At 43.9% G+C, this 71,785-nt stretch overlaps 1 protein-coding gene and 1 pseudogene across 3 annotated transcripts; both read left to right on the top strand.

Annotated features, from left to right (window-relative positions):
• The first annotated feature begins 1,708 nt into the window (after positions 1-1,708).
• On the top strand, positions 1,709-16,254 carry ZNF250 (zinc finger protein 250). 3 transcript variants are annotated; one of them, XM_025001952.2, is made up of 5 exons: positions 1,709-1,757; positions 7,752-7,845; positions 8,064-8,190; positions 8,279-8,392; positions 10,473-16,254. In XM_025001952.2, exons 2-5 carry the CDS (start codon positions 7,801-7,803, stop codon positions 11,795-11,797), a joined length of 1,611 nt encoding a protein of 536 aa, XP_024857720.1. In that variant the 5' UTR covers positions 1,709-1,757; positions 7,752-7,800; the 3' UTR covers positions 11,798-16,254. The 3 variants fall into 3 exon arrangements, with proteins under 3 accessions (XP_024857720.1, XP_059730303.1, XP_059730302.1); XM_059874320.1 differs by having other exon boundaries at positions 1,709-5,780; XM_059874319.1 differs by lacking the exon at positions 1,709-1,757 and adding an exon at positions 5,788-7,651.
• A 19,035-nt stretch (positions 16,255-35,289) lies between these two features.
• Positions 35,290-65,052, top strand: LOC100299242 (ankyrin repeat domain-containing protein 26-like; annotated as a pseudogene).
• The last annotated feature ends 6,733 nt before the right edge of the window (positions 65,053-71,785 follow it).

Genomic DNA, 71,785 nt, shown 5'->3' with positions numbered 1-71,785 from the left:
ACTGAGTCAGTGATGTCATGCAAACATCTCATCCTGTCACCTCCTTCTCCTCTTGCCCTCAGTCTTTCCCAGCATTAGGGTCTCTTCGCATCAGGTGGCCAAAGTATTGGAGTTTCAGGATCAGTCCTTCCAATGAATATTCAGGATTGATTTCCTGTAAGATGACAGGTTTAACCTCCTCGCTGTCCAAGGGGCTCTCAAGAGTTCCCCAGCACCACAGCTCAAAAGCATCAATTTTCCAGCCCTCAGCCTTCTTTATGGTCCAAATCTCACATCTGTACACGACTACTGGAAAAGTCACAGCTTTGGCTATACAAAACTTTGCTGGCAAAGTGATGTCGCTGCTTTTTAATACGTGATATAGGTTTGTCATAGCTTCCCTTCCCCCCCTCCTCCCCCCCAAGGAGCAAGCATCTTTTAATTTCATGGCTGCAGCCACTGTTCAGTGATTTTGGACCCTAACATAACTCAGCAGTGGAAAAACAGCTTTGATTATATGGACCTTGAAATAGTTGGGAAGAGAAAAAGAAAGCAGGGTGTGCTGAGAAGATCTTAGAAGCATCAGTTCTCTGCCGGGACCAACGTTGCCGAGCTCAAGCTCCTCATTGTTAAAAGGTAAACTGAGGCATGTTAGAATTTATGAAGAGCTTATGTGAGCAAACAGAGGATGGAATAGTGGTTAGGAGTGCTCTGCCAGCAGGAGCTATATTAGTTTTTATAGACGGAAAAGCAAAGCAAGGGCTTTGACAGGCCACGACTTAAGCCGTCAACTTAACTGGAAAGCCTAGCTGGGGGCTACCAAGGCAGCAGAGCCACCCCCACCCTAATGGCCTCCTCGTTTAATTATGTTAACACTGGCAACTGGCCAAAACCATCTAGGATGGTCCAAAAATAGGGCCAAATCGGACAACCTGGGTCCTGAGCTTCAGTCTCTTGGCAGAGAGGACCCTACCTCACCGGGATGTGTGGGGCAGATGAGTTCCCTGTGGGAAGCTGACCTCACCTTTCCCGAGTAGAAACCCTGCCCCTGACGCCGGGGCCAGCTATCCCCAGAATTACTGCCACATCCTCTCCCACTTCTGCCTCGGGTCTTTCCCAGACCACGTTTCCTGCCCAAAAGTCGGGGCACCAGCTTGGTCCGGTCGGTCCTCCCAGCCAACGAGCCACTTGGAAGTACTCTTTGGGGGTGACAGCGGGTGCGGCAGGCAGCAGCGACGGCCACCTCTTCCTCCCGCCCCCGCTGGTCCTGCCCTGCCGAAGTGCGCAAACCCCAGCGTAAGGGGACGGGGAGGAGGTCGCCGCCACACACGACGACCACCGACAGCCAACGCCAGGCCCCGCCTCGGCAGGCGTGACTTCTGGAGGCAACAGGGCGAGGATTCACCCGACTCGGGCTCGGGCTGTGCCCGCAGGGCCGGAGGTACGAGTTACCCGCAGCAGCTTCCGCGAGGCCGCCGGCATGTGCAGCCTGTAGGAGACCCGGACGCGGCGTGGCCTATCTAGGCGCGGTGGAAGCTGCGTCTCTCGGTGGCTCTGGCGCGTGCGTCAGTCAGGAGAAAGGCGCAGAGCGGGGAGGGCGGGGCCCAAGGCGGACTGGGAAGTGTCGCGTCCTAGGAGTGGCGGTCTGGGAGGCGTGGGCGGGGCCCTTGGGGGCGGGGCGCCCTGCGATTGGCGGGTGCGCAGATGGGGCGGGGCGCCCTCTTTGTCTGAGTGCGGTGCGGGCGGCCACCCCTGTGGGTGAGGCAACTGCTTGGACGGTGAGTCGGGGCGCGGGCTGCATTCCGCACCCTCTACCCGCGCGCCGGGGTCGGGGGCCAGGACCCTCCACGCGATCGGGCGCTGCCCGCGAGCGCCCCTTGCCTTTCCCTGCCCACTCCGAGCCCCTACCCCGCTCTCGCCTCCCCCGGGCCCTCCCCACTCCCGCGAACGGCGAGCCCTACGCCGCCGGTAGTCGGCGGCGCCCGGAGCTCCGGCCTCGCGCGGGGCCCGGGTGCGGGCCGGGGGCGCGAACACTTATTCCACTGGGATCGCCGTTGGCATCTCTCCGCGGAGAGTGCTTCTTCCCGAGTCCACTCCCGCCTCCATTTTTATCGAGGCTCGTCTCTCGGTTGTTTGTGAAAGCCCCTTTCGTGAGCGCGAGCAGCCATTCCCGGGGTCCGCGGGCCCCTGCCCAGCGCGACGCTTCGGGTTCGGGAAGCCGGACCCTCGGTGTGCGCTGCCTGGCGTTTCGGTTCTGATCAGCTTGGTTCTTTAACGGGTGTATCGAAGACTTTGTTCTCAGACTATCATCTGACTCCGGTTGTGATGTTTTGTTCTAAGATGGAAGATTTCGAGTGTTCAGTGGTCAAATATTTAGCCTCGAGGCTTTTGGCTTTGTGCTGTGTCTTAAAGGGCTTTCCCTACTCTAAGTTTAGTTCTAAAATAAACTCGTTTTCTCTGGTACTTGTGAAACGTTGGCTCCATCTGGAATCATTTTGATGTGGGGAAAGTTGGAAATCCAGCTTCAGTGTTTTCCCTAAACCCTGGTATTTCTGACACTATTGAATAACTCATTTCGCCGTTGATTTGGAAAACCACCTTTGTCCAGTGTTAAATTCTCCCAAATCTTGGGCCCATTTCTGGCATTTATGTTGTTTTGATGTGAAAAAGCTTTTGATTTTCATCCAAATCTGTGGGTCTCTGCTCCCCAGAGTTTATTCAGGTTCTTTTTATCATAATTTTAAAATTTAGCTCTTTTTCATTCATTAGCTGTGTGCTTTCAGTATATGATATGAAATGATCTCATTTAATTTCTGTTATTTTTTAAAGCTCAGTTACAGCTCAGTTTTATTCAGCAAATAAAGGATAGTACACTCTTGAGGTGTGAGGACAGGCTGCTGGGACCCCAGAGGAGAGGCTAATTTCTGCTTTTGCTTAGCTTTCTGGGAGATTGGTTGAGCTTTGTGCAAAGGACTAATTTTAGACCTGTTGTCTGAGTGAGGTTACTGGAACATCTTCCCCAGGATTTGAAAGCCTGGCCTATCTTGTTTGTTTATAGATATGGCCCCACTCTGCCCTTTCTAGTCCAGGACTGCTTGGCTCTCTGCACTATGATTTTGTGGGTACAGGGGGCAGCATTAACATATTTCTAAGGTTTACTTTAACCTTGTTTCTTGCCGTCTGTGACTAGAACTGTTTTCCCTGAATATTTTCTGACTCCGTGTTGCTGCTGTGTAGAAAAGCTACCTGTGTGGATACACGTCTGTGATCATTTTCCTCTGAAGCATGCAGGGTTGTGGTTTGGGCTTACAGGTGGATCAGAACTGCTTCTTTGGAAGGTGCTTCCAGCCTGGCGGGCCAGGCTTCGAGCAGATGAAGAAAGAGGAGCAGGTCTTCCAGCGGGAAAACCTGGGGGTGAGGATGGTGAGGAAGAGTGGGGAGACCCTGGAGCTGTCCACCCCAGACCAGGGACTGCAAGTGTGCCTGTCACGCCTGTCACTGTTGGTGGGGTCTTTGGGAGGAAGATCTTCAGCAGTTCCAGCAAGAGCTGCTGCTGCTAAGTCGCTTCAGTCGTGTCCGACTCTGTGCGACCCCAGAGACAGCAGCCCACCAGGCTCCCCCGTCCCTGGGATTCTCCAGGCAAGAACACTGGAGTGGGTTGCCATTTCCTTCTCCAGTGCATGAAAGTGAAAGTGAAGTCACTCAGTCGTGTCCAACTTTTAGCGACCCCATGGACTTCAGCCCACCAGGCTCCTCTGTCCATGGAACTCTCCAGGCAAGAGTGCTGGAGTAGGGTGCCATTGCCTTCTCCGCCAGCTAGAGCTAGAAGTTACTAAAGCTTAGCTTACAGAACAAAATAACAATAATGTTGAATCCTAAGCTCTCTCGTCTCTGCAGCCCCATTTTCAGTTCCTGTCCCTTAGTCACCACCGAGCCAGAACTCACTTGGAAGAGTGTCTTACTGCAGTGTGATCACTGCTGCAGAGAACATTGGCCTGCTCTGCTTTGGTTTGGGTTATTCTCTGGGACGTGGGTGGATGGGTTGCTGTTGTGGGCACCCCTTGGGCAGGTGCTTTTTGTACTTGTTTCTGTGTTGGGGGTGGCATGGCTTCCCTCGGCAGCTCCTCAGAGCCAGTTTGACCCTCCATGGTGTTAATTCCGACTTCAGGGATCATCTAAACAGGACTTGACCTGCTCACCTATTCTCCCTTCCTCCCTGAACTCCTGTTGCCTTGAGCTATGGGCCCTGAGTAACAGCCAGCTTCAGTGCCTGGGTGGCTCTGTTGTCATCCCTGTGGTGTCAGTTAGCAGCCTGCAGTGTTTTTTGCTGTCTTTTCATTCCATGCAGACTTGTTCTAGGAGACCCAGACCTTATCTACCAAAGTAAAAGTACAGAAAAATGAAAAACTAGTTAGTTCCACTTTTACATTTGTTTTCTTTCTCTTTTATCAGAATATAGAGTCTTATTCCATTTGGGCTGCTATAATAGAGCACCAGAGACTGGGCAGCCTGTAAAACAGCAAACGTCATTTCTCACAGTGTGGAGGCCAGACATCTGAGGTTAGGATCAGCAGAATTGGGAGCCCTCATCCTGGCTGCAGACATTGTGTCCTCACATGGAGGGAGGGGTCTCTTATCAAGGGGACTCCACTCTCAGGACCTGAGCACTGCCCCGCCCCCCCCAACATTGAGCCTTAGGTCATTTGGAGGCACAGACATCCAGAGCAGAGCAACAGGCACACTTTATAATATACTGTTTTCCTTCAGTAGTTAGAGGTCATCCTGGGCAGAGCTCTTCTGCTTTCTGTTTTCGTGCTTCTCTGGAATTCACTGGGTGGGAATCCTGTCCCCTTCTCTGCCCCTCCGTGCCTCAAACTATTGGCCGGGGGTTTGAGTTAATCTCATCAGATGAGGTGACACTTAGTTACATGTTCTCTTTAACCTCGCTGTCCTCCTGAGGCCCTCCGAGGAGCTGTGTCATCTCAGTCTGGTGTGTCTAGTGCTGTGGACAAGGGCTCACATCCCCTTGTGGTCCTGGGGTCATTGTTTGTGCAACAGGAGCATTGTGAACACCTCCATATCCTGTGCTTTTGCTGACCTGTCTGGCCGCCTGGTGCAGCCTGAATCTTGGTCTGCGTGGGTGCGGGACTGGTGTGTGGAAGGGACTGGTGGATTTGGCGGCAGCACCATCCTGGAGTCTGTTCTGAAACCACACAATTCATGTGGGATCCGAACGCACGAGCTGAGACTCGAACCCACTGTCTCTTAATTGAAACCACACACCTTTGCTCAGGACTTACTGAAGCTCAGGTTCTGTGTGTCTCAGTGCAGAAGGAATTCACAGCAGGATGCAAAGTGATAGGTGATAAGTGGATTTATTTAGAGAGATATACATTCCTTAGATAGAATGGTGTCTGTCTCAAAAGGCCCTGAAATGTAACTAACTAAATGGTTAGTTTCTATGGGCTGTGTAGTTTCATAGGCTGCTGAATAGGAGGATTAATCCAACTATTTCAGGGAGGGCCAGGGGCTTCCAGGAATTCAGGAATTGGGCCACTGCCCACTTTTCAGCCTTTCTGGTCATCTGGCCTTGGAACTGTGGGGACTGTGGGTGTGTTGTCATTTAGCTGATGTATCACATTGAGCATATAATGAGGCTCAGCTTCCACTGGAAGCGGAGCCTTCCGCCATCTTGGGCCTAGTTGGTTCTAAACAGTGTATGTCTCATCTTTAAGGGTTGTGCTCAGTCCCCTTCCCTTCTGGTTTCAAGTCCATCCGAGGAAGGCGTGCATTGCCTAGAGGTAAGTCTGCTGCACCATAATAGGCCAGGTGACTTTCTCAACTGCGAGAGCTAGCAGACACTCCACTTCCCCACTGCTGCTGGAGTAGGTGCTCCTCCGGCACTTGTTGCTGTTCTGAAGGGTGGAGTGTGGAGTCATTGCTCCTGTAATTTCATTCACTTGTTCAGCCATGCTTGAGCCACTGGCTGCTCTGCTGGGACTGGCAGGGGTTGTGAGAACGATGAGGCAGAGGCCCCCAAGGTGGGTCGGGAACGGTCTCAATGAGAGGGTGATGGTCTCACTGAGAGGGTGACAGCTGAGCGCCAGCTGAGGGGCAGGAGGCACCCCACTGCGGAGAGGGGCGCTCAGAGCAGGTCTCTCAGCAGCCTCAGGAGCGGAGGCGGGGCTTGGAGCTGAGGCAGGGCCCTGCGTCCTGTGGGGGCGGGGCCTGGAGCCAGGAGGGGCCCTGCGTCCCGTGGGGGCGGGGCTTGGAGCTGAGGCAGGGCCCTGCGTCCCGTGGGGGCGGGGCTTGGAGCTGAGGCAGGGCCCTGCGTCCCGTGGGGGCGGGGCAGGACTGTGCTGCCACTGGAGGGCGGGTCCAGTGGGAGTGAGACGGTGAGCAGGAGGGCGCCTTCAGGATCTGGATCGAATGCAGGTGCCAGACCAGGGGCAGACCAGGCCTGGGGAGGGGATGGGTGTCGGGGCTGGATGTTAAGTGTCTGACGTGCTAGAGGACACCCATGAGGAGATGGCCAGCTGGAGGGGAAGGAGGTTGCCAGCTTAGCGCACCAACAGGAGCCCTGTGCTCCACTGGACGTTCAGGCCTGTGGGGCAGAAGCAGCTCAGGTCACAGACATGGGCTCGGGCAGGAGCCGGCCTGGCTGGAGGCCTCCGGCCGAATGATCCAGCAGCTCCTAGATTAGCTGTGCTGGCTGCCAGCACCAACGGGGAGCCGGCGAACGGGGTTCCTATGGGTGCTCATTGTTAGATCCTGCCCAGGTGTGGTCAGGTCATCTGAAAATGACTGTCTATCTCCTCTGGGTTCCCAGAGGACCAGAGCTGCATGGTTCAGGAGGCAGTATCTCGTGCTGGTGAGGGTGGACAGGGGCGTCCACGGTGACCGACTTGCTGGAGACTGGGGTTACCCACCGCTGACAGCAGATAAGGAGTTGGTCATATGGAGGTCAGAGGAGACCCTGACAGGGGCCACTTGGGATGGAGGGGATGGAGACCGCCTGAGGGAGTGGCTGGATTAGGCCATAGGGAGGATGACTGTCCATGAGAGATGGCGGGTGTGGGCATCCCATGAAGGGTTGGGGGAGCGATACTGCTCTTCTAGGGGGTGTGGGCACTGGAGTAGCCACCAGAGGCAGCTGTTCCCCCACTGTCGGTTCTGAGAGTTGGTGAGGCGGGACCAGCCCTGTTGTTTCCAGTTCTTCATGCCTGGTAGCACCCTCATGCCTGTTTGTCCAACATCAGTGTTTCAGATGAATTCTGAGCTAACTTTATTCACTCCTTTCATTTTTCCCAGGTGATGGGCCTGCTGGGCTTGTGCCCACTTCTGTCTGGCAGGGTGGGTGTGGCACACACCTTGGCAGTGCTTGTCCCAGTGTTCCCAGAGCCCGCCCAGCCCCAGGCCTCCCCATCAGGTCCTCAAACCAAATCTCGGGGTCACTCTGGATGCATCCACCAGAACTGGGCCCCCACTGGAGCCGCTGGGCAGGACCAGGCATGCCCAGGGCATCAGCGAGCCCACAGGAGGGTTGTGGTCCCCACACCACAAGTGCACCCTCTCCTCATGGGGGTTGTCTCTGGAGGCAGTCAGGCCTGGTGTTTCCCCCTCCCCATGATGTGCTCACCCAGCCCTGTGTGTGTACTGCAGGCCATGCCTGGTAAGCTGGGCAGTCCAATGGCCCTTGGGGAGCATGGCATCCCCAGGTGTCTTGGGTGGGACCATCCTGGGCCCCTCATATGCTCCTTCCTCTTCCTCAGCCCTACACGCTTCTCCGACACTGTCTCCCTCATACGTGCCACGGAGCAGATGATGGCGGCAGCCCGGCTCCTGCCGCCACCAGCGGTGCCTCAGGTGAGTAGCCCCAAGGCCTTTGCAGCGCCCCTGCCGTCCTCACATCCTCCCACTCCCAGGGGCCTGGTGGCATCCTGAGCATCACTGCATTTTGAACACTGTGGCCCCTTCCTGTTGCCCCCCGTCCAGGGGCGCGTCCCCACACCCCACACTGCTTGCACCCTCCTTGTCTGGGACATGGACTCTGAGTCCAACCTGCAGGCCCCCTGTTGTTCCAGGCCAAGGTGACCTTCGAGGACGTGGCCGTGTTCCTCTCCCAGGATGAGTGGGATCGTCTGGGCCCCGCCCAGCGTGGCCTCTACCGACACGTGATGATGGAGACCTACGGGAACGTGGTCTCCGTGGGTAAGGCCCCCTGCAGGCCTTGGGTGGGGCGTGGTGAGGGTGCTTGTGGATATTGTACAGACGAAAGGACTTCCCTCCCCACGAGCAGGAATTCCAGGATCCAAGCCCGAGGTGATCTCCCAGCTGGAGCGAGGAGAGGAGCCGTGGGTCCTGGACAAGCAGGGCAACGAGCAGCTCAGGGGCTGGGGCATCAGCCGCTCAGGTGAGCGCGGAGTGGCCTCTGTGCACTAAGGGCTGTGCACCTGCGGGTGCTCCTGGGGTCTGACCTGGCGGGGACTCCTGCGGGTGAGAGGGCAGCAGGCAGAGGCCCAGTGCAGGGAATGGGCAGGGTGGTAAGTGCAGCTGGGTGTGGGTTGGGTGCCTTGAGGCAAGGTGAGCACATGTGGCTGCTGGGCCCCTGACAGGTCCCTGCTCTGAATGGACCTCAGAGGTTGAGGGACATGGGCTGGTTTCGGGAAGAAGGAAGCACCTAAGTGTGAAAGGGAAGTTTCTTAACCTGACTCTTAGTGCGGCTAGAGCTGTTTGCCGTGAGGCAAAGGAGCCCACCGTCCACAACTGTCCTGGGGGTTCCATCTGAAATTTGGCAAGACCAGACACGATAGCATAAGTAAAGCTGTAAGAATTAGAAAGAAAGAGGAAAAACATTGCTTGTAGTTCATGATATTGTCTATATGTGAGAAGACTGATCAGGACCTCCTTGGTGGCCCAGTGATTGAGAATCCGCCTGCCAGTGCGGGGGTCACAGGTTTGATCCCTGGTCCGAGAAGATCCCATGTGCTGTGGAACAGCTAAGCCCATGTGACACAACTACTGAGTCTACGCTTGAGAGTCCGGGAGCCACTACTGCTTGTCCACGAGCCGCAAGTGCTAGAGCCTGCGTGCCTAGAGCCCGTGCTTTGCAGCAAGGGAAGCCACCACAGCAAGAAGCCTGCACATCACAACTCGAGAGTAACCCCCGCTCACTGCAACTAGAGAAAAGCTGTCACCGCAGTGAAGACCCACCGCAGCCAAAAATAAAATAAATAAAATTATATTAAAAAAAAATGCAAACAAGAACATGTTGACCTCCTAGGCACAGACCCCTGCAGATGCTTCAGGCAGAGTCTGTCTTGGAAGTGCCTTTCCTGGTGTAGGGACTGCTTGGTTTTGGAGCCTGCTATTTTTCAGGGGCTCTTGTTGGGGTTTGAGGAAGTTCATTGCACAGCACCTGTCCTAAGTTCTGAATGAATTCAACAGTGAAGCTTACATCTCAGTAATGCTGTTACCACCAAAAAAAGGGAAAATTGATGGGACTTGAAAATATCCCTGTTACAGAAAAAGCAAAATCCAGTGAATGTGGCCAGTTGCCATTCAGTATGCTTCCTAATAAGAAACCCCAGAGAGACCCTAACCCCCCACAATCAGGTAGGGAGGGCTTCCGGGTCTTGGCCATGAAGCAGAACGTGGGTCCCCTGGACTGAGAAGGTCCAGCTCTCTCTCATTGGCTAAGTCTCCCGTCAGGTGTGTCCCCCTCAGGTCTTGCTCTGCCTGCTGGGCTTCTTGCTCTAGGACATCCCTCAAGGACCGTTTTAACGCTGTCCCCAACCAGGCCTTGTGGGAACTGGAGGAAGCAGCAGAGGCGTTGCTGAGATGGGCCTGGGAGGACTGGCTCTGCCCCGACACCGTCCCCTGCTGTCACAGCCCTGCCTGCCTGTCGAGTATCCTGGATGAGCATCGTTCTGAGTAGCCAGTCCTCCTGGGACAGTCCTGTTTCCTGGTGACGTCTTGTCAATTCAGTGGCTGTGTCTTCAAGGTTTAAAATCTGTCATCCTCAGCATACCCTGCTCCACCCTCAACCTGCAGTGCCCCTGACCTGAGTGTAGAAACACCCCCGCCTTCTCGGCCATCCTCACTGCCACCTGCGGGCCCCATCTTGTTCCCCAGGGGGGAGTCTGCAGGACGGGCTCTCAGGAGCTCGTGCTTCGCTCCAGCAGCCCCCTCCCTACCCTGCACAGTAATAGGTGTAGTCCTGCCTCGGTTCCGCCTCTAATGGCCTCTGGACCCTCCAGGGCGGGCAGGGCTGTGGCTGTGACCGTGTGTGCTCCTCAGGCTCTCGAATGGGACCTGGCCCTTCTCCAGCCACACTGTTGGGTGGACACCTTTCCTCTTTGTCACCCACTGGTGACTTCTAGCCTTGGGCCCTCGAGGGCCACCCTGTCCCAGTGGAGCACCTGCAGGGTGGAATGCACTCTGCGGTCTCAGAAGGGGTGAACACGCTCCCTTTGGTTGTGGTTTTGTTTCAGGATGTGAGCACAAGGATCAGGACCAGGACGCAGACTCCAGCTTGAGGCCGCTCACTTCAGAGGAGATATCAATGATTCTGAGGAAAACGCCTGCCGAGTGGAGTGATCCAGGCAGTTACGAACCTGAGCAGAGTTTCTGTCCGAGTCCCAGCCCTGCCCGCCCCCTTGAAGGCCAGGCCGTGAGGCCCAGCGCGCCGGTCGCCCAGCGCCCGGCTGTTCCTGGCGGGGAGAGGCCTTACCGGTGCGTGGAGTGCGGGAAGTGCTTTGGGCGGAGCTCCCACCTGCTGCAGCACCAGAGGACGCACACCGGGGAGAGGCCCTATGTGTGCGGTGTGTGTGGCAAGGCCTTCAGCCAGAGCTCGGTGCTCAGCAAGCACAAAAGGATCCACACGGGCGAGAAGCCCTACGCGTGCCACGAGTGTGGAAAGGCCTTTCGAGTGAGTTCGGATCTCGCTCAGCATCACAAGATACACACAGGGGAGAAGCCGCACGAGTGTCTCGAGTGCCGCAAGACCTTCACGCAGCTCTCGCACCTCCTGCAGCACCAGCGCATCCACACTGGCGAGCGGCCGTACGTGTGCGGCGTGTGCGGCAAGGCCTTCAACCACAGCACCGTGCTGCGCAGCCACCGGCGGGTGCACACGGGGGAGAAGCCGCACGAGTGTGCAGAGTGTGGTCGCGCCTTCAGCGTGAAGAGGACACTGCTCCAGCACCAGCGGGTGCACACTGGGGAGAAGCCCTACGCCTGCGGCGAGTGTGGCCGCGCCTTCAGTGACCGCTCTGTCCTCATCCAGCACCACAGTGTGCACACTGGCGAGAAGCCGTACGAGTGTGGTGAGTGTGGCAAAGCCTTCCGGCACCGCTCCACCCTCCTGAACCATGAGCGCATCCACACGGAGGAGAAGCCCTATGGCTGCTACGCCTGCGGCAAGGCCTTCGTGCAGCACTCCCACTTGACCCAGCACCAGCGGGTCCACACCGGGGAGAAGCCCTACGTGTGCAGCGAGTGCGGCCACGCCTTCAGCGCCCGCAGGTCGCTGGTCCAGCACCAGCGGGTCCACACCGGCGAGCGGCCCTTCCGCTGCGCACAGTGTGGCAAGGCCTTTAGCTTGAAGGCCACGCTGATTGTGCACCTGAGGACCCACACGGGCGAGAGGCCGTACGAGTGCAGCCGCTGCGGCAAGGCCTTCAGCCAGTACTCGGTGCTCGTGCAGCACCAGCGCATCCACACGGGCGAGAGGCCGTACGAGTGTGCAGAGTGCGGCCGCGCCTTCAACCAGCACGGCCACCTCATCCAGCACCAGAAGGTGCACAGGAAGCTGTGACCTTGCCTGCACGTGAAGCCACACTTGGGAACTCGGGCTCCCAGCCCTGGGAAGCCTCCAGTCCCGGCGAAGCCCCTGCCAGTGACACCCAGTGTCACCGAGGAACTCACGGGCAGCACTGAAGTGTCTCTGGAAGAACTTCAGAGGACGCCTCATTTGCTTCTCTCACCGTCTTGACGTTACGTCGCAGAGTAGGCTCACAATGGTAATGAGTTTTGGTAAAGACAGCTACTATTCATTATTAATGTTAGTTTGTTAGAAATGAGAAGCTAAAGGAAGTTTCAGCATAAGGACCACTGTCCCAGGAAAACTTCCTCATGCTCCAAATAAATGTTTTTTTCTTAGAATATTATATGCCTTTCCTAAATACAATGGTTGTTCTGATTATTGCACTTAAAATTGGGATGTTGGAGTATATTTTCAGCATTCTGTTAAACAGTAAAGTACTGTGTAGATAAAATGGTATTAAAAAATATTGTTACCAAGTGTCATCATGTAATATGACTGAAAATCCTAACTGTGTGGAACTACTTGTTTTCTATGAAAATGGTCTAAAGATTAAGTAGTGAGAAATGATATAAATATAGAAAACCCTTCATCTGGTCCTTTAATTTTATTTAAGATCAGAAGGGATGTCCTAACTTATTGGTGAAAATTCAACTCAAAAATGGATCTTTCCCCCAAAATCTTTGCAGATTCATAGGGTGTCTTGGGCTTCTGGGCCCATGTGGGCTTAGGAGGTGACTTTGTACTCAGAGCCCAGACCTCACAGCTGCTGTACCACCTGGGTGCCTCTTTTTTTACACATTATGATGTTTCCCAGAAATGTTACTAAAAAAGTCTTTGGCACACACTTCTAAAACAAAATTCTCAAATAGCTTTTTGTTTACTATTTCTAATATTTCTATTCCTATGATGAAGGGTTTTCTTCATTTTTTACTTCTAGTTCCAAGAGAGTCTAGTATCTGTTGTCATATACTGTGATAAATCTAGTGTATTTATAAGTTTTGTTTTTTGGCCAAGCATTGCAGCATGTGGGATTTTAGTTCCTTGACCAAGGATCGAGGCTATGTCCCCTGCGCTGGGAACACTGAGTCTTAACCACTAAAAGCCCCTGTTCATTGTTTCTAATAATTTTTTTTTTCCTTGATGTTGAAAGCATCATCACCTCAGGAAAAATTAAGCAGCAGAGTGTTGATCCTGAAGTCCATAGCAGTCACTGGTGAAGATGAAAACGTCCCTTAGAGCTAGTCACAGTGTTCATGCTTCTTGCTGATATTTTTAGAATAGGTAAAAAGTATAAATTGTAAACAGTTCATAAAATTATGATAAGCTGCAGAATAATAAAAGGCAAACATTACTTTTTAAAGTTTAAAATATAAGTTTAAAAGTTTATAATTAAAGGTAAATCAAAATAACTGAAAGGAAATTCTAGAAATATTTAAAATTATCAGAAAGGAGCTTTTAAACAAAGTTTAGACAATAATTAAGAAAAAACCAAAAAGCTTGCAGTTTATTACAGACTTATAAGTAAATAGTGCAACAAATAAAATGATACAGTTGGTTAAAGTTGGTAAATTTGGTGACGAGATGAAGGTTCTAGAGTAATTCTCTGAGAAGGGTGGGCATGGCGTAGCCTTTGTGGATACAGGAGCTGCAGCCCAGAGTGGTCTGTGGTCCGAGTTCCCAAGCCCGTGTTTGTAAGCTTGTGTGTATGTTGCCTGGGGATGGTGTGCAGAGACACTGATGCACTTGGGCTGTCTCCTTTCCTCTGCTGATTGCAGGTATTTGATGTACAGAGGGAACTCACGAAAGAACCTGAGCACCAAGTACAGGCCAGAGACCCCCTGCACTGTGGTGGCCAATGCCCTGCATCTCAGTCCAGTTCAGTCGCTCAGTCATGTCTGACTAACCCCATGGACTGTAGCACGCCAGGCTTCCCTGTCCATCACCAACTCCTGGAGCTTGCTCAAACTCATGCCCATTGAGTCAGTGATGCCATCAACCATCTCCTCCTCTGTTGCCCTCTTCTCCTGCCTTCACTGTTTCCCAGCATCAGGGTCTTTTCCAATGAGTCAGTTCTTCGTGTCAGGTGGCCAAAGTATTAGAGTTTCAGCTTCAGCATCAGTCCCTCCAATGAATATTCAGGACTGATTTCCTTTAGGATGGGCTGGTTTGATCTCCTTGGAGTCCAAGGGACTCAAGAGTCTTTTCCAACACCACAGTTCAAAAGCATCAATTCTTCGGCGCTCAGCTTTCTTTATGGTCCAGCTCACATCCATACATGACCACTGGAAAATCCATAGCTTTGACTAGACAGAACTTTGTCGGCAAAGTAATATCTGCTCTGACATCTGTGTCTTTGCTTTTTATATCTGGGTGCCAGCAATTCATGGGGGACCCACCATCACACATGTCCTCCTCTTTTCCTGGGCCATCAAACCATCCGTGAGCTGTTCTTCCCAATATAGAAGAACTGGCTGTTTGCCATAACTCCCCATCCAGTAAGATCCACGTGAGCCAACCTGCCTCCTTGAGACACAGATCCCAGTTAAATGAGCTCTTTCTATGACATGTCTGCTGATTGTCCCTGGTTGTCCCACTTCCTAGAATGGGGACCTCCATTCCTAGAATGGTGACCTACCCTTCAAAACTCTCTCCTTTTTCCTTGGTAGACAGGCCAATGTCCTACCTTCTCTCTACAGCAGACATGAAGGTGACCCAAAAAAGCTTCAGTTTTGCCAGGAAGTTCTCGATGCTCCTGTACTTGGTCTCAGCTGCTGACGGTACCAATGTTGTGAAGGTGATAGGAGACTGCAGAGATGGTCTAGTGAGGTGGGGAAGGCCTGGTGCTGACGTTTCTGGGGAAGTGGTAGAGAAGTGGTTGACTGTAGGGCTGTTGGTGAGGACGGCATTGCTGGGGGGCCCTGGTGAGTGCGCGGTGACAGGAAGGGATGATTGTGGGTGTCGACAGTAGGGGAGGTGATGGTTTGGGTCAGGTATTGGAAAGAAAAGGCATATTGACCAGCACGGAGTCAGGGGATGGGGAAAAGGTGATGATTTTAGGGTGGGGTGTTGTGTGGACAAGTGATGACGATGGGCCAGCGGGTACAGGGCAGGCAAGAGTCCCAGCCACTGGTGCCCATAGCCTTATTTTCCTTCCCACCACTCCAGCTGTTCAATGATGCAATTCGACTAGCTGTGTCTTACAAATAGAACTCCTGGGACCTCGTGGACAAGGTTTTGCAGGAGCTTGAGGTAGGTCCAGTACAAATGTCAGGTGGCATAGAGAAAAAGCGTTCTCTCCATAGGGGTGCAGCCATAAGCCAATAGACTGGCTGCAGGCAGAACATACTCGTTGTGGGCACGGCCCCTAGGGGTGTCAGAGCTACAGCTGGGTAAATGCAAGGCCAAGCCTCACCCGCTGCCTTGTTCCCAGAACGTTGGCTTGGAGCAGAAGGAGGAGGAGATGCCAGACAAAACAGTGTGGCCACGTCCAGAGCCGTTCTCCCTCCCGAGCCACAGGAGGCCTCTCCACGGCCCACCTGGTGGTGAGGGGCAGTTCAGAAGACCCCTCCCTCGATAATCCTTCAGCTCTCAGTTGAGACAGGCTTCCAGGCCGCCCCTTGCTATACCTCCAACAAACCCAGCTGTCCCATTTGCACTGCCCACCCCCCCGCCCCCCGACACTTCATGGCCCGTGAAACCTGACCCTTCTACATGGTTCCCTCCCCTGTGGGTCAGGTCAGAATATGCCACGGATAGGTGTAAGGCCCATACCAGACCCTGAAGCCAAATTAGGGATGGGCCCTCCAGGCCTGTGAGACAGTAAAGAGAATCAATATTCTAAAAGGATATTTAGGTGTCTTATTTCTCCCCCTCTGATAACTGATGTCAGGGCCTATTCACTGCATTTCCACCAAGGGGTTGGTTTCTAATTCCTTTTTCCTTTTTAATCTCTCAACTAAGCCAATCATTTTAAGAAAATGATTTTGAGCGGAGAGCTGTTTTGTTCCATAAGTTTTTCTAGAGCTCTTCTGGATACAGCCAGTACATTGATGCACAGTAAGGCCGAGATCGCAGGCCCAAGTTTGCTAGTGAAAGCAGGTGACTGGTCTGGCCATATACAGAAATATACAGACGTCATTGTGAACATCAAGCGTCAGTAAAGGCACATCACAAGGCATTTGCATTATAAGAAATTGACTTTAGGAAAACTTCTTTTAAAAACCCATTTTTCAACATAGGAGGCTTTTCTTCATTTTTCTGAGGACTAGTGTGGACATTAGTAGCAAGGGTACTTGCTTGGGTAGCAAGGGCTGCTAAGAACTGTCATGCTGCCTTTTCCATTTATCTCCAGGACTTGTCGCTCACTAGAATGCTTTTATGATCATCTTGTACATCATTTCCATTAAATTTTTTTTTTAATTTATAATAAAGGTTGAATTACATTAACATTGAGTCGATGTGCCTGCTTTGTGGGTGTGGGTTTTTTAAAGCAAGAAGTCACAAGAGAATGAGTATATCAACAGCTGCGTTAATGGGGGGAGACAGCCGTATTTGTCAAGCAGGGGTGACGAGGTTAACTTCGTTCATTGTCGCAGAGATCATTTCAGTGGAATTTAGGGTTTTAAAAGAATGGGTGTTTGGGAGTCAAGAACAAACATTTTTACCCTTTAAATTATTGATGGTTACAATTTCAGTTTAAGAAACAATCTGACTAGGGAATTCAGGAATGTGTTACCCTGGTGAGATGGGCCCTTAAAAACAAGAGCAACAACAAAAAAACTTTTATTATAAATGAATAATGTATTTTTAAAAATAATGGCTTCATTGAGATATGATTCAAATACCATAAAATTCACCATCGGTATTGTGCTTACATGGGAGAAGGCAATGGCACCCCACTCCAGTACTATTGCCCGGAAAATCCCATGGATGGAGGAGCCTGATGGGCTGCAGTCCATGGGGTGGCTAAGAGTCAGACATGACTGAGTGACTTCACTTTCACTTTCCACTTTCATGCATTGGAGAAGGAAATGGCAACCCACTCCAGTGTTCTTGCCTGGAGAATCCCATGGACAGAGAAGCCTGGTAGGCTGCAGTCCATGGGGTCACACAGAGTCGGATACGACTGAAGCGACTTGGCAGCAGCATTGTGCTTACATAACCATTTTGCATCAGTTCTCATAGAAACAAAGCCTGAGACAACAAATCTTGTTCAGATGAATTATTGGGGCAGTTCTCTGTCTCTGCTAGGGACTAGCTTCAGCCTGCCTCTCCCTAAGGGAGCTCTGGAGGGCAGACTGGCCTGCAGGGTTGATCCCCCCCACCAGGGGGGCGTTTGTGCCAGTTAGCAAAGTGTGTGAAGAGGAAGAGATGGAAGGGATGACTTGTAGTGTCCAGGTTAAAGTGGCTTCTGTTTTTAGCAAGGGCAGGTCTCTGGGGAAAAGGCAGCTATGAGTTCAACACTCGAAGCAGGTAGGGGAAAAGTGTTCAGGTGGGGTGCCAGCAACATCCGTGGCCACATAGCCCTATATTGTTCAGATCCACCTGCTTCTTAAATGTCATTTCATTATGACACACAGGAACACCACTTTGGAGTCTCTTTTAATACTTGTTGAGGTGAAACTTACATAACAAAGTTATCCATGTTAAAGGATATGAAGCAGGGTTATTTAAACAGTTACATTGTTGGGCAACCATCACACTTCTCTAGTTCTAAAACATTTCAGTCACTCTGAAGTAAAACATCTTCATCATTAAGTAGTTTCTTTCCAATATTCCCTCCCTTCAGCCCCTTGCAAATACTAATCTACATTCTGTCTCTATGGATTTTATCTATTCTGGATATTTTATATAAATGGAATAAAACATGATGTGACCTTCTGTATCTATCTTATTCTTTCATTCCTTTCTATGGTTGAATAATGTTCCACTGTATTATATAACAAAAGTTGTGTGTCCATTCATCTGTTGATAGACATTTGTGGTGTCTATCTTTCAGCTATTGTGTATAATGCTGCTATGAATATGCTTATACATGTGCTTACATGCTCATCGGTGCTTATATGAGTAGTTTTCAATTCTCCTGGTGTCAGAGTCTGTAACAAAATACCATTGACTTCGTGGCTTGTTGTTCAGTTGCTCAGCTGTGTCCAGCTCTCTGTGACCCCATGGACTGCAGCATGCTAGGCTTCCCTGTCCTTCACTGTCTCCTGGATTTGCTCAAACTCATGTCCATTGAGTTGGTGATGCCATCCGACCATCTCACCCTCTGTCATCTCCTTCTCCTCCTGCCTTCAATCTTTCTCAGCATCAGGGTCTTTTCCAGTGAGTCAGTTCTTCACACCAGGTGGCCAAAGTATTGGAGTTTCAGCTTCAGCATCAGTCCTTCCAATGAATATTCAAGGTTAATTTCCTTTAAGATTTACTGGTTTGATCTTCTTGGAGTCCAAGGGACTCTCAAGAGTCTTCTCCAACACCACAGTTCAAAGGCATCAGTTCTTCGGTGCTCAGCCTTCTTTATGGTCCAGCTCTAACATCCATACATGACTACTGGAAAAAACCATAGCTTTGACTATACAGACCTTTGTCGACAAAGTAATGTCTCTGCTTTTTAATATGCTGTTGAGGTTGGTCATAGCTTTTCTTCCAAGGAGCAAGCGTCTCTTAATTTCATGGCTACAGTCACCGTTCACAGTGATTATGGAGCCCAAGAAAATAAAGTCCGTTACAGTTTGCCATGAAGTGATGGGACCGGATGTCATGATCTTAGTTTTCTGAATGTTGAGTTTTAAGCCAGCTTTTTCACTCTTTCACTTTCAAGAGATTTTAAAGTTGTTACAAAACGTGGCCACAAGGCGGCAGCATTTCTTCATGCCCAACTCTGGCTCATTCCGCAGGCAGGGCCGTAAGGAAGATCCTGTTCGCAGACGGTCAAGAGTGCAGCGCGCCAGAAGAAACGCTCAAGGGTCTCATCTCATTCCTTCTACCCCTTCCCCTTTATTCCGCAAAGCACATCCCAGTTCCTGGAACACCACTCTGTGGAGGGGCGACCATAAGGAAGGGGGCTGGCGGGGGTTGGGGGGCGGGAGAACCCCAGCCCAGAGGACACGTGGAGCCCAGGGAACATTTCAAAGCTCCTCCAGCCCAGAGGTTCCACCGTTCTTTCGATGCAGTAGGCTTGATTTCTCTGCGCGAAGGCCCACTTGGATCCAGAGATTGGGGACTCAACCTGAAAGCAAGAGGCACTCCAGGTCCATTGTGGGGGCACATTGCCTGCCTCATCCTCCCAGCTTCCTCAGCTCCACAACACTCCACCCTTGGTACCGAAGCCTGCTCTGGCTCCAGGGATATGATACCAGCCCAGGTCACCATGGCCTAAAGGAATAGAGTTAGCATTTCTTGTGTCTTTTCATTTTCTACTTAAAAAAAATTTGGAGTATATAGATGAAGTGCTCAGTGACGTGATCAGTGCAAAGAAACAGAGGAAAACAACAGAATGGGAAAGACTGGAGAGCTCTTCAAGAAAATCAAAGATACCAAGGGAACATTTCATGCAAAGATGGGCTCAATAAAGGACAGAAATGGTATGGACCTAACAGAAGCAGAAGATACCAAGAAGAGGTGGTAAAAATACACAGAAGAACTGTACAAAAAGATCTTCACGACCCAGATAATCATGATGGAGTGATCACTGACCTAGAGCCAGACATCCTGGAATGTGAAGTCAGGTGGGCCTTAGAAAGCATCACTATGAGCAAAGCTAGTGAAGGTGATGCAATTCCAGTTGAGCTATTTCAAATCCTGAAAGATGATGCTGTGAAAGTGCTGCACTCAATATGCCAGCAAATTTGGAAAACTCAGCAGTGGCCACAGGACTGGAAAAGGTCAGTTTTCATTCCAATCCCAAAGAAAGGCAATGCCAAAGAATGCTCAAACTACTGCACAATTGCACTAATTTCACAGGCTAGCAAAGTAATGCTCAAAATTCTCCAAGCCAGGCTTCAGTAATATATGAACTGTGAACTTCCCAATGTTCAAGCTGGATTTAGAAAAGGCAGAGGAACCAGAGATCAAATTGCCAACATCCATTGGATCATAGAAAAAGCAAGAGAGTTTCAGAAAAACATCTACTTCTTTATTGACTATGCCAAAGCCTTTGACTGTGTGGATCACAAGAAACTGTGGAAAATTCTTCAAGAGATGGGAATACCTGACCACTTTACCTGACTCCTGAGAAATTTATATGCCGGTCAAGTAGCAACATTTAGAACTGGGCATGAAACAACAGACTGGTTCAAAATTAGGAAAGGAGTATGTCAAGGCTGTATATTGTCACCTGCTTATTTAACTTATATTACATCATGTAAAATGCTGGGTTGGATGAAGTACAAGCTGGAATCAAGATTGTCGGGAGAAATTTCAATAACCTCAGATATGCAGATGACACCATCCTTATGGCAGAAAGCAAAGAAGAACTAAAGAGCCTCTTGATGGAAGTGAAAGAGCTAGCTTAAAACTCAACATTCAGAAAAATAAGATCATGACATCTGGTCCCATCACTTCATGGCAAATAGATGGAGAAACAATGGAAACAGTGACAGACTTTATTTTCTTGGGCTCCAAAAATCACTGCAGATGGTGACTGCAGCCATTAAATTAAAAGATGCTTGCTCCTTGGAAGAAAAGCTATGACCAACCTAGACAGCATATTAAAAAGCAGAGATAGTACTTTGCTGAAAAGGTTGGTCTAATCAAAGCTTTGGTTTTTCCACTGGTCATGTATGGATGTGAGAGTTGGACTATAAAGAAAGCTGAGTGCCAAAGAACTGATGCTTTTGAACTGTGGTGTTGGAGAAAACTCTTGAGAGACCCTTGGACACCAAGGAGATCAAACCAGTCCATCCTAAAGGAAATCAGTCCTGAATATTCACTGGAAGGACTGATGCTGAAGCTGAAACTCTGATACTTTGGTCACCTGATGCGAATAACTGACTCATTGGAAAAGACCCTGATGCTGAGAAAGATTGAAGGTGGGAGGAGAAGGGGATGACAGAGGATGAGATGGTTGGATGGCATCACCGATTCCATGGATATGAGTGTGAGCAAGCTCTGGGAGTTGGTGATGGACAGGGAAGCTTGGTGTGCTGCAGTCCATGGGGCCTCAAAGAGTTGGACATGACTGAGCGACTGAACTGAACTGAATTCTCATGTTGAAGAGGTGTATTTTGGGGTTGCATTTGCTCCCCCTCACTTTGGATGTATCCCAGTTTGCTTACACAGTCATCTATGGAAGACATCCTGATATTTGAAAGTTTGTAGGTATTACAAGTAGAGCGGCTGCGCATTATTGCATGATAGTTTTTATTTGGACACCTTTTCAAAGCTGTTTTCTAAATACTAGATGTGCAGTGTTTGATCTTCAGGTGAGCCTTGTTTAGCTTTGGGAAAAAAACAGCTAAGTTGCTCCGTGGCACATGGGATCTTCCCAGATAAGGGATCATATTTTAATCTCTTGCATTGTCAGGTGGAGTCTTTACCACTGAGCTACCAGGGAAGCCCCTGGGTTTTTTTTTTTTTTTTTTTGAGTTTACTAGTTCTAATAGATGTGTGGTTTTAATTTGTAATTTTCTAATGATATATGATTTTTGAGTATTTTTGATATGTTTATTTAGTATCTGTATGTTTTCTTTGGCCAGGTGTTCAGATTTATATATCTTTAATGAGGCTGTTTGTTCCAGATTTTTTGGTATTATTTGAGTATACAATGTTTTATCAGATATGTTTTTTGTAGATATATTTCTCTGTTTGTGGCTTGTTGCCGGGGTCCAGCCCCGGCTGATCCAGGGTATTCGAAGGAGAGGCGGCTTTGGCGACCTATGTATTTATTTATTTATCAAAGATATAAAGAGTAATAGAATGAGGATAGCTCAGTAGGAAAATTCAGTGGAGAAAAGAAGCTGAGTGGCTTGGTTTACGCGGAAAATCAATATAACCCGTGACACCAGGTTAGCTCTGACCAAGGAGGCCATAGGCGCCCTCTCGAATAGCGGAAGGTGCCCCACCTTAGACACCTTCTCAAGTGGGTCTTAGAAGCCCAGGCAAATAAATGGTTGCAGAGGATATCCGCGCTCCAGATGGAGACTCAGCTGGAAATTGAGGGGAAGAATGACATGGGGAGACCACACGTTGGTGAGCAAGGCCTGTAGCTTTATTTTCAACAGGGGCTTATATATCCTAAGTTACACATAGAGGATAATAGGGGATGCATAGTCAGCAGTCTTTGATCCTTATCAAAAACCAAGGTTTCTTTCCTGCAAATTTATCGTATACAAATGGTTTAGGTGATTTACATCATCTTCTGGCCAGAAGGCTTATTAACATTTTATGACTCTTGACAAAGACTTATCAACAATGACTTATTTTCCTTAAGAGTAATTATTTTAAGGTTTGGCGCCATCTTCCGAAGATAAAATTGCATTCCTATAGGGCGGATGAGTAATGGGTTTACAACAAAGGAAAGAATTTATTACCTTAAGGGTCTAAAGTTACTAACACCAAGGCCACTACTTATTTTTTCTACATACCAACTATATTAATTAATACACATTCAAGGATACAATTCAGGGGATGTGGAAACTTGGCAACAAGCATTGGCTCATCAATGAAATCTTTTACTAGTTTTATTCTGACAGTTTCTAACTCTCTGAGAGGCTCTAAGCTATTTGAATATCTTAAGCTTCCCGTGCCTCTTGAGGCTGGGAGACTGTAAACAATCGTATGCATAGCTGTAGGAGTCCGGGTAAACTTGCCAGGCGAGTTAGAGAGCTATCTGAGGGGTTTGGATTTAAACACTCCTAATTGCCCAGGAACTTTTATTAATTGGAGCTGTAAGTTAACTCTTTGTCAGAGAGAGCGAGATGGTGGTAGGGGACAGCCCCCAGTAAAGTCAGAGGTGAGAGCACAAAGCAATAAAGTAGGCAGACTCTGGTTTTTTGGGGGTAGATGCTCGAGAATATCCAGGGGGACTCCTGAGGCTTGATCCTGCCTTTGAGTATGCCGAGGCTCCTTCCTCATGACCTTTGTCACGAGTGGAATGTCTCTCGCCGGCTCCCGGCAGCTTGTGTTTAGGTTTTCTGAATAAGGTCTTTTATGAGTTTATTTTTAATTTTTTAAAGGTCATGTTTTAAATTTTGTATATTTTTTGGGATAGAGTTCAGGTTTTTTTTTTCCTGTTAATATTCATAAGCAAAACTGAAGTACTGTAGATACAGCTTTGCATTTTATCTGTTGAGAAATTTAAGTGAATTTGGTATAAGTCATAAAATTTCTTTCTACTTTCATTTGATTGCATATGGATTCCAGTTATTTATACAACAGGTTTTGGAGATGTCTTGGGAAGTCAGTTTCCCCAGGTGAAACAGCATCCATGAAACATCAGCTCTTTTCAGCTCCTGTTCTGTCATTGAATTTAACTTGCTTTGAGATGATTCCACTGTCTCACACTAGCAGACTCACAGAATGTTTGTCTTTTTTTGTTCTGGTTTGTTTCACTTAGCATAATGACTATAAGGTTCATCCACGTTGTAGCAATGCCAAAGAATGCTCAAACTACCGCACAATTGCACTCATCTCACACGCTAGTAAAGTAATGCTCAAAATTCTCCAAGCCAGGCTTCAGCAATACGTGAACCATGAACTTCCAGATGTTCAAGCTGGTTTTAGAAAAGGCAAAGGAACTAGAGATCAAATTGCCAACGTTCGCTGGATCATAGAAAAAGCAAGAGAGTTCCAGAAAAACATCTATTTCTGCTTTATTGACTATGCCAAAGCCTCTGACTGTGTGGATCACAATAAATTGTGGAAAATTCTGAAAGAGATGGGAATACCAGACCATCTGATCTGCCTCTTGAGAAACCTGTATGCAGGTCAGGAAGCAACAGTTAGAACTGGACATGGAACAGCAGACTGGTTCCAGGTAGGAAAATGAGTACATTGAGGCTGTATATTGTCACCCTGCTTATTTAACTTCTCTGCAGAGTACATCATGAGAAACGCTGGGCTGGAAGAAGCACAAGCTGGAATCAAGATTGCCAGGAGAAATATCAATAACCTCAGATATGCAGACGACACCACCCTTATGGCAGAAAGTGAAGAGGAACTAAAGAGCCTCTTGATGAAAGTGAAGGAGGAGAGTGAAAAAGTTGGCTTAAAGTTCAACATTCAGAAAACTAAGATCATGGCATATGGTCCCATCACTTCATGGGGAATAGATGGGGAAACAGTGGAAACAGTGTCAGACTTTATTTTGGGGGGCTCCAAAATCATTGCAGATGGTGATTACAACCATGAAATTAAAAGATGCTTACTCCTTGGAAGGAAAGTTATGACCAACAACCTAGACAGCATATTCAAAAGCAGAGACATTACTTTGCCAACAAAGGTCCGTCTAGTCAAGGCTATGGTTTTTCCAGTGGTCATGCATGGATGTGAGAGTTGGACGGTGAAGAAAGCTGAGCGCCGAAGAATTGATGCTTTAGAACTGTGGTGTTGGAGAAGACTCTTGAGAGCCCCTTGGACTGCAAGAAGATCCAGCCAGTCCATCCTAAAGGAGATCAGTCCTGGGTGTTCTTTGGAAGGACTGATACTGAAGCTGAAACTCCAGTACTTTGGCCACCTCATGCGAAGAGTTGACTCATTGGAAAAGACTCTGATGCTGGGAGGGATTGGGGGCAGGAGGAGAAGGGGACGACAGAGGATGAGATGGCTGGATGGCATCACTGACTCGATGGACGTGAGTCTGAGTGAACTCCGGGAGTTGGTGATGGACAGGGAGGCCTGGCGTGCTGCGATTCATGGGGTCGCAAAGAGTCGGACGCGACTGAGCGACTGAACTGAATTGAATGAGAGGAAGGGGCGGGGAGGACGTGGTGCGGAGCGCGCGGGCGGGGCTCCTCCTTCCCATCCCAGTTCCCCGCGGCCCCGAGTGGCGGCGGCGCGCGCGCTCAAATGCGCGGCCGGGCCTTATAAAGAGCGCACGGCTAGGCGCGCGTTCCATTGTGCAGAAGGGCACTCGGCGGGCCGTGCCGTGCGCCTGCGCAGTGCGGGCCGCTCCCCGCCCCCCGCTGCCCCACCGATCCCCTCAGCCGGCCGGCCCGGCCCAGCCTCGGCTCCGCGGCCTCGCTCGGCTCTCAGCCGCCCCTTTACCCTACAGCAGCCAGCCCGGTGTCCAGCAGCATGTTCAGCTGGGTCAGCAAGGATGCCCGCCGCAAGAAGGAGCCGGAGCTCTTCCAGACGGTGTCCTAGGGGCTGTGGCAGCTGTACGCGCAGAAGCTGCTGCCCCCTGGAGGAGCACTACCGCTTCCATGAGTTCCACTCGCCCGCTGGAGGACGCCGACTTCGACAACAAGCCCATGGTGCTCCTCGTGGGCCAGTACAGCACGGGCAAGACCACCTTCATCCGGCACCTGATTGAGCAGGACTTCCAGGGGATGCGCCTCGGGCCGAGCCCACCACCGACTCTTTCATCGCGGTCATGCACGGCCCCACCGAGGGCGTGGTGCCGGGCAACGCGCTCGTCGTCTACCCGCGGCGGCCCTTCCGCAAGCTCAACGCCTTCGGCAACGCCTTCCTCAACAGGTAGCCGCTCCTCGATCCGGGGTGGGGGCAAAGGGCCGCCGGGGTCCCGACCGTCCAGTGACTACTGCCCCCGCGAGACCCCTCAGCGACCACTCCCCGGAACTTGGTCCCCTGCCACTTTTCAAAGAAAACCCTTACCAAGGGGTCTGCGAGTAGGTGTCGCCGGCTCCCGCGGCTCTGTCTCCCCGCCGCCCCCCCTCCTCCCCGAATTTCCCAGGTTATCGGTTTAACTCCCAACCCCCAACCCTGGCAGATCCCAGACTCCTCACATCCCTCAGGTAGTGTTCGTTTCCACCTCCTTCCCTAAGGCTGGGCGCACCTAATTCATTCAGACCAACCCCCCTCACCCCCTCCCTTCAAGGGTCTGTTTCTTAAGTGTCCTGGAAAAATATAGTGAAACCTTAAGGCATTCACTTTGTTGGTGTGGTGTGCCTCCCTGGAGACCGGTGGTTTGTGGAGGAAGCACCGGGGAGATCTGGATGGAAACCTGTTGCTTGAGTTGTTTCAGTCCGGTTTCTTTAGTGATGAGTGAGAGATGGAGTATTTCCTGCCATATCAGTAAACAAGGCTGTCACAGCGATCAGCAATTCCAGCTCTCCAAATGTGGATTTCTGAACTCCGAGGGCTCCCGGGAAGAACAATGCCTGCAATAAGGCAGCCATGAGGTTGCACCATTCCCGACGGTGAGCACTGAGGAAACTCAGGATGTGAAAAAACGTAGGATACTGACCCCAGATAGCTGAGCTGCGTGTGAGAGAAATGATTTTAGTGGGCCCAGACTCTAGCCTCTTCCCACATGTAGAAAAGTGCTAAATTCCTGGAGATATCTGGTTTTCTTTAATTCACAAAAATAACGTTTGATGTTCAGACTACTTGTGCTTTGTTGCAAACCTATATAACCTAAACCCCCCCCCCCCCCGCAGGGTTACTTGAGATTACTTTATTTAGGCTTGAAGTCCTAAAAATTCCCACCAAAAAACTGTAACTCTCAACTTTTAGGTTGTGACTATTTTTTAAGTTGACATTAGCAAGATTGGGTCTGTTAAGTGTTTACTTATTTGATGAAGAAAAGCAAGATCATGCCTGTCGGAATCAGCCCGTCTTGCTGGGTATCCTGAGGACATTGCTCTGGCAGATGTGGAACCCTGCAGACAGCAGCAGGGGTGCTTTGTGCCGACCTTCTGGTCTGTTCTTAGACTAACATGTGAGGAAGGAGCTGTCCGTCACACTAATACCCACTCACTTCAACACTGGGATCTCAGACATTTTGGAAATGAAACAACAGGGTTTATGTGAAGTCTCTTCTGGAATTTCTATCTTTGGTAGAGAATCAAACACTGATAAAACTAGCCGGTTCTGTGACCAATAATAACATTTCTGTAATGACAGGTGTCCTGGGACCTGCACCCTTGGGTCTGCTCTGCCTGCCTCGCTGCTGGCTGCAGCGTGCTCTCGCCTCTTACTTCAGACAGAGAAATGTACTTACTTACTTCAGACAGAAAAACTCATTTGTTTTTGGAAACGTGTCTGCACCCACATCTTTTCTCCACAGTGGCGTCTGGGGAGGAGGTGACCCACCCACCTCCGTTTACTGGGGCTGGTCCCGGTCCAGTGCTTCAGAAACTGTGTACAGGCTGCATGTGGGACAAAAGGGAATTGCAGCTTCACATTCCACACTTTTGTTGCTCAGGTGGGAGGGAGGCTGAAACTCCTTGGGAAGTCAATGACAGAGCCTCCGAAGTAAGTTGAAGTGATTTTGTTTGATCAAACTAGCTATATATGCCTTAACATTTATAAACCTGCAGCAGGATAATGTATTGAAATTCAATATGTATTTCTTCTGTTTTTTCCATTCTAAGATGGTACCAGATCTTGGTGTTCCCTTGCCTCCAGGATTTTCTTTTTAATTGGAATCAAAGGATGGAGGTTTTTTTTGTTTTTGTTTTTGTTTTTTTTAATTTGGCTCCACTGAGTTTTAGTTGCAGTATGGGGGCTCTTTAGAAAGATCAAAAAGATTGTCTTTAGAAAGACAATCCTAACATCGTCCACCAGGTGAATGACTGGACACACTGTGGCAACCCTCCCCTGGAACACTGCCCTCTGTGAAAGGACAACCATCCGTGCAGCCGCACCGATGCTGAAAGAAAGAGTCAGTTCAGAAAGGCCACGTGCTGTAAGGATCCATTTATATGACATTCTGGAAAAGGCAAGACTGTGGGATCAGCAAACACGGGCAGTGTTAGGACTGTTTGAGGTCAGCATGTGTTTTGGTGATGGAACTCTTGTGTGTTCTCCTTGTGGTGACAGTTATACAAATCTGTACATGTTAAAACTCTTGGAACCATATATATGCATGCACGCATGGGTCAATTTTTGTGTAAGCAGTTTTTTTTTTTTTTTAAAGGGAGAGAGAGGTCATTTTTTAAAAACTTCTGCCTTTGGGGGACTTCCGGGTAGACCAGCATTTAAGACTCCAAACTTCCAATGCTGGAGAAGGAAATGGCAACCCACTCCAATATTCTTGCCTGGAGAATCCCAGGGACAGAGCAGCCTGGTGGGCTGCCATCAGTGGGGTCACACAGAGTCGGACATGACTGAAGCGACGTAGCAGCAGCAGCAGCAACTCCCAATGCAGGGGGCCAGGGTTTGATCCCTGGTCAGGGAACTAAATCCTGCATGCTGCAATTAATTTTGTTTAAATGAAAATAAAATGCGTTTCTTGTAGACTACATATAGTTGGGTCATATTTTTTTAATCCATTCTCACAGACTCTTTTGATTGATGTATTTAGACCATTCACATTGAAGGTGATTATTGATATAGTTGGATTATCTACTCTATTTGTAAAGGAACCTTCCATTCATTGCACTTATTCTTTGTTACCTTTTAAAAATATACTCCACTCTTTTTTATTGTCTTCTCTGACTTTAATGAGCATTTTATATGATTTCATTTTCTCTCTTCTCTTAGCATATCAATTCTTCTTTTGAAAAAAAAAATTATGGTTGGCTTGGAGTTTGCAATGTACATTTGCAGCTAATCTATGTCCACTTTCAAATAACTCTGTTTCACTTTACAGATAGTGCAGGTACTCTTAACAGAGTATTCCCAATTCCTCCTTCCTGTTCCTTATAACCTTGCAGTTGTTCATTTCACTCATTCATAAGCTATGATCACCAGCACATTGTTGCTTTTTTATTTTGAACAGTTATATATTGAATCAGTTAATAATAAAAAACATGAGGGAATTCGCCAGTGGACTGGGGGTTAGGGCTCTGTGCTCTCACTGCCGAGGGTATGGATTCAATCCCTGGTCTGGGAGCAGGGATCCCACAAGCCACGAGGCGTCGCCAAAAACAAAAAAAGAAAAAAGAACGAAATGCTTTATTTTATCTTCATTTATTCTTTCTCTAATGCTTTCCCTCTTTAAACATTGATCTGAATCTCTGACCTATTAGTATATATTATTTTCCTATTCTCTGAAGAACAACAGTTTTTGCAAGGCAGGTCTCCTGGCAATGCATTCCTTCAGTTTTTGTCTGAGAAAGTCTTTATTTCTTCCTCACTTATGAAGGATAATTTCTTTGGATATACAACCATAGGTAGGTGGTTTATTCATGCAACTCTTCAGATGTATTACTTCATTCTCTTGCTCATGGTTTCTGACAAGACATGTGATTCTTTACTTTGTTCCTCTATAGGTGAGGTGGTTTTCCCCCCTCAGGCTTTCCTTAGGATTTGTCTTTGGTTTTCTGCAGTTTGAATGTGATGTGCCTAGGTGTAGTCCTTTGGCGATATATCCTGATTGGTGGTTCTCTGGAATTCCTGGATGTGTCCTCTGGGATCTGCCATTAATTTTGGAAAATCCTCTGCCATTGTTACTTCAGATGTTTCTTCTGTTAATTTCTTTGTTTCATCATCTCATATTTCAATTATGCATATATTACACCTTTTGTGATGGTCTCACAATTCTTGGATACTCTGTTCCTTTTTCTCCCCCTCCCCATTAGTTTTTCTCTTTGTTTTTTAGTTTGAGACGTTTCTAGTGAGATAAATTAATGCTTACTGAAATCTTTGCTCAGCCATGTCCAGTCTAGTGATGAATGTAGCAAAGGCATTCTTTATTTCTGTTACTGTATTTTTGATTTCTGGCATTTATTTTTGCTTCTTTATTAGAGTTCCTATATCTCTGCTTATATTGCATGCATGCTCAGTTGCTTCAGTCATGTCTGACTTTGCAACCCCATAGACTATATAGCCTGCCAGGCTCCTCTGTCCATGGAATTTTCCCAGACCAAACCTGTATCTTCTGCACTGCAGGTGGATTCTTTACCACTGAGCTTCCCAGGAAGCCCCTGCTTATATTACCCATCGGTTTTTTTGTAGGTTGTCCACTTTTTTCCCTTTACAGCCCCTAGCATGTTAATCATAGTTAAACTCTCAGTCTAATAATTGCAAAATCTTTGCCATATCTGAGCCAAGTTCTCATGCCTGCTTTTTCTCAGGCCTCCTCAAGCTCTGCTTTTTCTTGCCCTTAGTTTGACTTGTAACTTTGTGTTGAAAGCTGGACTTGTGGTAGATGTCAGAGGCTTCAGATGCTTCAGGTGTCTTCTGTGGTCTCCCTGTTGTCTCTGGGTTTTCCCAGAAACTCTATCTGAAACAGAGTCTGTGTCTGGCAGCGCCCGTGGTATAATGCATGGCTTTTCTACCAGAGCCCTGTGCATGTGGTGGAGAGGTGCTGGGTGAGGGAGGCATTCCTATGAGTCAGACTGTTTTTGTGGTCATGAGGTCCTGGACTGTGCCCTTCAGAAGTTTCTTAGCTCCCACCCATCCTTTTTTTTTCCATCCCAGTTGTAAGACAGGAAGGCTAGAAGAGGTTCCAGTTGTCAAGTTGCTCTTTGCCCTTCCCCCATGTCTGATTAGGCTCTGTCTGATAAAATAGTTTATTCTGAGGGAAGAAACACCCTTTGGTATGGATGTTTCTGAAAATGGTTACTTTTCTCTGGGTACACTTCTAAACTGTTAGTTTTCTTCTCTTCCCTGTCTAAATAGTGAAAGTCTGATTCTTTTTTTTCTCAAGTCTTTATCATGAAGACCCCATGGGGCTCCTGGAAGTAAAACTCATATAAGTGTGTCATCCCCTCTCCCTCCCCCTAGCTCAGGAGTTTTAAGTTTCATCTCGCCACCTCTAGCCTCCAGCATTTGTCAGCCACTGTTTATGTGGTTCTACCAGTTACTGGCTTTTGGAGGATTCTACCCCAGGAAAGCTGTGAAACTGAAAAAGCAGTTGTTCTGTCCATTTTTGCGTCGTGTTTTTTGTTGGACTATTTTTAGATATATCTCAGTTCAATTCAGTCGCTCAGTTGTATCCAGCTCTTTGTGACTCCATGGACTGCAGCACGCCAGGCTTCCTTGTCCAACACCAACTCCTGGAGGCTTCTCAAACTCATGTCCGTCGGGTCAGTGATGCCATCCAACCATCTCATCCACTGTTGTCCCCTTCTTTTCCTGCCTTCCATCTTTCCCAGCATCAGGGTCTTTTCTGATGAGTCAGTTCTTCACATCAGGTGGCCAAAGTATTGGGGCTTCAGCTTCAGCATCAGTCCTTCCAATAAATATTCAGGATTGATTTCCTTTATGGATGGACTGGTTAGATCTCCTTGCAGTCCAAGGGACTCTCAAGAGACTTCTCCAACACCACAGTGTAACAATTATCAACATCAACACCACAGAGTATCAATTCTTTGGCACTCAGCCTTCTTTATGCTCCAGCTCTCACATCCATACATGACCACTGGAAAAATCATAGCTTTGACTAGACAGACCTTTGTTGGTAAAGTAATGTCTCTGCTCTTTAATATGCTATCTAGGTTGGTCATAGTTTTTCTTCCAAGGAGCAAGCGTCTTTTAATTTCATGGCTGCAGTCACCATCTTCATGGGATTTTGGAGCCCAAGAAAATAAAGTCTCTCACTGTTTCCATGGTTACCCCATCTATTTGCCATGAAGTGATGGGACTGGATGCCATGATCTTAGTTTTTTGAATGTTGAGTTTTAATCCAACTTTTTCACTCTCCTCTTTCACTTTCATCAAGAGGCTCTTTAGTTCTTCTTTGCTTTCTGCCATAAGGGTGGTGTCATGTGCATATCTGAGGTTATTTATATTTCTCCTGGTAATCTTGATTCCAGCTTGTACTTCATCTAGCCCAGCATTTTGCATAATGTACTCTGCATATAAGTGAAATAAGCAGAGTGACAATATACAGCCTTGACATACTCCTTAGGTATATCTACATTTAGGCGTATTGTATCTTCTTGGTGAGTGGACATTTTGAAATCACTTAATGCCCCTCTTTATCTCTGATAATTTCCTTCCTCCAAAGTCTACTTCTTCTGGTGTTAATATAGTCACTCTACATAAAGCAGTATTGTTTATATGGCTTGTTTCACCCATCCTTCTACTAAAACATGAAGTGGATTTCCTGAAGAGAGCATGTATTTGGGTCTGATAGTCCCTCTCTTTTAGTCTGTGCATTTAGACCATTTACCTTTAATGTGACCATTAATATATTTGGGTATAAGTCTGTCATTTTATTATTTGTTATCTGTTTGTCCCCTGTGTGTGTTTATTGAGGTATAGTTGACATATAACTATCCTCGATATTTTTATTTCTATTTTTTTTCCTTTCCTGGATTACTTGAATGTTGCCTAGTGTTCCTTTTTTTTTTCTATGTCATTTTTTTCTTCCAGTTTTATTGAGATATAATTGACATACAACACTGCATAAGTTTAAGGTCTACAGAATGATTTGACTTACATACCTCTTGAAATGGTTACCACAGTAGGTTTAGTGAACACTTATCATATCATATAGATGCAAAATGAAAAAAAAGAAAAATAGTATTTTTCCTTATTAGAACTGTTTAGATTTACTGTCTTCAGTTCAGTTCAGTTCAGTCACTCAGTCGTGTCCGACTCTTTGCAACCCCACCAACTCCCGGAGTTCACTCAATCTTACATCCATCGAGTCGGAGATGCCATGCAGCCGTCTCATCTTCTGTCGTCACTTTTTCCTCCTGCCCCCAATCCCTCCCAGCATCAGAGTCTTTTCTAGTGAGTCAACCCTTCGCGTGAGGTGGCCAGAGTACCAGAGTTTCAGCCTTAGCGTCATTCCTTCCAAAGAACACCCAGGGCTGATCTCCTTTAGGATGGACTGCTTGGATCTCCCTGCAGTCCAAGGGACTCTCAAGAGTCTTCTCCAACACCACAGTTCAAAAGCATCAATTCTTCAGCACTCAGCTTTCTTCACCGTCCAACTCTCACATCCATAGATGACCACTGGAAAAACCATAACCTTGACTAAAACAGACCTTTGTTGGCAAAGTAATGTCCCTGCTTTTGAATATGCTGTCTAGGTTGGTCATAACTTTCCTTCAAAGGAGTAAGCGTCTTTTAATTTCATGGCTGCAGTCATCATCTGCAGTGATTTTGGAGCCCCCCAAAATAAAGTCTGACACTGTTTCTACTGTTTCCCCATCTATTTCCCATGAAGTGATGGGACCGGATGCCATGATCTTCGTTTTCTGAATGTTGAGCTTTAAGTCAACCTTTTCACTCTCCTCTTTAACAATTTTCATATATAACATAGAACAGTGTTTATTAATTGTATTTATTGTGTTGTAGATGCAATGGCACCCCACTCCAGTACTCTTGCCTGGAAAATCCCATGGACGGAGGAGCCTGGTGGGCTGCAGTCCATGGGGTCGCTAAGAGTTGGACATGACTCAGCGACTTCACTTTTACTTTTCACTTTCATGCTTTGGGGAAGGCAATGGCAACCCACTCCAGTGTTCTTGCCTGGAGAATCCCAGGGACAGGGGAGCCTGGTGGGCTGCCGTCTATGGGGTCGCACAGAGTTGGACACAACTGAAGCGACTTAGCAGCAGCAGCAGATTATATCCCTAGTACTTATTTATCTTACAACTGGAAGTTGTACCTTTTTTTAAAAAAATGTATTCATAGATAAGGTTTATTCTAGTGTTTACATAAAAATGAGTTGATGTAGAACAGGAAAAGGTTTTTCCAAAGGGTTAAAATGTATCAAACAACAGAACTTGGTCCTTCCATTTAGTTTGAATTCAGTTGGCTGACTGCATCATTATTAATATCCACCCTCACTAATCATATTCATCACACACAATATCAAAAGTCTTCTGGTGGCACTTTCTATTTCCCTGGAAGTCTCTTAAGCTGTTTTCAGTTACAAAAGAAGGGCAGGGATTTTATCAGCTCACACTCTACTCCATTGGAGACAAAAATACATCCCTCAATTCTCTTGTTAAAATTGTGTCTCTTGGAAAACAGTGTCCAAAGGAAGAAATTAGCACTAATACACAAAGAACACAGTATAATCTCTGTATAACAGTAACTTTGCTTCAAATTTTTTTCATTAAGAATTATGTTTATTATCTCTCCACAAGGAAGTTATAAAAATACCTGTAAAAACATTGAAAAGGCTCTTTAAAATCCTGGAATGGAGAATTCTGAAGTATGAATTATGATACATCTATGATTTGCAAATAAAAGAATCAAATAAATTCTACAAGTTGGAATTTCTGAATGACTTTGGTAGGAGTTTACCAGAAGGAGCTAAAACATCAGACCTTAACAATTTTCTGTTTTCATCTCAGTTGGATTTTTGATCTGTTGACGGGCACAGTGCACACAGGAACTTGCTTCTGCCACTAATGATGAAGTCAGTCTGAGGGACAGATATTTGTATCCTGGATGCACTAGGCTCTTCTGTGCAACTGACTGGAGTGGTCGTCCCTCATTTGTTCCATCGTGTTTTAAATAAAAGTAAGTATACATGTGGTAAAACATTTAAATGGTACAAGAGGATTTAAATTATCAGTAAATACCCTTTTCTCCTATAACCTAGAAAATCTGATGTTTTCCAAATCATCAAACAGTCAGTCATAGGAATAATTTGCCAAGTGAAGTCAACCTTAGAGTATCTTCATCTGAAAATTATTCTCAGGATTTCTGGAATACCTTGATTCTCTCATACTTTACCTCTGTTACAGAGGAAAGCCATGCAGTCTTCTCCTTCTCAAAAAAACTAACTAGGAAAGCAACTCACACACTCTGCTCAGAGACAGCAAGTGCAGGCAACACCTTGTACCCCGTGGATCTGGTCCTAGCCATGGGCAGGGGCTCTGGTATCCACCAGAGACACGGGTGGGTGCCCGGAGCCCAGCCATGCCCTTCGTGAAGGCCTCTGATCTTTCGGGCCAGCTAAGCATCCTTTGAGGAGAGCATTACGTGGCCAGCGTGTAAGGAGAGGAGACACATCCTCGAAGAGACGAACTAGAAACGCTTCTGCCGCCTCTTGCAGGGCCAACAGGACCTGGGTTTGCCAACTGAAGTCCACACCACGAGTGAATTTAACATGTATTTCTCTTGCCGGTGAAGGAGCAGGGATGGGAGAAGGAGTGGAGAGGAAAAGGAGACTCAGGAGAAGATAGACTCTCTGCGAGTCTCCGTGAATCTTCACCTCTGTTCTTCTTTTCGGGTGCTTACTCTTGGGACCTAACTGGTGGCTTATGTCAGCTCCAGGGAGCTTAGAGACGGCGGGCACGACTCGGCTCTCCTGGTCTCAGCCGTGGGAGAGGAGGAGACATTCTCTTGGGGCAGGGCAAGGGACGGGAGGCTGGTTGGATGAGAGAGTTGCAGGCAGCAGAAGGGGGTCTTTCTTAGCAGCAGGCGCGTGCCCTTCTGGAGCACTTGGATCGCCTGCAGGAGCGCATGTCTCCGGCGAGCCTGTGGACGGGAGGACACGCCTGGACATGGGCCGGCGGGCGGGCGGAGGGAGCCAGGCTCGCCGGGCGCCCCTCGGTGTTTCGGGCTCGCTCGCGGCTCCAGGGGGCCGGTGGTGGGCGCACAGAGGGTGTTTGGGCCCCGGGGCTCCTTCTAGATCTGGGTCCCGGGACAGATGCCGGGAGGGCCGGGTCTCCCTGGCCGGCCGCCTGACCCGGCTGGGTGGTGCTCTGGAAGTTTGTACCCTTTGACCAGATTCTTCCAATTCTCCTCCCAACACCCCTCTGCATACCTCCAGTAACGACAAATCCGATCTCTTTTTCTATGAACTTGTTTATTTTTGAAGTATAATTGACTACAGCACTCTGTTAGTTCCCCGGCGTATAGCATAGTGATTAGACATTTCTATACATTTCAAAAGCCTCTTGATGAAGGTGAAAGTGGAGAGTGAAAAAGTTGGCTTAAAGCTCAACATTCAGAAAACGAAGATCATGGCATCCGGTCCCATCACTTCATGGGAAATAGATGGGGAAACAGTGGAAACAGTGTCAGACTTTCTTTTTTTGGGCTCCAAAATCACTGCAGATGGTGACTGCAGCCATGAAATTAAAAGACGCTTACTCCTTGGAAGGAAAGTTATGACCAACCCAGATAGCATATTCAAAAGCAGAGACATTACTTTGCCAACAAAGGTTCGTCTAGTCAAGGCTATGGTTTTTCCTGTGGTCATGTATGGATGTGAGAGTTGGACTGTGAAGAAAGCTGAGCGCTGAAGAATTGATGCTTTAGAACTGTGGTGTTAGAGAAGACTCTTGAGAGTCCCTTGGATTGCAAGGAGATCCAACCAGTCTATTCTGAAGGAGATCAGCCCTGGGATTTCTTTGGAAGGAATGATCCTAAAGCTGAAACTCCGGTACTTTGGCCACTTCATGCGAAGAGTTGACTCATTGGAAAAGACTCTGATGCTGGGAGGGATTGGGGGCAGGAGGAGAAGGGGACAGCAGAGGATGAGATGGCTGGATGGCATCACTGACTCGATGGATGTGAGTTGGAGTGAACTCCGGGAGTTGGTGATGGACAGGGAGGCCTGGCGTGCTGTGATTCATGGGGTCGCAAAGAGTCAGACACGACTGAGCGACTGAATTGAACTGAACTGAAGAAAGCCTTTTTTGAAATTTTGGGAATTTTGTTTCTTTTTGTCAAACAAGAAGTAGGATTTACAAATATTTCAGTGACTTGTTAGTGATAAAAGTAAAGTAAGCACAAAAAGATTTTTTTATCACTTAAAATCAGGCCAAACCCTGAGTCAAATAATAAAATTAATGAAGACAACAAAAAAAGATGTTTATAATTAAGTAACAATTTCTTAGTATCAAACTTTCATTAAAGGTTGAAGAAGAAAAGAAGAAGCACAAAAGTAGTGAAGTGGAAGTATCAGACAATGTGTGTGATACTGCTGATGAGAGTGGATTGATTCAGCAGAGAACGAGTGGAGGAAACCACAATCAGGAGTTTGTTGCTATGGAGGATGAAGGTTCTGATAGGTAAGCCTATGTAACAGCAGGTGATTTGTTATTTTTCTGTGAAATAAGTTTGGATGTGAGAGTTGGACTATAAAGAAAGCTGAGGGACTATAAAGAAAGAGAATTGATCCTCTTGAACTGTGGTGTTGGAGAAGACTCTTGAGAGTCCCTAGGGCTGCAAGGAGATCCAACAAGTCCATCCTAAAGGAGATCTGTCCTAGGTGTTCATTGGAAGGACTGATGTTGAAGCTGAAACTCCAATACTTTGGCTACCTGATGTGAAGAGCTGACTCATTGGAAAAGACCCGGATGCTGGGAAAGATTGAGGACAGGAGGAGAAGGAGACGACAGAGGAGGAAATGGTTGGATGGCATCACTGACTCAATGGACATGAGTTTGAGTAAACTCCGGGAGTTGGTGTTGGACAGGGAGCCCTGGCGAGCTACAGTACATGGGGTCGCAAAGAGTCGGATGTGACTGAGTGACTAAACTGAGCTGAACTGAACTGAATTGAGCTATTGGTTGTGATGATCACATTTTACATTTTCCTGCTGCTGCTGCTGTTAAGTTGCTTCCGTCGTGTCCGATTCTGTGCGACCCCAGAGACGGCAGCCCACCAGGCTCCCCCGTCCCTGGGATTCTCCAGGCAAGAACACTGGAGTGGGTTGCCATTTCCTTCTCCAATGCATGAAAGTGAAAAGTGAAAGTGTAGTCGCTCAGTTGTGTCTGACTTCTAGCGACCCCATGGGCTGCAGCCTACCAGGCTCCTCCGTCCATGGGATTTGGCGGGCAAGAGTACATTTTGCCAGGGATATAGTTATTTTTATTTTTTTGTCTTTTAGACATAATACTAAAGTTAATTTCTTAACATACCACCTACAGTATTAGAATATTCTGAATTTGACTGCCTACTTGCCTTTACCAGTGTGTGGTATATTTAAATATATTTTATGTCACTATTAACATCTTTTCATTTCAATTTGAGGACTTCTTTCAGCATTTCTTATGAGACAGGTCTAGTGGTGAGGAACTCCCTCAGCTCTAGTTTTTCTGGGAAAGTTTTTATTTGTCCTTCATTTCTGAAGCATAACTTTTCGGATAGAATATTCTTGTTTGGCAGGGTTTTTTTCTTATATCATTTTTAGTATGTCCATGGATGGAAGCCAAATTGTTGTTTGTGGTGGGGGAACTGATGAGGTACTGGTCTTTCATCCATAATGCTGAAATCACCCCATCATGTGGGCGGTTTAAAAGTAAACTGCTTCACTGTCTGCCCCGTCCCCACCACCAAATATTTCCTTGATTTTTTTATTTCATGGTATATGTGCCACATGTCATTTAAAAAGTCACCCAAATTAAGCGTTACTTTTTTTTTTGAGTTTTTTTTTTTTCCCCCTTTTTGGCTGTGCTGGTTCTTTGCAGCTGCAGTGCTTGGGCTTCTCACTGTGGTGGCTTTCCTTGATGCTGAGCATGGGCTCCAGGGTGCTGGCTTCTAACTCTGGGGCATGTGGGGTCTTCCTGGACCAGGGATCAAACCACTGCCCCCTCATTGGCAGGCAGACTCCTAAGTACTGGACCATCAGGGAAATCCCTAAATTAAGCATTATTGTATTTAAAAGCGAAACAGAAAATATAGTGTAAATCTAATTATGACTCCCATGGGTAAAAGTCATTGTGTTTAGGCAGTGAACTCTAGGTTTCCAGTGTAGCCCTTGAGGTTCTTCCCGGTGTCCAAAGATGCACCTCTCTGCTTTCTTTCATGTGTTTCATACTTTTCCTTCCAGGTTCCTAGGAAACAGCCTAGATGCCACGTGCCTGATCTTTGTGCTCTGTATTCTAATCTCCAAGTAGAATGATTTTCTCCCCTTTTTTTTTTCTTTGTAACCTTCTCTCTTCACTTCTTCTGTAAAGCCTTCCTTATATCACTGATAACTTTCATATATCAACTCTTACATATCACATCATATCATAATTGTATATCTGTCTTTGAGGCAAGAATTTGTGTTTTCTTGCCTATGGTTGGTACTTAATAACTATTTTGTGAATTAATGATTTAAGATGGGTAAGAGTAGGAATTTTACAAGAATTGCCTTTTTATTCAGTTGAATTGGCTTTTTTCTGGATTTTTTTAAAGTAGCGATCCTGGCGTGCATAGAAAGGAGTAAAGAAAAAGGACAATAGCAAATGGACACCAGAAGAATGTGTGATTGCACCAATATTTGAAAAGACCGATTCACTGACTGGTGGTCTGCTGCATGTTAATGATGACAGCATTTTAAGTGAAGTGGATCAGGATGATGACAGGTAATATCTACAAATTTTTTATTTCTAGAAGAAGAAATAAGCACTGAATACTTCTGGAAATGGAGCAGCATAATATAGTGTACAGGTCAAGACAAGCAATTCCTCAACTATAGTGGAAAACACTGCTGAAAGATTAAAGTGAGGACCAGTGCCTTTGGCCAGAAATCGTTTCAGTAAATAGTCTCCTTGAAAGCTGGACTGTAGTGAATACATGTAAACAGCCCTGGAGGGAATATTTGCTGGGACAGGCAATAGAGAACTAGATGGTAACTGAAGAGGAATGTGGAGTTCAAAGGAGTTTCTTGTTTTATGTTAAGATGGGAGCTTTTAGAGTATGTATGCTGTTAGAAATGAGCCAGAAGAGGACGTGTTTATTGAATTAATCTTGTTTGCATTTCCAGTATTAGAAAGCTTATTGATTGTATGACATTATCTTTAAACTATTACAGTAAACTAATTGTACATAATACGTCTGTTATATATAGTTTTATGGTAAGGGCTTGTTTGTTGGTTCTGAAGTGTAATATTCCTATGTAATTGTATGTGTAGATGATTAGTTCAGTTAATTCTATCCTACATAGATTTTAAAAAATTATATAATCATGAACTTACAAACACTTAGGCTATGCTGAATAGGATTTGATCATTCCTTGATGATTCTAGTTGATAGTAACATCATGAGTAGCTATGATTTTGTAAGGTACTCTGAAACATTATATCATATCAACGTCATAGTTGTTTATAGATTCTAAGGAAAAGGGAAAAATTTTGTTAATATTCAACAGAAAAAAAAACTACTAACAATCTTTCACAAATTATTAATTTTGGTTTATAAAGTTCTAAATTAGAAAAACTATGCTTCCCACAGTAAGAGTGTTATTAACACATATTGTGTATTCAATAAGTGTATATCAGATTCATGAATAAACAGCAGAATGGTTGAATGAATGCCTACTGATAAATTTCTTTACAAAAGCAAGTGTTTAGTGAAAGTAGGTTTCCAATATTGCCTACCTCTAAAGTCTCTTTATTTTTTGAGAAACGTGTTAAGATTCAGAAAGTATTATTTATAGTTATAACTGGACATGGAATAATAATATAGATTCATTTGCTATCATATTCCTTAAGAAGACTTATTTAAATATTACTTTCTCAGCATATTTTCGAACCGCAGTGTTGAAGCCAGATTTCCTAACTTTGAACTCTGGATCTGTTGGTGACCTGCTGTGTGGGCTTGGGCAACTTACTCAGCCTTTCTGTGCTCCGTTTCTTCCTATGTAGAGGACCTAATGTATTACCTACCTCCCAGAATGTTTGTGAGGATTAAAATGCCGTTAAGACATATAAAGTGCTTATAATAATGCATAGCAGTTGCATAGGAAGTCCTCAGAAGGCTAATATCATGGTTATTAAAAATGGGTTTCTTTCTTATAAGGACTTAAGGAATACATCCCAGATAGGTTTTATTGCTGCAAAACATAGTTCTTATTGAAAATAACAACTGCAAGAAATCCTGGTATACTGGTTCTCTTCACATAATGCAAGTAATGTTGTGTTTTTCCTTTTCTTTGGTCTAAATTAAATTATTAGTATTATAAATGTATTTTGTTTGTCCTTTAATGTTACTCTTCTTTATTGTTTTAATCCTTTTATAAAAAAGTACTTACCAATGCAAATGCAGAGATTTTATATAAAAAACAAAGTTTAGGTATTTGTATTTTTAAGTATTTAATATTAGCCTGAAAAGAATCATTTTTTTTTTCAGGCCTGCAAAGAAGACATCTAATGAAAATAACAAGGTATAGTCAAAAAGTTAACTATAAAAAATATTTTCCTAGTAAAAAATACTTTGTAAAAGGAATAGTAGCAAAATATAAAATCTTCCTTTGTTGTAGAGACATATACTTTGACAACTTAATTTAGAAACACTATTGATAAAGTTATCCTTTTGATAAAAAGAATCTGTCCTTTTAAAAAGTGTCTGTTTTTGCTTTAATGAAGATATGTTTATCATCTTTGTACAATTAGTATGTTCTATAAATATTTTAAGGACATTATGAAATAGTATTATTTATGTGTAGGTCAAAGAACAAATTAATTCTGTGGATGACCATGATGACTTAACTCAGTCATCTGAAACAGCTTCTGAGGATGGCGAGTTGCTTTACTATAAGAATTCCATGTTGCTAATTGAAGAACTTGACACAGGGTGTAAAGGTAGGACTGCAGTGTAAATATAAATACAAAGCCTGTTTGTGTATGGTGTAGTAGTAATATATGTCTAGTACTGCTCTAGAGCCAGGGATGTGTTACAGTGCTGGGCATCTCAGAAATAGGTTCTGTATTAAAAGAACATGAACGTGAGTCTATACTCTGCACCACAGGCCTATGATCATTCTCACTCACTGTACCTTCTGTTGACTCTTCTTTCCTGTGCCTTCATCCAAGGTCAGGTTAGCATCACTTTCCTCCTGGAATAACTGAAATAATCTCAGAACTTCTTTCCCTGCCATTCTACCTCCCGGAACCTCAATCCACACGGCAACTATAATGATTATCTATTTTTAAAAATTCAGATCTCATCATGTTACCCTTTTGCTTAAAGCCCAACTGTTACTTCTCTTTGCTTCATGGTTAAAGGTCACGATTGTCTAGCTTCATCTTGTTTTATTTTTTACCCTTCTTTCTACATGAATTTTAGCATCAGGGTGTCAATTTCCTAAAATGTCTGCTGGTCTTACATTTTCATTTTCATTCAGTTCAAAATACTTTGTAATTCTTCTTTTTATTACCTCTTTTATCCAAGGGTTATTTAGATCCATGTGATTTAGTTTCCAAATATTGAGAGTTTTCCAGAGATCCTTCTCTGCTCTTGCTTCTTGTGATTTGATAGGTGCATCCAGAGGGACCCTGGGGCTAGGGCTGATTATTTCCTGCCTTGGAGGCAAGACCTTACTGACTACCCTGTTCATTCTACTGTAAGGAGAAGTTTTTCCAGCCTGGCTCATGAGAATAGATAGAATTCCTGGGACTGAGTGAGCACCAGTCACAGGTTCCTATAGTCTTTTCAGATGGTTTCTCCCTGGTCTCAGGTGGTTTCTCCCAGATGGGCGCTGTTTGTTCCTCTGCTGAGTACCCGAGGGGCTCCTCCTCAGATCTCCAGGGTCCTTTTTCTCTCTGTTCCACTCTCTCCTCTCCGCGGTTCTGATCTGTGATCTCTGCCCACTTTGGTTTCACCAGACTGTCAGCTTCATCACCTCCTGTCAGGGAGTCGACGGCTGACTCAGCTTCCATTCCTTCTCCTCATGTTGGGGCCTGGAAATTCTCTCAAGGCAGTGGGCTGGGGGTTTCCTTAGGCTAACCTCATGTATTTCCAGGATCATTGTCTTTCATTCCCTGAAGTCCTTTGTCATGAAAATCATTGTTTAATGTCGGCGTCGTTTTTGCTCGCTCCACTCAGGAAGGTAAATCAGTAGCTGTTCACTCTGTCTTGGTTAAAAACATACGGCAACTGGAGACTGTCCACAGGGTTGTTCTTCCTACTGTGCTTACTACTTCCTGCTCATCCTTCATTTCTCAGTATGACATCTCTTCCCCAGGGAAATCTTTCCTGGACCCAATCTATGTCGAGTTCTATTATGTGATCATAGAACTCTCTTTTCTTATAATATCCTTCTGAGTTCATAATTATTTTATTTATCTTTCTCTTCTACTAGACTTGAAGCTAAACAAGAGCCAGGGGAGTCTGTTTCATCTGCAGAGCTTAGAATAATGTCTTCCACATTATAGAGACTTAATTTTTGTTCAATGTGTGGATGCGTGAACGTGAAAGGCACAGTCCTTTATACTCAAAACTTACTCACATAAATTTTTGTTTGTTGTTGTTTTTATCTTTGTTTTCTTCATTATGCAGATTCTGTTAGCTTGTTGAAAATCCAGGATATGATTCTTTCATATGAAAGATTAGTGGAACTTAAAAAAAAGCCACTGTGAACTGCTTAGAGGAAAGATTTAAAAAATGGAAAGTAAGGTTTGTGGGCTACAGAAAGAGCTGTCAGAAACCAAAGAAGTGAAATCACAGTTAGAGCATCAGAAAGTGGAGTGGGAACGAGAGCTCGGCAGCTTGAAGTACTGTACATCTCGCTTTTAGAGAAATATTTGAACTGTTGTTTCCTTTAATACTGCAGAGACATAGACATGTTATAAGGACTAGCTTATCCTCTAGGATTTTACAGAGGAGAAAGTGTTACTAGTATTATGGAGTGTGAAATTCTTGGAAATAATATAGCAGGTTGTTAACAGTGAGTGCTTCTAATAACTTAATGTAAGTTTTTCCAAATCATCATTTTCATGACCGTACAGAAGTCCACCATAATGGAAACTTTATTAATTATTTAGCAATTGACTTTTGGTTGTTTTTCACTTTTCTGTATTATATTTAATATGACAAGAAATGTTTTTCTATAAATTCATTTCTACCTTTCTAATTATTTTGAATACATTTTCTTTAATAATATCGTATCATTTGGTCAAAGTATGAGAACTTAAAAAAGATCTTTGATCTATATTTGAAGTTTATATTACTTTACATTCCCATGCACAGATGTATACAGTAGTCATTTTTCTCAAGACAGAAAAAAAAAATGGATGCAGTTTTATTCTTAACTCTCGGCATGAAAACTGTGAAATTATTAAGTGTTTTTCATTATATTTCCCCCTATTTTACTATTTTAAACATTATGTAGAGGGAATGAAAGTTATTGTAGCAGTGGATAATCTCATGATTTTCTAAGAAGAGCTGTATAAGTTTTGCAGATTGACCTTAAAGCAAGAAGGAGAGCAGAGAAGAAATGCTGATATGTTGTATGAAAAAATTAGGGAGCAGTTAAGAAGAAAAGAAGACCAATATAGTAAAAAAGTTGAAATGAAACAGCAACTTGAACTCACTCTCAGAGAACTAGATATGGAACTGAAGACTGTGAGAAATGATCTGAATCAGGTAGAGCAATCTTTGGTGAAATTTCAAATTTCTGACACTATTTCGTCAATATTATTTATAGTATCCCTTTAATTTAATATGTATTTTTAGGTTTAGAATAAAATTGTTATCTTAAGTATGAACGGTGACATTTAGAGCTTAAGTTATTAATTTCTTGCCATTCTTGACTTCTCATAGATGCTCTGTGTATGTTTTCTGAGTGGAGGAATGGACATAAATCAAGCTGAATCATTAACATAATGGTTGGCATTTTTGATACATTAGGCAAAGTAATATTAATTCCAATCCATGTATTAATTTTGGCTTTCTTATGTTAAAATACAGGCTAACTTGCGTTGACACTGTGAAGAAACTAGTTAAGTGCTTTGTAAAGAAATTTTCCTTCACAATACTATGTCTGCCTATGTTTTTGCTCTGTGATAAATTTAGCAGGCATTTAAATTAAGATCTGAGTTATTCATGTGGGAATAAAGATCCTTGTGCTTAAAAAGGCTACTTCCTTTAAACAGTTTTTTTCATTTTAAATTCTTCTCCTAAGCTTTTAACTTTTTTTTTTTTTTTGTAATGGCATAGGCCCCAAACTTCATATAATGTCTCTCCAGGTTATAGAAGCATGAAATGACACTCAGAAGCAGCTTTCTCGAGAACGGAATGGCAGAATGTTACGGGATGGAATTCTGGCCAATCACCTTGCCAAACAAAAGGAGATAGAAAGGGCTAATAAGGAAATGAACTCTGAGGTATTTTCTGTAGTCATTTTCAAATATGTGTATATGTCTCTGTGTATGTATATATTTTAAAAACCAACACTATACATCATAGAAAGCATAGAGGATTTTGAAAGCCTATATATCTATGTTTTGAGGAGGGAAACATTTTCCATCTGTTGGATAAAGTAATATTTGTAATTCAAATCTGTTTGTCTGCTTCAGATAGGTAGCGACACATGATGGCCTCATCCAAGGAGAGGCCTTTAATATTTTCCATAGGCATTGATCTCAGGGTTTTTGCAACTGTCTTGGGAGAGCCGGCACCCTGACTGTGGTTCAGGCAAGGAAGACCGTGTGTGGTCCACCATCGACTGTGCTACCCGACCGAGTCCCTCTGCTTTGGAGTGAACGTGTCGGTCACTCCATGCACATCATCATCTTCAGTGTCTAAATCGGAGTCCGTTCTTGGCTCTGCTGCCATTTCTTTAACCAATACCCTATCAACGACCTTTTCACGTCATTTACAGGTTTTCAATTTGTAAACACTGTGCCATCAGTTGTTAAAACACTTTTGAACACCTTAAAAAGTTGTTTCTATAGAAAAAACTTATAAAAGTCCCCTTCCCCCTCTAAAGAAAACAAACTTTTGCTACTGACAGTAGATATCCTGGTTGTTGGTAGTGATGTTGTTTCCTCGAAAGATCACTAGGTTACTTTATCACTTCCCTGATGGTAAGCAGGAAACTATAGGCAGTTCAGAGACCACATTTTGGATGTCATTCTTCTACTTGTGAGAAAATGAGCACTCTGATCTGTGAGTGCCCTGTTTCCATACAGGGAATTTTGAAAACAGTGATAGATATGCCATAATATATATTAGTGATGATTATTGTGTTTTTCATTGTATTTCCCCCGTCTTACTATTTTAAACATTATGAAGAGAGGATGAAAGTTATTGCTGTAGCAAATAATCTCATGATTTTCTAAGAAGAGCTCTCTATATTTTACCTTATTTACCATTAGTGTGTGTACCATGAGTGAAATAAGAAGCTTACTTTGTATGTTTGTACTAGAGAAGTAACTGTGGTTTGATGTAAGAGGCCTACTAGAGTCAGAAGACCTGGTGAAAAGCCTGCAGCTTATTTATATTTTTAACTTCTTCCTTTCCAGAATTATAGCTAATGAGTTAATTGATATTTGTAGAAGTGCTTAGTACAGTTATCAAGAGGGATAATTCTTCTAATTGACTGTTAAAATGTTAGAAAGATAGCATAGTCTCAAAAAAGCTTTTTTTTATGAAATTTAGTCTGTTTCAATATATATAGGGCTAAGGCTCTTATTGTGAGGTAGCTGTATAGGTTAGGTATCAGATGCAGTGTTTTTAAAGCTAGCAAGTAGTGTTGTTTATTGAATTATAGTCAATTTACAGTATTGTGTGGTTTCAGGTATTCAGCACAGTGATTCAGTTATATACGTATATGTGTGTGTGTATATATATAGGGCTTCCCTGCTGGCTCATACTGTAGAGAATCCACCTGCAATACAGGAGACCTAGGTTTGATCCTTGGGTTGGGAAGGTCCCCTAGAGAAGGAAATGACTACTCACTCCAGTATTCTTGTCTGGAGAATTCAATGGGCAGAGGAGTCTGATTGGCTACAGTCCATGGGGGTTAAAGAGAGTCAGACATGGCTGAGTGACTAACACACATGCACACTGACACACACACACACACATATTCCTTTTCAGATTTTTCTTGTAGAATATTAAGTGTAGTTCCTTATGTTGACCCTTGTTGGTTATTTTATATATCAGTTCAGTTTCAGTTCAGTCATGTCTGACTCTTTGCGACCCCATGGACTGCAGCACGCCAGACCTCCCTGTCCATCACCAACTCCCAGAGTTGACTCAAACTTATGTCCATTGAGTCTGTGAGGCCATCCAACCATCTCATCCTCTCTCATCCCCTTCTCCTCCCGCCTTCAGTCTTTCCCAGCATCAGGGTCTTTTCAAATGAGTCAGTTCTTCCCATCAGGTGGCCAAAGTATTGGAGTTTCAGCTTTACCATCAGTCCTTCCAATGAACACCCAGGACTGATTTCCTTTAAGATGGACTTGTTGGATCTCCTTGCAGTCCAAGGGACACTCAAGAGTCTTCTCCAACACTAGAGTTCAAAAGGATCAATTCATATATTTCATATATACTAGTGTGTATATGTTAGGAAAAGGCAATGGCAACCCACTCCAGTACTCTTGCCTGGACAATCCATGGACGGAGGAGCCTGGTAGGCTGCAGTCCATGAGGTCGCACAGAGTCAGACACGACTGAAGCGACTTAGCAGCAGCAGCAGTGTGTATATATTATTCCCAACATCCTAATTTCTCCCTTCCCATACCTCCCTTTTGCCTATGGTGACCGTAAGTTTGTTTTCTATGTCTGTGAAGCTCTTTCTGTTTTGTAAATAAGTTCATTTTTAGATTCCACATGTAAGCAGTATGATATGATACTTGTCTTTGACTTACTTTACTTAGTGTGATAATGTCTAGGTCCAACATCCCTGTTGCTACAAATAGCATTTCATTCTTTCTTATGGCGTAGTAGTATTCCATTGTACAAATATACCACATCAGACGCAATTTTTAAGTGTAGTCAGATCTATACATCTTTGGTTTAAGCCTTCCCAAGTTCGTTGTAATTCAAAGAAAAGCCTTTCTGGTTCTGAGCTTCTTGAAAAGTCTCTTGGGGTTTCTTTTTTACTTTCATGGATTCGTTGTCTTCAATTAAATTTTTGAGCTTTTGGATATTTCTGCTTGTATAATGTCTGAGATTTGTATCGAACCTTATGTTTTGCATTTGGAGACACACTTGGTGCAGTCTTTTCATTGTATAAACATAGAGGTTAGTCTTTCATTTTAGAGGAAATCATGAAATGTCACTTTATTGAGTACTAGCTAAAAGTCTCCTTTGTTTCACTTAGGTTTCTGATAGTTGTGAAGAAGCAAAAGACCTGTTGCGCAAAAACCACATGCTGCAGGATGAAATTGCCATGCTAAGACTGGAGATAGATGCAGTGAAAAATCAGTACTGGGAAAAGGAAAAGAAATATTTTGAGGACATTGAAATTGTAAAAGGAAAGAATGATGATCTTCAAAAGGCAATAAAACGGAATGAGGAAACGTTAACAAAGACTGTATCCCAGTATATTAAGTATATTCAGCAAGCTTAATGCTCTGACAGCTAAGAATACAATGCTAAACTCTAAGCTGGAGAACGAAAAAGAAAGCAAATGCAGACTTGAAACGAAAGTGGAATCCTACCGTTCTAGACTGGCTGCTGCCTCACACGATCATGATCAATGTCAGACATCAAAAAGAGACCTGGGACTTGCCTTCCAGAGAGCAAGAGACGACCAGTTACACTTGCATGACAAAATGAAGTCCGATGTGGCTAACCTGAAAGAACAATGAGATGCTTTCCCAGCAACTTTCTAGAGCGGAAAGTAAGTTCAATAACCTAGAAATTAAGCTGCATCACACGAGAGATTCTCTCAGAGAAAAGATTTTGATGTTAGAACGTGTCCAGAGAGACTTAAGCCAAACAGTGTCAAAAGCAGGAAATTGAACACATGTATCAGAACGAACAAGGCAAAGTGAATAAATATATTGGAAAGCAGGAATCCTTAGAGGAGAGATTATCTCAACTCCAGAGTGAAAACATGTTGCTCCGAGAGCAACTGGATGATACACAAAACAGAGCCGACAGTAAAGAGAAGACGGTCATTAGCATCCAAGACCAGTTTCAGCAGATGGTGAGAAAACTTCAGGCCGAACGTGAGAAACAAGGTCTGGTGCTGGAGGAAAGAAACAAGGAGTTAATCAAGGAGTGTAATCATTTAAAAGAGAGAATGTGTCAGTACGAAAATGAGAAAGCAGAAAGAGAAGTGAATATCCAGAAGAAGAAATTCTCAGACTTCCTGAAAGAAAGTTTAAAGCGATTCTTGATTCTGGCTAAATGTTGAATCTAGTTGAACATAAAAAATACATAGGCTGTGAATCTATGGTCTCTAAACCAGCCTAAAAGCACACCTTGTATCCAGCAAATAAAAATTAGACCCAAGAGATGCTTTACTTTGAGTAGAGACATTGTACTGCTTATGAAATGTTAAGAGATTCAGTTCTAAATTATTAATATAGATAGTGTTAGTAATTTACTCTTTCACTATTAGGATAAGGATTTTAATCTTTGTGTTACCACATTTCAGTATCATGATGAAGTGGATAAATGAAATGCTCAAACCTAAAATGAATATTTCAAAAATAAGTTTCAGTTACATGGATTACCTTGACAGTCAATTCCAGGTTTCCCAGATGCTATATTTTATATATTGTACTTTGGTTTCAGTAACTTGTCATACCTTTTGGTCATATTTGTTTTGGTCAAATTTGGGAAAATTTCAGCCTTGAATCATTTTTTCTTATGGCGTCTCAACTCTTTAAAGGCATCTATTTGTTACTGAATCATAATCTGGGACTCAAGTGGTGAGCTTTAGCCAAACTATTCCTGATTTAATCTTCCCATTGCTATTTATGTTATTTACTTAGAGCATTTTTACAAACAATTTGCACATAATTCTCGTTTTAAGGATCAATTAGTATTGTTTGAATACAAGTTTGTCCACTAAAAATAAAGGATGGCAGGATTCGTGAGCAGCAGGAATGGAGTGAGTCAGGGAGAGGGTCGTAGGGGCTGCGGTCTGGAGGCAGGTGGAGGTTAAGATATCGAGGCTCCTTGAAGGCTATGGGAGCAACCTCATTTTTTAAATTTCATTTTTCTTTTATATTGGAATATGTTTGATTTACAATTTTGTGTTAGTTTCAGATGTATAGGGAATTGATTCAGTTATTCATACACATATATCCATTCTTTTTCAGTTCCTTTTCCCAGGTAGGTGACTACAGAATATTGAGTAGAGTTCCCTGTGCTCTCCAGTATGTCCTTACGGTTAGCCAAGGGCAAAGGTGGGGAGGAGGGATAAATTAGGAGTTTGGGATTAATATAGACATACTACTAGATATAAAATAGATAAGCAACAAGGGAATGGCCTCCTTTTTCTGCTGAGGTAGGAATCTATTGGAAAGATCTGAGCACTGGTTGGAATATGTGAAGATCTCTGAGTTAATCAAAGCTTCTAGTAAAAAAGGAAGGGAAAATGTTTCCACAGTGTGGAATTTCCCATCACTTTTCCCACCTACACACTCATTTCTTTCTGGATATGAAGTGGTGAAGCTCTGCAGATTTATTGGGAGGGGCAGGGCGTGGACAGTGGGGCCACATCTGTTGTCTGAGTAACTTAATATCAGGAAGGCTGGAGGGTAGCCCCTTCTGTGTCTGTAACCAAACTCAGTGAGGAGGAAAAAGAAGGTGAGTTGCTGTCTGTGGTGATAATTTTCAAAGTCCATATGTTGGAGTTATCTATTATTAGCATAATGTAATAGTAAAGTGATTTGATAAACTCAGTGACAGAGCATCTTATGAGTCATTTGTGAGACAACTTCAACAAGAACTGGCTGATACCCTCAAAAAGCAGTCTATGGCAGAGGCGTCACTGGAGGTCTTGTCACGTTATCGTGCCAACTTAGAAGTTGAGACACAGGATTTAAAGAAGTTATGTCAACTCACAAGTCAGGTATGTATGAAATTGAATGTGTTGACTGTTTATATGTAGGATAAAGTGTTTTAGGACAGTCGTTTTCATGGACAGCTTTCTTTTGTATTTTCATTGCAAGTAATTTACTACAAATTTATTATCTTTATAATGCACTCATTTCTAAAACTTGACTTTCATTCTGCCATTTGCATTATATATATTTTTTTTCTTATATAATTTACCCTTAGGAAAGTTAAGAATTGTGCAGCATTCTTCACTGAAGTTGAGAGACTTTCTTTGAAACAATACTTTTTTTGTGTGATACCTGTATTGCCATGATAAGGCAAGCCAGATAAAATCAGAGGATGTTTAATGGAATGTTTCAGGAAAATATCATTTCTCATCTTTACTTATGTCAATGACTGTAGAGTTTTATGTACATCCAAAATAGAGAATTAAGAAGATTATTTAGATCCTGCCATTGGATTTTTTAAAAAAGCTATTGAAATATAATTCACATATCATATAATTCACCCACTGAAAATGTGTAGTTCACTGTCTCTTAGTGTAGAAAGGTGTCACCTGTGACCAATTTTAGAGCCTTTCCATCACTCCGAAAAGGAAATCCTGCATCCCTTAGCCACCCCTCATGGCCCCCCATCTCCCTCAGCCCCAGGCAAACACCAGTGTAGTATCTGTCTCGGTATTTCATATAAACAGAATCACACAGTGTGTGCTCCTTTGTGATTAGCTTTTTTCATTTGATGTCATGTTTTTGAGTTTCATCCATGTTATAGCATGTTATCAGTTCTTCTATTTCTGTTAATTGTCAAAAAATAAACAGTATGTGGCTAAGCCATTTGTCCATTAACCAGTTCTTGAAGCTTTGGCTTGTTTCTACTTTGAGGCTATTAAAAGTGCTGCTGTGAACACTGATTTACAAGTTTCTGTGTCGACATGCTTTTGTTTTCCTGTGGTTGGATTTTATCCTCAGAGATAACTGGCTTTCACCTTTTCTTGGGCTTTGCTCAGACTGTCCTTTTGGTGTTCAGAGTTTTGTTTTCTCCTGGGTAGTCCTCCATTTATTCGGACCTGGTGCCCAGTCTCTTCTCATCCATGGAGCTTTCCTGACTGTCCAGTTCTCTTTGAGCCTTTTCTCTTCAGCCTTTCTCATCTAGTCTGTGAAGAATATTTTAGCCCTTAATTTTACATTGTTGTCCTTTTTTTCATGAGGGAGAATCTTGTCTAAGTATACATTGGTTTAACAGGGAATATTTACTGACATGCACAATACTTGTCTGCATAAATGGAAAATATTTTAGCTTAACAGTTGTTAGGACACAAGTAAGTACTTTTTACCATACCAATAATTTCTTCTTGGAGATACTGGTATAGTAAAACTGTTATTAAGAAACTAAATTCTATTAGTCTAATAGAATAGAATTGTTCAATTAAATGCTCATTTTTCCCCCTGACTCTGGAAGAAAAATGTAAATTTTCCTTCTTTCATTATGCAGCCAGAAGTGGGATTTACAGATTTCTAGCCTTTCACCACCTGTGAGGTTCTGGAGTTGGCTTCTCTGATATTCATAGCTTGTAACCTTAATTTTCTCATCTGAGTACTTGCTAGACATTAACAGTTCCTGGGAATGAATTGATTCAGAACTTTGATTTAGCAGTATGGTAATATTTCCATTTCAGTGACTTCACCCTTCCTCTGATGGTCATGTAAGTTCTGTGCCACTCCATCCAGGAGGTGCTATTTGCGTATTAACCTGTGGTCATTGTCCACTGAGTAGTACAGAGAGGAAGTAAATTACAAATTATTATAGTGGAGAACACTGCTAGCTGGTTAGTGGACTCAGTGAACATTTTTGAAGTACTGGATGCATATGTTCTGGGCCTCATGCTCCTCCTTAATGCCACTTGCAATGGTATGGAGAGTGATTTCAGTGTGACTTGTGTTGAAGACGACTTCTGTTGGCATGACATCTGCCTGATATATCAAATTGTTTTGCAGATAAAATGCAACGACTGTAATAATGTCAATTACAAACAGTTCTTATTCTATGCCACTTCATCTTCTAAATAGTTTATGTATGTGGTTAGTCACTCAGTCGTGTCCAATTCTTTGTGACCTCATGAACAGTAGCACACCAGGCTCCTCTGTCCATGGGATTCTCCAGCCAAGAATGCTGGAGCAGGTTTCCTTCTGGCAATACTGGAGCCATTTCCTTTTCTAAAGTACAGTATGTAAACTCCGCAATATAATCTTCCAAACATCCCACTGAGGTTGATGCTACCATTATCTCCATTTTATGGATGGAGAAACTGAGATACAGAAAGATTAAGTGATTTGCTCCAGGACACACAGCTCAGAACTGATGGAACTGTGACACAGGCCCACGCATTCTGGCTCCTGTGTAGCTACTGCCTCTCACACTAGGTTGTCATCAATAGCAGTGTTAGCTCTCGTAACTACTGGAAGATCTGTGGTCATTTACATATGTGGATATTTAAAGTGATGGCCGATGTGGAGCCTGGATTAAAAAAAAAATTGTTTACCATAAGGTAGTTTTCTGTCTTTCCTCATTTGAGTAGTTTATAAATTTATATGTTTATTTGAGAAAATCTGATTTAAAGCATGGATGATGTTGTGTTTGAGTGCTGGAGGAGCGGTCAGTAACCTGCAGAGGGCAGACAGGAAATATTTTCACTTTGTGGACTGTAAGGTGTCTGTTGCAACAACTCATCTCTGCTGTGTGGCAGGAAAGCAGCTGTTAACAATATGCAGACAAAAGAGACAAAAACCAATGATGGCGGATTTACTAGGTTATTAGTAGTTAAAACAGTTGTTTTTTCTTTTTTTTCTAGTTGCAAGAAGCACAGGATCAACTTACAGAGGCTGTGAGATGTGCTGAGAAAACACAGGATCACGTCCAAAAGTACGATTTAAAGCAGCATAGAAAATAAGTATAAAGCAGATAAACAGTATAATATGAGAATAGATCAATAGTGATAATAAGCACATGATCGTGAAGCTGTGTAACATTTCAGCTTTGAGCTGTTTTGAGATGCATAATTTCCCCCCATTATTTCCATATTTTGCACATTATCCACAAGTGAAAAATTAAAGTTTTAATTGCTCAGTCATGTCTAACTCTTTGCAACCCCATGGACTCTAGCCTTCCAGGCTCCTTTGTCCATTGAATTCTCCAGGCAAGAATCCTGGAGTGGGTTGCCATTCTCTTCTCCAGGGGATCTTCCTGACTCAGGGATCGAACTTGGGTCTCCTGCATTGCCAGCAGATTCTTTACCATCTGAGCCACCAGGGAAGGCGATTAGTCACAAATAGAAAAACAGTACAGTTGCCAAATCATCTACTTTTCAAAATTCTAAGAACCTATGTAATTGAACCTGAAGATGTTTATTCAAAAACAGTGTGATATTTTAAAAATCTATGTGAAGGAATGCCGTGACAGTCCAAGGGTTAAAACTATGCCTCCCAAGGCAGAGGGTGAGGGTTTGATCCCTGGTTGGGAAGCTAGGACGCCACATGCCTCACAGCCAAAAAACCAAAACATAAAACAGAAGCAATATTGCAGTCAATTCAATAAAGACTTCAAAAATGGTCTACGTCCAAAAAAAATCTTAAAAAAAACCTATGTGTGAGAATAATTATTTTAAAATCTGCATTTTAGGCTTGAAATTGAAAATGCTGAGTTACAAACTACAGTCAAAAAGCAAGCGGGCAAAATTGAACAGCTTCAGAAAAACCTGTTAAGGACAAAATTGGTAAGTCAACCTCTTAATTTCTGTCATACTGAGAAAGGATTTTAATTTTTTTACTAGTAATATATAAGAATATGTTGGACACTGTGAAAAGTCTCATTGATTAGCTTATTGTATTTTTATTGATACTGCTTGCTACTAGTACTGTGAATCCTCTATAGAAGAAATCAACTGAATTCATAAAATTAATGATTTTTATAGTAAGATTTTAATTTAAAAAATTGTGACAGTCCAAAAGCAATATTTTATACAGACCACATTTTGTTCATTCATCTGTCAATGAAATTCCACCTTCTGACTATTGTTACTACTGCTGCTTTGAACATTGGTACACAAACATCTATTTGAGTCCAGAAATTTGAGTAATGATTTGAGAATTTTGAGTTTCTTTTGTAATCCAGATCTTTCTGTGATATTTTTGAGAATGAATCATTTCAAATATTGTAGTTTGTTCTCTTCGTTAAGAATGAATACTATATCTGTATAGAACCATTTTTCTGAACGACTGTATTTTTCATTTGTTGGTTTTTTTTTTTTTTAAGAGATGGGGGTTGCATGGGAATTTTTCAAAGATTATTTTAGTAAGGTGTGACTTAACAAAACCTGGAATATCTTGAACCATTGATGAAAATGATTTTTGAGCATCTCTAGAAAGTAAAATGTAAATATAGGCAGTCTTTAAAAATCTTTCATTAACATTTAGTATTTTATGTGTAAAAGTCTCTATTTTTAACCAATAAAAGTTGGCAATTTAAATTCCAGAAAAATGATGAAATGGAAAATCATTTTAAGTTGTTTTAAGAAAAGTCATCAATTTTGAAATCTGTTATTGGCATCAATCTGGTTTAAAAACTGTGTTTACTATAAATTCATATTAACTTGTGAATTCATGAGAAATCATATTTTTAAGAAAGAATAAGTCTCTCTAGGTATTTAAAACTAATTTTCTTAAATTGTTTTTTTCTAAGTCTGAGGATGACAAGGAACAATTAAAGAAATACATTGAATTAAAACAATCTCTGGAAAATAGCTTGGACCAAGAAAAGAAGAAAAACAGTGAGTTAGAAAAAGAGATCACTCGGTAAGATTTTAATATTTCTGATAATCTCAACGATGAATAAAAGTATAATTTTACTTTATTTAAAACCTTAGACACAAATTCATTTTTTATGTGTCTTTTCATAATTAAACACATTATCCTATTTCAAAGTTTACTGTGGAATATCAGCACAATCTGAAATGTTTTTGAGTGCAGCAGTGTTATACTTATCTGTAATGATTTCTAAAACAGTAACAACCGTGCCTCTGCATGTAGTAATGTCACTCTCTTCCTCATCATCTATGCTGAATTTTTACTTCTGCAAAGTTTCTTTGTTCTTTTTGGTAATCTTGCCTTCTTTTAATTGTGTTCCTTCCCTTCATCATTTGAGTAATTTATTATCTAAAAACCTACCTGTGCTATTGTTGAACAACATTAAAAAGTATCTTGATTTGGCTTATATTTTCTTTTTGCCCCAAAATTTTAGTTATAAAATGTACATACAAAAATCTTTGTGTAACTTAAAGAATAATAAAATTAGTGACCATGTTTTGATCAGTAAGATAAAAAACTGCTTCTGTTTTTTTGCTGAGTATAGTTAATCCTCATCATCTACAGATTCAGCCAACCTAAGATGACAAGTATTCAGGGAAAAAAATTTGAGAAAGTTCCAAAAAGCAAAACTTGGAGTGGTCTCAAGCTGGCAACTATGTCCATAATATTTATATTTATATTATGTATTTATAACTATTAATATTTAATGTATAAACACATTAATTATGTATTTATAACTATTAGTATAAATTAGTATTTATATTATGTATTTATAACTATTTACAAAGCGTTTACATTATATTAGATAATGTAAGTGATCTAGGGATGACTGAAAGTATAGGGAAGATGTGCTTAGGGAGACTTGAGCATCTGTGGATTTTGTATCCATGGAGTGTTGGGGGATTTTTGAACCAGTCCTCTGTGGATGCCAAGGGATGATTATACAAAGGGTTCTTCTCTGATTCTCATTAATATTTTTCTCTTTTAATTTTCTCTACATTGCTTTGCATTTTGTTAACAATGTGCTGGGCAAGATTTCTACATCTCTTAAAACAGTCTTGAAGGGACTGGTACACTCTATCTCTCTTCTGATTTCCTTTCTTCTAAAACTCTCAGCCTGGGTTATTTCCCACTTAAGTCAGGCTCCAAAGATTTTTCTTTCTTTCTTTCTTTTTTCAATTTTGAGTGAGAATCTTGTTGGTTTTTTTGTATCTACTTTCTTTTCTTTTTGTAGAGGCTGTGGTCAGTAGGAACAAACGTATCTTGTGTCTTTTCAAAAAACATTCATATATCATATCTCTTCATCTTTAGCTTGAATACTGATCTCTGGTTTATAACTAATATTTAATAATAAATTAATATTTCACACTAGCATGCTAAATATTGACATTAACTTATTTATAAGAACTCATATATTACATATATCACACACAGTATATTTAAATGTGATAAAATTTTTCTTCATACTATTTATCTAAGATTAGAATTTAGTTATTATGCTTTCAAGGAATATTAAATTTGAACAATGAGAAAGGATTATAATTTATAGATTTGTTTGTTTTATCTGAGAAAACATATATCTGTTTAATTATTAAATATCTGCTCTTAAAGAACTTACTTATTCTATACATTTCTACAGATTTAAGAAACCCTTAAAAATGACAAGAAGGAAGTTAAATGAATATAAAAATGGAGAGCTTAGTTTCCATGGAGATTTAAAAACCAGTCAAACTGAAATGGATATTCAAATGAATATGCTAAAACATAAGGTAATTTTTAATCAGTTTTAGAACCCCCAAATCACTTAATTTGGGGAAATATAAATCATTCCATGCTTTGAACAGTGAAACACAGATTTGTCTATTAATTTTTTAGGTTGGACACCAGTAAAAAAGACAGCTTTTCCCTATATCATTTTGAGATAAAAAGGGCACATTCTTGACTCTCTCTGTCTTGAACCCTGGCTGGTGATCTGAAGCTGAGTAGCACAGCATTAATGACCCCAAAGCATCCGTTGTTTTTGGTGACAGGTTTGTTGAAATCTAATGAACATACCATGCAGTTCATTCATTTAAACTGTACAGTTCAGTAACTTTATTGTGTTTAAAGAGTTACACAGGCATTACCACGTTAGAACATTTTCATCACCATCCAAAGAAATCACCCTGGGCCAGTTTTCCCTTCCTGATCTTCCCAGCCTGAGGGAACCATGACTCCACTCCCTGACTGTGTAGATGTCCCTTTCTGGACATTTCGTGTCAGTGGAATCACACAATATGGGATCCTTTGTGACTGCCTTCTTTCATTTAGCGTAGTATTTTCAAGGTACATCTAACATGCATCAGTATTTCCTTGCTTTTATTGCTCAGTAGTATTCTCTTGTATGGGTGTACCACATTTTACTTGTCCATTCATCATCTGATGGGCCTTTGGGGTTGCTTCTACTTTTTGGCTAATGTCAGTAATGTTGCTGTGAACATTTATGTCTAAGTTTGGTGTGAACGTGTTTTGTCACTTCTTTTGGGAATATAGTTGGGAATAGAATTGCTGTATTACACAGCAACTCTAACCTTTTGAGGACCTGCCATACTGTTTCCCAGCACGGCTGCATCATTTTATGTTTGTATCCAAAGTATGTAAAACGTTCTCATTTCTATACATTCCTGTCAACACTAGCCATTACCTGTCTCTGTGAGTATAGCCATCCTAGCAAGTATGAAGTGGCATCTCGTGGTGTTTGATTTCTCTCTCTGAGGAGAGGACAATGAAGATTGAGTTCTAGATTAGTAACTACTCAAAGCTACCCATCTTTTAGAATTTCAGTACATTGAGATGAGGTCAAAAGTCTGATTTTGGTAATTAAACTATTTCTAGTTATTTCTCATAGTTCAAATCATATGTCTCATTGCTTACTAGTCTTCATTGCTTTCAAACTTGAGCAGAAATTCTAAGGAGTCACACCTGCCTATTTGTAAGAAATTGTCATTGAAGGAAACCCTGGAAAAACTTCTTCCTGAATAGTTCTTAAGTCTTTCTTCTAGTTATTCGCTTCTTCTCATCAACATTGTCATTAAAAATCTCACCCTTTATTATATTCCAGTTTATAGGAGATCAGTTTCTACCTGCATTTAAGTTATGCTTTTATTTTCTCTTTTCCAAAAATCCATTTTTCTGTTTTTTCCTAATCAGCTTTAAGTTTAGTGGCTTCAATAAACAACAGTGGTTTCGTTCAAAATCTACACTTGGGAAAAGGTGGCCAGGATGGCTGGCTTCTCCTCCCCTCGGCTTCAGGTGGGGCAGCTCGAGGGCTGGGGGCTGGAATCGGGTGAAGGTGTGTTCATGCCCATGTCTGATAGTTGGTGTCTGTGGTCGGCTGGACTTTGGTGAAGGCAGACAAGTGAAACACCTACCCTGAACACCTGGGCTCTCTTTGCAGCCTGGGCTTCCTCGCAACATGGAGCCTGGTTCCCAGGTTGAGAGCCAGGCAGAAGCTCTGCTGCCTTGTCTAACCTCGCTTTGTAGTTCACACAGCATCATTTTCATCATCTTCTGTTCAATAGGAGCAAGTCACTTATACTTGGCCTATATTCTACCTTTTTTACAGAATAAAGTTTTTAAAACTAATGGGTACATTCAAAAACTAGCACAGTTACTCACTGGCCACAATTTTTTATATTCCTTCCAATGAAAAATACCCTTTTCCCCACCCATTCCCTCACAAGTCTCAGTTGTTAACAGTGTCAGGCTCAGGCTCAAGTAGAGGTCTTACTATCTTCATCAGGTACAGATGGCACATGGGGATGAGGTTTCTGGGTGTGATTTCTAAAGTGTGACCCTGTGAGCACAACCCTCTCAGTACTAAGACTTGAGAACTAAAGGGACAAGCTATCTGCCACCCACACCCCCACCATTCTGCTGAATGACTGGACTCTCCCGTTCAGAAACGGGAAACGGGAGGCAGCGTAGTCCATAGCAGCTCTGAGGTCCAGTTTGGTGCTGCCAGCTCTTTGATGAGGACTTGGTCCTGCCCATAGGAGTGCTTCTCCTTTGCTCTGCCCTCTGAGCTCTGTGTGCTGTCCTTTTCATAAGAAATGACCTCTGTCTGTAGCTGAGTCATGTTTCTTAAGCCAGCTTCCTCTTTGTTGAACTTCTAAGAAAATCCCAAATGGCTATTCTCATTTGTATTCCTTGGTCTCTGTTAGGCCAAGCACTGTTTTTTTTTTTTTTTTTTGCTGCCAAGGTTCTCTTTAAAGCTTTTACTGTCCTGAAAATTGGATTGGGGTTCACATCATTGGAAAGGCTACCCTCACAAATCTTTTTTTAAGAGAAGCTCTGCACCTTGGGCTTCTTGTGAAGCTTTGTAGGATGATGCCTTTTAAATTCGTATGCCCTTAAGATCTTTAAAGGAATTTGAGGCACCACCTTAAGTCTTTCCAGGGTCTTAATGAAGGGTTTCACAGGCTTCACCTTTAGACCATGTTTTCCTGGCAGCACCCTAGATTTGATCTTAGCCCAGAAGCTGTTTCTTTCTTTTAGCATCATGTGACCACCGGACATGTGGAGATGCTGTAAAGGAGATAACAGATATTGAACCCAAATATAATTGAGCCTGGTTCCTTTCTATTTAATAGCCCCCCCTTTTTTTGATAGCTTATCCCTCTCATTGATGTTACTTTCACCTGATTCGTAGCAAGAGTCTCCTTTCCCCTGTGTTTCAGTGTTGTTTTCTTCTCTTGCCTAGAAGCTGTCACCAACAGCCTCTTTAAGGGCCATCAGGATTCAATTTACAATGTCATGAAGCCCTTTGGGTTTTAATTTCTTTCTCTGCATCCATTCAGATCTCACCTACCTCCAGGTTGAAAGGCATTCTCACATCTTTTAGTTCTTTTTTAACGGCATTTTTAATATCAGTATCTGTGCCAGATATTTATTGCCAGCAAATTGTATAATAAACCACGTCAAAGCCTAGTGGCTCAAAACAGCATTTACTTTGTTCACAAATTTGTGTTGGGGCAAGGCTCAGTGAGTCAGACCAGCACGTTTCTTTTCCAGTCAGCATCAGCTGGGATGTCGTGAAGGTGGGAACCAGAGTCATCTGCAGATTAGTTCATGCACATGTCTGGCAGTTGGAGCTGGCTTTTGGATGGGACATTAGTTGGGGGTGGTCAGTGGGGGCACTGACAAGGTGCTCAGCATGTGGTCTGGGCTTCTTCGCAGCGTAGTGACTGATGCTAAGGGTGGGCTTTCCCACAGAGCAAAAGTCAGTTTCCCCAGACTCCATCCAGTAGAAATCAGTTACTGAGGCCAGCATATATTTAAGGGGAGGGCATTTCAGAGAAATGTGTCAAAGAATTTGTAGACAGTTTCAATACCACCACATCCACTCACCTTGACTTACCAAGTAATCATTCTGTCTAAAGGAAAGTTCTTTGCAACTCGGTGTCACTGAAATTCCCGCAAATTTTGTTTGTTGTTTTGTTTGGTATGTTCTGTTCTGTTAAAAGTAACAAATGGTTACAAAAATGAGGCATTTTTTTTGTTGTTGTTGTTGTTCAGAAAAATGTGTGGATCATCTCACTAAGCTATTAGGAGATGGGATTTCGTTAACCTTTTGAATTATTTTTCTTTGGAATGCAGTTCAAATTAGCAAAAACTATTCATAGTTCATTGAGTTAGACAAGGCTGTGGTCCTAGTGTGATTAGATTGACTAGTTTTCTGTGAGTATGGTTTCAGTGTGTCTGCCCTCTGATGCCCTCTTGCAACACCTACCGTCTTACTTGGGTTTCTCTTACCTTGGGCGTGGGGTATCTCTTCACGGCTGCTCCAGCAAAGTGCAACCAATGCTCCTTACCTTGGACGAGGGGTATCTCCTCACCGCCGCCCTTCCTGACATTCAATGTGGGATAGCTCCTCTAGGCCCTCCAGTGCCCGTGCAGCCACGGTGTGGCGTTGGTCCTCCCAGCCACTGCCCCTGGCCTCGGGCGTGGGGTTGCTCCTCCCGGCCGCCGCCCCTGTCCTCAGGCGTGGGGTAACTCCTCTTGTCGCCGCCCTGACCTCGGACGCTGGGTATCTCCTCTCGGCCGCCCTTCCTGTGGTCATGTATGGATGTGAGAGTTGGACTGTGAAGAAGGCTGAGTGCTGAAGAATTGATGCTTTTGAACTGTGGTGTTGGAGAAGACTCTTGAGAGTCCCTTGGACTGCAAGGAGATCCAACCAGTCCATTCTGAAGGAGATCAGCCCTGGGATTTCTTTGGAAGGAATGATGCTCAAGCTGAAACTCCAGTACTTTGGCCACCCCATGAGAAGAGTTGACTCATTGGAAAAGACTCTGATGCTGGGAGGGATTGGGGGCAGGAGGAGAAGGGGACGACAGAGGATGAGATGGCTGGATGGCATCACTGACTCAATGGACATGAGTCTGAGTGAACTCCGGGAGCTGGTGATGGACAGAGAGGCCTGGCGTGCTGTGATTCATGGGGTCACAAAGAGTCGGACATGACTGAGCGAGTGATCTGATCTGATTCATAGTTCAGAAAAATACATGGGATTAGAATCCATATTTATAAGATTTATTAATGAGGGTCTTATTTTCACAATCTTCTTTTGGGAAGCGTTTATTAACTCAGCCCTAGATAACTCAATACAGTATCCCTCAAACTTCTTTAAAACATGGGGCATTAAGATGGGGGGAAGGAGTAAGAGACATTCTACTAAGAGGTGACTGACTTGTAGTGATTTTATGGAGAAAAAATAGAAAAGAGTGTAAAATCAAGTGCAAATGTTGTGTGACAAAGATGATGACAGTGAAGAATATATTTTGTGACTCTTGGTGGTTTGAACTTCTTTCTTGATTCTCTGAGTAATCCCTGGTCCTATATTCTACAATACAGATACCATCGTATCTATTTGGTCCTGGGTTTGAGTTAGGCTGTGCTCAGTCCACTTGCCTCATTACCAAACAGTATTGTTTTATTCTTGCAGATTGACGATCTTACAGCAGAGCTGGAAAGTGCGTCTTCAAAAGATCTGCACCTGGATGCAAAAAATCAAGTTCTTCGAGAGGAGTTACTATCTATGAAAGGAATGCAAAAGAAATGTGAAAAACTGGAGAAGAATAAAAAGAAGTTGGCGCAAGAAGTAGTGCACCTCAGAAGTCATATAGAAATGAATATGATAGAACACAGTGAAGTAGAGCAGTATAAACGGGAGATTGAAGAAAGGGCGAGACAGGATCTTGTAGAGAAATTAAAGTAAGTCAGCCTATTTTTGCAGGCTCATTTGTTCATCTGTCATGTGCTTGAATGCACCTCATTGTGAATTAGGTTTTGGATCTATACAGCTTCTGTGTTTCCTCTACTTCCCTGGAGCAGTTGGTTTGGTAGTTTTCTGGAAGGAAGGGGGCACTTGTTTCTCCCTTTAGATATTTCCGTTTCCATCACAGTTATCACCAAATTGACCTATCAGAATGATTCTCACTAGAGAATCCTTTCATTTATAAGACCAAGTGGTATAAAACAACACTACTAGGAGGAAAAGAAAATGTTGTGGTTTAGAACTGGTACCATCCTCTTGAATTATGTTTAAGTTGTCTTGTTGGATTTTTAAAATTTTAAGTTGATCCTCTTGTTCTTTGAATTATCAGATTATATAAGCACCACTATAACAATAATTCCACTTTAATTTTATAATTCACATTTAATTCACTTCACATTGACAATAATTGTTTTAAACTTCTGCTCTTTTTTTTTTTTTAACCTTTAAAATTGCTTTCTGAATCACTGACTCAAAGGGAGCAAATACCATTTTCCAGGTGAATGATTATTTTTAAAATGTTATCTTTTAAAATTTGCCTTAGATACAAGCAGCATCTCAGGAGAATTTAGAGCAGTTAAAAGAGAAGAATAATGCTTCCATAAGAATTCAGATGGAACTCAGAATTAAAGACTTGGAATCTGAACTCTCCAAGGTGAAAACTTTGCAAGAAGATTCTCAAAAAGCAGAGTTGGAAAAATATAAGCAACTCTACCTAGTAGAACTAGAAGTTAGAAAGTCATTGGAAGGTAAACCAGACAAGTAAGTCAAAACACAGAATCACAGAAAGTAAATTTAGTTCGTTAATTTGTCTCTAAAGCCTAATTTTTATAGAGCACAGTTCATGAGATTAGTAGGAAGTAAAAGCTAACTAGATGGTCACTGCTAGAGGGTGGCCTAAGACAAACTATTAACACGATGTCCTTTTAAGTTTTACCACAGAGTCGGAAACGACTGAGGTGGCTTAGCAGCAGCAGCACACTGCATAAAGGCATGCTTGTGAAACTGGGGGCAATTAACACAGGAGTGAAAGACGGGATAATTCACAGAGTGTCTAGAAGTAGTATGGTGATCTGACTGAGGGAGCGGGTGTGGAGGATGGAAAGGGCAGATGGCACCTCCAGTGCCTAGTCCGGGTTTCCCCACTGTCTGAAAGCAGAGCATTTCTAGGAAGCCTTTCATAAGCCCAAACAGCATACAGCAAAGAAGCAGGTACCCGAGGGCACGTTCTGCTACTTGAAGTCTAAAATGAATATGCACAAGTGAAACACAGGTGCTCCCATATAGGGTTCAGGGTTGTGGTGACTTGACGCTGAGTTGTGGGATGTGGCTTCCAGGGAAGGAGCTCAGTGGGGCCAGTCTCCCTGCTTGGGGAGCGCGATGCCTCTCACTGTAAAATGTACATGGAAACTTTTTATATGAAATCAAAAAGTCTCTTCAAAAAAAATTTGTTTTTGTTTTTTGATTATCAAAAACAGATGCTGACATAGGCCTTTCCTAGAAGTGAAGTAACATAAAGTAAACTTTGGAAAAGTAGGGGATACTTGTAATTGTTCCTGGGGCTGTTTTAGCTCTTTTCAATCACCCATTGACTTTCTTGTCCTCCCCTCTAGATTGTGACTCTAGATGATTCCTCAGAGCCAAAACTTAATTTCTCTGAGGTCATGAGTGAAACGAGTATGTATACAAGGGTGGTGAAAGCAAATGCTTGAAAGTGGCTTTGTAGGATGTGGTGTTTCTTTATCCCTGAACTGTTTCCTGGAGGCAGGTGTGTCCCAGAGGGCAGCAGGTGTCACTGTGAGGCCACCTCCCTTTCTCCCTGATGCCCTTTCTCTCCTCTCCCAACTGTGACTTGTTACTTGAGGAGCCCTAGACACATGTGTACTTCTTTAGAACAAGGTTACAGCTATCATTGTTTACAGGAGGTCTGCTCTGTGTTTTCAGTGTTCAAACAGTTTATTGGGAATTCCATTTACTATATGGCAACTTTAAAAATGCAAATCATTAAGTTGATGTTTTCCATCTTCCCCAGGACTCATGAGAGGCTGGCAGTGATCAGCACCAAACTTGAGGTGGAGAAAGAGCAGAACAGATCTTTACTCGGCATTCTTAGCTCAAGGCCAGTGCCGGAGCCCCCTTGTGTTGGAAATTTCAATAATCCTTTAGTGCTCAATGGAAATCTTACTCCAAGACCAAATGTAGGCTTTTCTACCTCAATTCCACGCCCTTCAAATAACAGCATGGAGACTTACTTGACCTAGGTTAGTTCTATTATCTTTTTTGCACTGGGTTTCAGATTTTTGATATGAATGATCCTTGTTTTTAATTTGGTGAACTTCTGAGTTGTTTATTTGACTTAATGCACACTAAGTAAAAGCTATAATTAACTGTTAATAAAGGAGACAGAAATTTTATGATTTTTTTTTGTTTCAACATTTCTGTTTTCCAGCCCTTGCTGAGCTAGCAACTCAGCATTTAGCTTATATTGGAAATGGCCTTTATCTTTTGTTAACAAAGGTTCATTTTGTGAGCCATCTATCATGTGTTTCTCAACTTCTCAGTCTGGTCACCTGCCGGGTATTTCGGCCACATAAAATCATTACTCAAAATCTGAATTTCATTTTCTTTGTGAGCAAGAGCACTTGCTATGTCTTTTGGCAATTTCTGACAATGTATGATTAGATCACAGAGGTTTTTTTCAGTTTTCTGCTTCCAATTTTAAGTGTCTAAGTCTCTTAAATCCAGTATATTTTTGTTCAACCCTTAGGAATTCAGATTTTATCTCTTTACTAAAATTAACTTCATTATAGGCTCTTTTCAACTCTGAAAATTTGCAAAATTCTTTGTAAAAATGAGTACTATTTCCACTGAGTTCTTGCAGTCTAATGTCTTACCCTGGTTCTTTACATTCCTGTTCTTGGGGCCTAAAATAACAAGTGAGGTTACCATTGGCACTTGATTTTTTTCTTAGAGTCCTTTGATTACAGCTCTAAGGCCCTTTTCTCAAAGAGATTCTTATTTGTGTCTTGGGTTCCTCCAAAAAGGTCTTTGTAGCTTTGATGTATTGATAATCTGACAACTCTTTAAGGGTTTCTTTTTTCTCCCAAGAGGCTTTTAACTTTCTGCACAGTGTACTGCCAGTCATTTCATCTTTTTCTATTTGTGGACAGAAGCACCTCTCCCCCACCCCGCCCGCCACCAGCCCCCACCCCGGGAAAATTCCAGAATAATTACTCTCTAGTAAGGCAGTTATGCTTATAGATTGTCAAGGCACGTATTGAAAAATCAGGCTATAGGGACTGCAGTGGAGGAAGGTGATGAGGCCAAAAAGAGAAAATGCTGAGGCCAGCAGGTGCCAGAGACAGGAGCTGGGCCCAGAACAGACGGTGGGTCCAGATGAAATGGATTCCTGGCAGAGCAGGTTGAGAAAAAAAGTCCATGAAAAGTTAGAGCTCAAGATTTCCTGGTCCCCCAGGACTTCCTGCTGTACAGCATCTGGCCCTGACACCCAAAGCTTAATTCCAGAATCAGGCAGGGCTGGTCCATCTCCAGATCTTATTCCAGCCCTGCTACAGCCAGACCCTCCCCTCAGCATTACAGGTAGCCCCGTGGCACCTGTGTAGGAATTAGAAACAGACACTCCTTCCAGGATGCTGTCCTGCTTCAAGATGGTTGTAGTGAAAGGCGCTCAGTTGTATCTGACTCTTTGCAACCCCGTGGTCTATACAGTCCACGGAATTCTCCTGGCCAAAATACTGGAGTGGGTGGCCTTTCCCTTCTCCAGGGGATCTTCCCAACCCAGGGATGGAACCCAGGTCTCCTAAATTGCAGGCAGATTCTTTATCAGCTGAGTCACAAGGGAACCCCAAGATAATAGCAATAAATGCATAAATCCACAATGAGTATGATGTAGCTGGTGCCCACCAAATTCATGCCGCCCACAACCTGTATGATCAGACCCAGTGGCCTGTGTTCCCTGCCTCCTGCAGTGGGAAGTCCTTCTCCAGAGCCCCTTTGTGCTTCTAACTCCTTACTCTAGAACGTTGCTAAAAATAGGTGTTGCTTTCCTTCTGAGAAAGTCTCCAGTTCTTCATCTGCTGACCCCCTTCCTCCAGCCCCTGCCACTATTACTACTTGAGATAGAAGGTAAATCCCCAAGGTCATGAGTGTCCATGCTACTGCTAAGTCACTTCAGTCGTGTCTGACTCTGTGCGACCCCAGAGACGGCAGCCCACCAGGCTCCCCCGTCCCTGGGATTCTCCAGGCAAGAACACTGGAGTGGGTTGCCATTTCCTTCTCCAGTGCATGAAAGTGGAAAGTGAAAGTGAAGTTGCTCAGTCGTGTCCGACTCTTAGCGACCCCATGGCCTGCAGCCTTCCAGGCTCCTCCTTCCATGGGATTTTCCAGGCAAGAGTACTGGAGTGGGGTGCCATTGCCTTCTCCCGTGAGTGTCCATAGAAGCCCAAAATATTTAAAGGAGATAGTTAAACTGACAAAGGAAATTGAGAAGAATTTGTTTTTGCTCATGAGGAGGAAGTTAAAGCGCTTGAGCTTCATGAGGAACTGAGCTTCATGAGGCCTGGGTCCCCATCCCAGGTGCACATTTTAGCTGAGACAGGTTATCACTGACATTTAACTCTGGGCTTTTGGGATGTCATTGTAAGATAAGTGAATTGAACTAGATGATCATGAGGGCTGCTTTTACATTTGCCTATCTATAGCTATCCTGTGATCATGGGTTAGTGACCAGAATGAAGTAACAGTTAGAAACTTGGAAAAAGGTTCATTGCTCTTCTGAGATGACATGACTTGAGAGAGATTGCTTCCGTGGGATGAATGAATTTTATCATACTACCAAGAATCAGATAAGAAGCCTAACATGTTGCTGGTTTCACATCAAAGTCAAGCTTTGATGTGAAGTATCCTTACAAGCTGCTTCTGGCTTGTAAGGATACAGATGATGACTGCAATATGCATGAGCACTGAAGGTCTTAGGACAAGTCCATTTTTCCATTAAGGAAGTTTCCTTCTATTTCGAGTCTGTCATGAATGAGTGTTGACCTTTATCAAATGTGTTTTCTGCATCCACAGAAAGATCATGTGGCTTTCTTCTTAAATCTGTTAATTTCATGAATTACATTGATAGATCTTCTAATATTTAACTATCCTTGTACTATTTTGGAATCATTCTTTTTAAATACACCATTGGACTGGGTTTGCTTATATTTTATTTAGAATATTTCCATCTATGTTTATAAACAATGTTTTAAGCACAAAAGAGAAATTTTTAGTCCATTTAACTGGAAATTACAGTGGTCATTCCACCTATGTTTATAAGCAAGAGTGATTTTTAAATTTCTCTTTTTGTGCTGATCTTGTCTGGTTTTGGTGTCACAACTAAATAAGTCTTGTAAAATAATTGTGTAACTTTGCTTCTTTTCTGTTCTCTGAAATGGTTTATATAAGATGAAGATTAACTGTCCTTTGAAGTTTTATTAAACAAACCTCTGAAAATATCAGAGTGAACTCTCACTTGGTCAGGATGATGTCTGGATACCCTGGACAAACTTTCCAGTAAAACAACTATGCATGCTAGAGTAAATTTTTTAAAATTATGTAACTGAATTGCGGAGGTGGCAGAAAAAGAAAAAAAAAAATCAAAAGAGTGAGGAAAGCAGGAATTTAGAAAAAGCAAAAAGCCGTATTTTTCCCTCGGGGCATCTCTCAAATTTAAATTTCAGTTTTGATACTTGACTGTAATGCAGGAGGTTAGGTGACAAACCATCACAGAGTTTAGTAGAAGGCCTCTCTGTAAAGCTGAGCCTGCAAAATCCTAAGTCCTGTGTGTCAGGGTAAAGTAGAAATAAATGCACATCACGCAAGTGGCCAGTAAGGAAACTTGCTTATCTTGACCTTGTTTCTGAATGGAGAGAGGGGGAGACGACTTCCCCGAGAATTTAAAACCAGTCTTTATTGGGGCACAACACTGCCTGGAGTGAAGAATATATTTTCTAGTGTTCTTTGCAACATGCCATGTATGTTCTGTCCAGTGAAATCTAAGTGGAAGTGATGCATGTGTTTCATTCAGGACTTTCCCATGTTTGCTCATAAATGAGGTTAATTTTTGACGTTCCTTTCTTGGGCCGACCTTGTCTGGTTTGAGAGTTCTCAGAAAGGAAGAAAGGTATTCGAGTAGACAGCTAGCAGTCTCTGCTGCCCTGATACAAGAGGTGATTGAGACATGGGGTGTCACAGAAGCAGAATTTTCACATGAACAGGAAGGATTTTCCTTCTTTAAAGAAGATCCCAGCCCTGGGAGGCTTCCCAGGCGGTGCTAGTGGAAAAGAACCTGCCTGCCAGTGCAGAAGATGTAAGAGACAGAAATTCAGTCTTTGGGTCAGGAAGATCCTGTGGAGGAGGGCATGGCAACCCAGTCCAGTATTCTTGCCTGGAGAATCCCAGGGACAGAGGAATCTAGTGGGCTACAGTCCAGGTGGTCGCACAGAGGGTGCCTCACATAACCTGGCATGCCATCACACACCATTGCACACTCTTGCGTGTCCTCCCATGCCCTTGCACACTCTCACATGGACTCGCATGCTCTTTATGCCCTCACACTTGCTCACCCACTCTTGCACATCCTTGCACGCCCTCACACAGGGTTGCACATCCTCACACTTCCTCGCACACCCTTGCAAGCCTTCACATGCCCTTGAACATCCTCACATGCTCTTGAACATCCTCACATGCTCTCACACGCCCTCACACACACTTGCACACTCTCACACATCCTCTCATGCCCTCAGATGCCCTCAAATGCTCTCGTACTCACATGTGTATCTCACACAGACACACACGTTGCATGCACTTGCACATCCTAGCATGTCCTCCCATGACCTAACATGTCTTCAAACGCCCTCGCACACACCTTCATGCCCTCGTGTCCTCTTACACATTATTGAACAGTCTCGCACATCCTTGTGCACCCTCACATGCCCTTGCATACCCTTGCATACACTCCCACACCCTCACACATCTTCATACACCATCAAATGCTTTCACATGCACATGCACACTCTTGCACAGCCACACACTTCCTTGCATGCCCTTGCACACACTTGCATGCCTTAACACCTTTCCCCATGCCCTAGCACATCCTCAAACGTCCACACACACCCCTGCACACCCTCTTGCTCTCTTGCACATTGTCAAATGCTCTCACACATCCTCACACACCATCCCACGACCTTGCATGCTATTGCATGGCAGTGCACACCCTTGCATGTCCTCGTATGCTCTTTCATGCTCTCCCTTGCACTCACAAACCCTCACACACTGTCACACAGCCTTGCACCCTCTTGCAAATCCTCGCACGTTCTCACACACTCTCTCCAGCTCTTCCACGCCCTTATCCACTGTCACACGTTCTCACACACCCTTACATACTTTTTCATGTCCTCGCACACACTTGCACACCTTCACATTCTCTTTCATGTACTCACACACATTTGCACATCCTCGCATGCTCTCGGATGACCTGACTCACCCTCACATGCCTGTATATGCCCTAGCATGCCCTCGCCCATGCTCACACATCCTTACATGCTCTCACACGTCCTTGCATGCCTTCACATGCCTGCACAAACCCTAAAATGCCCTTGCCTGCGCTCACATATTCATGTACATCCTTGCATGCTCTCGCTCATCTTTGCATGCCCTCACACGCCCATGCACGCCCGAGCAGGCAGTCACATGTTCTTGCACATCCTCGCATGCTCTCACGTGGCCTTGCACGCACTTGAATGTCCTCACACACTCTCGCAAATCCTGCATGCCCCTCACGCCCTTGTACAGCCTCGCACACCCTCACATGTCCTCGTACTCTCTCGCACACCATGGCACGCTCTTGCACGTCCTTGCACACCCTCACAGATTCTCACATGTCCTCGTGCACTCTCCCATGGCCTTGCACGCACTCGCACATTCTTGTACACCCTTGCATGCTACTGCAAGCCCTCACACACTCTTGCACAGCCTCGCATGGCCTCGCACACCCCCACATGTCCTCATATGCTCTCGCACATCATGGCATGCTCTCGCATGCCCTCACAGATTCTTGCACATCCTTGCATGCCCTCTCAGATTCTCACGCATCCTCGCATACCCTCACACACTCTCCCACGGCCTCACACGCACTCGCACATCCTCGTACACCCTCGCATGCCACTGCAAGCCCTTGTACACTCTTGCACAGCCTTGCATGCTCTTCCACACCCTCGCATGTGCTCACCCGCTCTTGCACGGCCTTGCACATCCTTGCACACACTCGCATGCCCTCTCACGCCCTCACATGGCATCACAAATCCTCGCATGCCATCCCATGCTCTCGCAAGGCCTCACACGCCCTCCAACATTCTCACATGTCCTCACACACCCTCGTTCACCCTCAAATGCTCTTGCATGCACTTGCACACTCTCACACAGCCACAAAAGTACTCCCAAGCCCTCACACGACCACGCATGCCCTCACACACCCTTGCAGGCCCTACCACACTCTCGCCCATGCTCATGTAATCTTGCACATCCTGGCATGCACTCGCATGACCTCAAATGGTCTCGCATGCCTGTGCACACTCCTGCATGCCCTTGCACATCCTCACATAAGCTCTCAAGCCTTCGTGCACTCTCACACACTCTCAAATGTCCTCACACACTCTTGCAAGCCCTCACATGCCCTCACACACCCTCGCATGCTCTCATGCATCATCACATGCAATGCCACGCCTTCACATGCACTCGAACGCCCTAGCAGTCCCTCACATGCACTCACATCCCCTTGCACGTCCTTGCACCCTCTTGCATGCGCTTGCATGTCTTCACATGCTCTCATATTCCCTCACACACCCTCGCACACTCTCACACGAATGTCCTCATACACTCTCGCAATTCTTTGCACACCCTCCCACGCTCTTGCATGCTCTCACATCCCCTCGCACATATTCACATACCATCATGAATGCTGTCGTGTGTCATCACACACTCTGTCATGCCCTCACATGCACTCGCACACCCTAGCATGCCCTTGCATGCCCTTGCATCCCCTGGCACCCTCTCACACATGCTCACATGCCCTCACGTGCTCTCACA

This window comes from Bos taurus, chromosome 14 (genome assembly GCF_002263795.3).
Source record: "Bos taurus isolate L1 Dominette 01449 registration number 42190680 breed Hereford chromosome 14, ARS-UCD2.0, whole genome shotgun sequence".
Lineage (NCBI taxonomy): Eukaryota > Metazoa > Chordata > Mammalia > Artiodactyla > Bovidae > Bos > Bos taurus.
The sequence above is the reverse complement of the archived record's forward strand: the minus strand, read 5'-3'. Positions and strand labels throughout refer to the sequence as shown.

Coding starts and splice junctions, on each gene's coding strand:
- ZNF250 (XM_059874319.1), top strand. CDS start 7,440: ATGCATCCACCAGAACTGGGCCCCCACTGGAGCCGCTGGGCAGGACCA. Junction 7,846..8,063: donor CGCCACCAGCGGTGCCTCAG/GTGAGTAGCCCC, acceptor CTGTTGTTCCAG/GCCAAGGTGACCTTCGAGGA. Junction 8,393..10,472: donor CTGGGGCATCAGCCGCTCAG/GTGAGCGCGGAG, acceptor GTTTTGTTTCAG/GATGTGAGCACAAGGATCAG.